The 72,089-nt window shown below is 46.8% G+C and overlaps 1 protein-coding gene across 2 annotated transcripts; it reads left to right on the top strand.

Annotated features, from left to right (window-relative positions):
* Positions 1 to 17,634: 17,634 nt before the first annotated feature.
* On the top strand, positions 17,635 to 37,978 carry ZC4H2 (zinc finger C4H2-type containing). Of its 2 annotated transcripts, XM_075259022.1 has the most exons (5): positions 17,635 to 17,800; positions 23,583 to 23,754; positions 29,007 to 29,179; positions 36,298 to 36,460; positions 37,066 to 37,978. In XM_075259022.1, exons 1-5 carry the CDS (start codon positions 17,748 to 17,750, stop codon positions 37,177 to 37,179), a joined length of 675 nt encoding a protein of 224 aa, XP_075115123.1. In that variant the 5' UTR covers positions 17,635 to 17,747; the 3' UTR covers positions 37,180 to 37,978. The 2 variants fall into 2 exon arrangements, with proteins under 2 accessions (XP_075115123.1, XP_075115124.1); XM_075259023.1 differs by lacking the exon at positions 36,298 to 36,460.
* Positions 37,979 to 72,089: the final 34,111 nt, after the last annotated feature.

The following is a 72,089-nucleotide window of genomic DNA, read 5'->3' as shown; positions in this document are numbered from 1 at the left end:
GACCAGATCAAAACAACCTTTGCAAAAAATTGTGAGAAACGCAAAAAATCCTGCTTAATCACCGCGATCAAATCCCCCAACTTGACCTTTCCTAAGTCATTACCCCCAGCGTGTACGAGCAAAATGGCCTCACCTGTAATAGCCCCACTAATCGAAGACACCTTGGGAAGCACGTCCAACCACCTCAAACCCCTCGTACCTGACCACAAAACATCAACACCGGACAACCCCAAAGAAAGACCACCAGGGCGCACAGCCGCACGACGCCGCGCCCAATAAATGTAAGAATGCCCGACCAAAACGACTGGAACCACGCGGTCACCTAAAATACAAAAGAAAGAAAAATCAAACAATTTAATCAGTCAACAAATCAGGACGAATATAAGAACGATAACACTCAGAACGCCACCTCCCCAAACGCTTCACACCATCACCATCCAAACCACACGCATCAGCGACAGTCGCCGCCCCAATCCTGAAGGAATGGGTACCAAACTCAGAAGGATTCAAACCCAAGTTCACCAAACAAGATTTAAAAACCGAAGAAAACTGAAATCTAGTCAAAGACAAGCCAGACCTATGGAGAAGAAAACAGTCACCAGCCACTCGCACATGCAAAAACTCTTGCACACACTTAAAGGGACAAGACACCGAACCCACCACCTTCAAAGTCAACCACGTCCCTCTCCCAAACTGATCTGTCTTGGACCTACGCACACAAACGCGAACAGCATCAACAGTAAGCAACACATCAGCAGCAGCCAAACCCCCAACCGTCCTCCCATTCGCTGGCACGAGCTCACCAATCCGCAAAGCCCCGTAAAAAGCAAGAGAAAAAGCGGCCCTAAACAACAACAATTCATAATGATCACGACAAACCACTTCCAAAACCCCCATCAAACGCTCCAACAAATGCAAAGACACAGGACGTCTAGAGTCCCGACTCACCACCTCCTTAGACCAACCCTTTAAAATCTGCTTCACAACGAAATATTTAGTAACATCCGACCGACCATGCAGCTTCAACATAAAGGCGATGCCAGCCAAACCCCGTTTCGCCATCACAGCCGAAACACCACTCTGGCGCAGCCGGCTCAGATAATCCAAGGTGACCGAGAGAAGAGGACCATCCTCTGCGGGTAACAAACCGCCAGAGAAGGAAAGCCACTCCTCCCACGCCTTTCGGTGGCTGCTCCAAGTCGAAGAAGAAACTGAACCCTGTAACAAACCAATCAAGCAAGCTCTATCAGCCTCCATAAGTAATCCGGGCACTCCACCCCGACCTCCTCCGCCGACGGATGAAGCAAGCGAAATTCCTGAAAATTGGAACGGGACAACGCGTCAGCAATCAAGTTATTAGAACCAGGAACATGACGAGCCCTAAACCAAATGTTAGCCTGGAGGCAACGCAACACTAAATGACGAATTAACGCCAACACCTGCAAAGAAGAAGAGGACTGACCATTAACACATTGCACGACGGACATATTGTCCGTCCAAAAACAAACCTTACAATTGCTGAAGCGTTTCCCCCAAATCTCAACCGCTACCACCACCGGAAACAATTCAAGCAAGGTCAGATTCCTGACAAGGCCGGAATCAATCCAGGACGAAGGCCAAGAGCCCCTACACCAACTGTTGCCGAAGACGGCTGCAAAACCATCTCCACCAGCAGCATCTGTGAACAAACAGAGTTCATCACTAGATACCTCTGAAGACAGACAAATAGCCGAACCATTAAAGGAACAAAGAAAAAGCTGCCACACAGATAAATCCTCCCGAAGGGGCTTAGTGATGCGTATAAAATGATGGGGCATCTGCACACCCCGAGTAGCCAGAGACAAACGGCGGCAAAAGGACCTGCCCATGGGAATTACCCTACAAGCAAAATTCAGCAGACCCAGCAGGACCTGCAACTGATGCAGAGTAACTTTCGTAGCCCTGGCAGCATCCCGAACCGCCGTCTGCAAACGTGACAATTTGTCCGCGGGCAGACGGAAGACCATTTCCACCGAATCTATCTCAATCCCCAGGAACGACAACGAGGTGAGAGGGCCGACCGTTTTTCCAACTGACAACGGAACACCAAAACGCCTCATCAATTCCTTAAAGGAATGGAGGAGATAGCTACAAACAGGCGAATCCGGTGGACCAACAAACAAAAAATCGTCTAAGTAGTGAATTATAGACGAATAACCCGTCTCATAACGCACTACCCACTCGAGAAAGGAACTAAAAACCTCGAACAAATAACAAGATATCGAACATCCCATAGGTAAACACGTGTCAACAAAGAACTTACCACCCAAACTGCATCCGAGGAGGTGGAAGCAATCAGGGTGGATTGGGAGCAAACGAAAAGCGGACTCAATGTCCGATTTGGCCAAGAGGGCGCCCGGCCCAGCCCTCCGGACCAAATCCACTGCCCTATCAAAAGACGTATACGAAACAGTCACATCACCTTTAGGTATACCGTCATTCACCGATTCACCACGAGGAAAAGACAAATGATGAATAAGGCGGAATTTGCCAGGCTCCTTCTTGGGAACCAAACCCAAGGGAGAAACACGAAAATTAGCATAAGGAAGGGCATCAAATGGCCCAACCATCCTGCCACATTCCACCTCCTTCATCACCTTTTCCAACGCCACAGACGGGAGTTCCTGAACAGACTTCAAGTTAGAACATAGGAAAGAAGAAGTAACCTCTTGGAACGGTATAAAAAAACCTTCCCCAAAACCATCAATTAACAGACCTGCCTCCCGCTTCCTGGGGTAGAGATTTAACCAAGGCAGCATGACTCCCTTTTTCACCGGCGTTCTCGCCGCCGCCGGCAGTACCCACTTTGGATACCTGCTTGCCACGACGGGAACACTTAAGCGCTGGATGGGACCCACCACAAATGGAGCAGTCATGTCGAAACTTGCAAGCTGAGAAGAATCGACAGTGACCCTCGTTATAGAGCCAGCAAGAACCTGTGGCTCTATGTGCAACCGACCCTTGGGACGAACCCCCACCCGCGGGTCCCGAAGGAAATGGACGTTGCGGACGCTGCGCGAGAATTAATTGAATCCACACGTCGGTAGCCTTTGTGGCCCAACCGACGGCTGGAGTAAGAGCTAGGCTACGCCTAAACTCTTCGTCATAGCGCCACCAAGCTGCACCTCCGTGCAGCTTATGCGCGCTATAGATTGTATCCATATACGTAAACAAATCCGGACCCGATGCCGGATTATGCTGACACAAAATATGAGAGAGGACCGCGAACGCCTGCAACCAGTTGCCAAAAGTCTTGGCAACCTTCGGCTTACGATCGGAGCCCCTCTCAAATGTCCGCTCCTTATCCACCGTAACACTGTCCGGTGAGAGGAGGGACCAAATGTCTATGTATTCATTTTTTACGATCTTTTCCCGTGTGTCCGCCAGGACATGAGTCCCCAAGGGGGCCACACCGCAAAAGATCGAATCCCTAAACGTAAGACCCTGAGGCAAACACGCAGACGAAGGGACAGGATTCACAGCGCTAGTCGGCAAACCCTGGGGTCCCCCAGCAGTCTCCGTGTTAGCCAACAACTTCCGCAACACATCAGCAAAATCACCAGAAGAAGACATAGATTGCAAGGCAGACCAAGATTGCAACTCACCAGCAGTCTTAGCCCCTGTTTCCAATGGGGCCGGAACCGAAACAGATGACGCCGGAGCGGGCTGTTCCGTAGGAACATGCGACGTCCCCGGAGAAGGATGACGAGAAGATGATGGGACGGATCCGCGAGAAGCAGCTGGAGACCGAGACTTGACCCGCCGACAGGACGAACCTCTGGAACATCTAGAGGGGCGACGGGATGAGGCCCTGGACGACTCCCTTCCGGATCCACGACGACGCCTTGGTGAAGAAGAACGAGAAGGACTCCTCCTGGAATGGGAACCCCGCTGGCGCCGGCTGTACGAAGAACGATGCCTGGATACAGAGCGCCTCCGAGACTCCACTGCCCCTTTGCCGCGACGTGAACCTCTCGAAGGAGAACGGTCCCCACGACCCCGGTCGTCACTCCTTCCTCGCCGAGAACCTGCCAAAACAGAAGGGCCAGAGGCAGGAACGTGGCCGGACAAAGCATTCAAAGCCGCCGCAGACGGCACAACTGTTGTACATTGAGACGACACATGAAAAGACGGGGGGTCACGGACAACAGCACTAACAGGGGCCCCCCCACCCAGAGCAGAAACCGCCGAAAAAGGAGGCAGCAAAACATCACTAACAGACAATGAACGTGACACAGTGTTAGGACTGACATGTACAGAATCCTGGTACATGACGATAGGCAACATCTCCCCCCCACCCCCACCCACAACATACCCAACAGCCCTGAAGGAACCTTCATCCCTAAGGGCGCCTGCAGCGGTACCCGCGATGGTCCTACTGTCGCCTACAGGCCCCTTGGGGGGGACAGACGGGGACCGAGGTCTCACCTCTTCAAACAGGAGAGGGCTGACCGGCATAGCCAGCCCACTCCCAACTTCCGTGCCGGCTCGCCCAGGCAAGCCTAGCGTGTCACCGGCTCGCTTAGGAACACTAGACCCGGGCACGACCTCCGCACTCTGCGCAGACAAACTTCCGTCCATCAGCATCTCTGGACCTCCGGCCCTTTCGCGCGCCACAACCCCCTCCGCCACAGCCTCCTGTGCCACAGAGGGAGCCCGGGTCGACAAGGAGCCATCCACCGCAACCACCGGAACCCCAGGACTCTGCGCAGGCAGCACAGCCGAACGGCGCTTACCTACACGCAGTGGACTCGGGCTCAGCCTCCTCGGCGGACGAGCCTCCCGGCGCGGCCTCCTCTGCTCCTCCGCTCCCGACGTCTCTTGCCGACCGCTGCGCTCCCCCGATGTCTGGACCCGAGCCTTCCGCAGGAGGTCTTCCAGCCAACCGTCGCCCTCGTCACGTAGCTTCTCCAGGAGTAGACGCTCCAAGTTGACCGCCATGCCGCAGGTAACGAAGTTTCTCTCGCCGATGCACGGGCTGAAGGTACAGGCCACGCCCACGTACCCATTATTTAAACTCAAGGCACCGCCCCCAGTAACGCCCTAACTCCGCCTACTCTCCCCCTCCGTCCAAGGCGCGAAAAAGGCCGGAAGGCATCGGGGTGAAGGAAAGGTGAGGTGATAAACCATAACAAATGGCGGTGTCTGATTTAACCCTTTCTAGGGCAGAACCAAAAACCCCATAGTCTCTGCCCTTTTCGCTAGGCCCTTCAAGGGCTGCCAGACAAATTAAATGAAGAAAATACCAAAGAATTTGTGATTGCAATCATTTTCTGGAAGAACACGAGTATTATCTGACAGAATTGCAGGGGGGCCAATACTTTTGGCCAACACTGTAATGGGAAAGCCGACGTTGAATAAAGCGTGCTTTCTAGCGGTATATAAAACCGCACGTGCAGGAGGACATGATGAAATATCCTCTTTAAAATGACTGGCCAACCACACGGACAGGACATGTCCACTAGTCAGGCCTGAGTGGAACCCGATGAACTGAAACCCCTCAGTAATATCTGTTATGCAATGCAATGAAGCCACAGCACACGTGTGAACAGAGCCTTAGTCCTCGGCTTCATATGTCTCTTATTTAGAACTCAAACTCCTGAAGCTTCGACATCACAAAGACGGGCTGGTCTGTGCAATGTAGTTCAGGCTCTGCACAACGGAAAAGTAGTATGGCGAATAAATCTTCCATCTCCATGCAGGATAACTGGGCTCTACCATGTATATATCTTTGTATAATGACAGACACAGACAAATCTATATCGCTGCCGTTTCATGGGCGACAGTCAGCGTTCTCTCTACCTTACGATGTTTGTGCCCGTGTCTCAGTAGAGTCTGTTGCATGGCAACCACCCTGCCTCTCGGAGCAGATACCTTACACCCACCCACTGAATCAACTGGTCTATTAAATTTAAGCTGTTCCTTCACCCCCTCCTTTGTATTTCATTAGACACCCTGGAATTTACTAATTATTTTGCACAAACGTTTGACTAAATAGGTTTAAGGTTACGAGCAGTGGCGTAACTACCACCATAGCAGCAGAGGCAGCTGCCGCAGGGCCCGGGACATTAGGAGCCCAGTAACAGCCGCTATCGCTGCTATCATTATACTCTGGGGTCTTTTCGGACCCCCAAGTATAATGATCGGTGGCCCGGGAGAGGTAAGAAACATAAAAAACACTGTTACTTACCTCTCCACGATCCTTGCAGACTTCGGCCTAGTCGTCTGACGTCTCATAATCCCAGCCTGCGACCCGGGTCATGTGACGTCTGACATCATTGAAGATGGACTACTTCGGAGGCCGACAGCTTGGGAGCCGGGAGATAGGTGAGTAACGGAGTTTTTTTTATGTTTTTCTCCCCTAGGTCTCCGATTATTATACTCTGGGGTCTGAAAAGATATATAGAGTATAATAATTGTTTATGGGTGTCCACTATGGGATATAATACTGTGTGCAGGGGCCACTATGGGACATAATACTGTGTGCAGGGGCCACTATGGGACATAATACTGTGTGCAGGGGCCACTATGGGACATAATACTGTGTGCAGGGGCCACTATGGGGCATAATACTGTGTGCAGGGGCCACTATGGGAGATAATACTGTGTGCAGGGGTCACTATGGGACATAATACTGTGTGCAGGGGCCACTATGGGGGATAATACTGTGTGCAGGGGCCACTATGGGACATAATACTGTGTGCAGGGGCCACTATGGGGGATAATACTGTGTGCAGGGGCCACTATGGGGGATAATACTGTGTGCAGGGGCCACTATGGGGCATTATACTGTGTGCAAGGGCCACTATGGGATATAATACTGTGTGCAGGGGCCACTATGGGGGATAATACTGTGTGCAGGGGCCACTATGGGGGATAATACTGTGTGCAGGGGCCACTATGGGGGATAATACTGTGTGCAGGGCCACTATGGGGCATAATACTGTATGCATGGGACACTATGGGACATAATACTGTGTGTAGGGGCCACTATGGGGGATAATACTGTGTGCAGGGGCCACTATGGGGGATAATACTGTATGCAGGGGCCACTATGGGACATAATAATGTGTGCAGGGGCACTACTGGGGATAATACTTTCTGTCGCCCGCATCGGGCGGCGAATAGAGTAGGTTCACCCCTGACTATGGGGGATAATACTGTGTGCAGGGGCCACTATGGGACATAATGCTGTGTGCAGGGGCCACTATGGGATATAATACTGTGTGCAGGGGCCACTATGGGGGATAATACTGTGTGCAGGGGCCACTATGGGGGATAATACTGTGTGCAGGGGCCACTATTGGGGATAATACTGTGTGCAGGACCGCTATGGGATATAATACTGTGTGCAGGGGCCACTATGGGGGATAATACTGTGTGCAGGGGCCACTATTGGGGATAATACTGTGTGCAGGACCGCTATGGGGGATAATACTGTGTGCAGGGGCCACTATTGGGGATAATACTGTGTGCAGTACCGCTATGGGGGATAATACTGTATGCAGGGGCTACTATTGGGGATAATACTGTGTGCAGGGGCAACTATGGGGTATAATACTGTGTGCAGGGGCAACTATGGGGTATAATACTGTGTGCAGGGGCACTACTGGGGATAATACTGTGTGCAGGGGCCACTATGGGGCATAATACTGTGTGCAGGGGCCACTATTGGGGATAATACTGTGTGCAGGACCGCTATGGGGGATAATACTGTGTGCAGGGGCTACTATTGGGGATAATACTGTGTGCAGGACCACTATGGGGGATAATACTGTGTGCAGGGGCTACTATTGGGGATAATACTGTGTGCAGGGGTCACTATGGGGGATAATACTGTGTGCAGGGGCCACTAAGGGACATAATACTGTGTGGAGGGGCCACTAAGGGACATAATACTGTCTGCAGGGGCCACTATGGGACATAATACTGTGTGCAGGGGCCACTATGGGACAGTATACTGTGTACAGGGGCCACTATGGGGGATAATACTGTGTGCAGGGGCCACTATGGGGGATAATACTGTGTGCAGGGGCCACTATGGGACATAATACTGTGTGCAGGGGCCACTATGGGGGATAATACTGTATGCAGGGGCCACTATGGGACATAATAATGTGTGCAGGGGCACTACTGGGGATAATACTTTCTGTCGCCCGCATCGGGCGGCGAATAGAGTAGGTTCACCCCTGACTATGGGGGATAATACTGTGTGCAGGGGCCACTATGGGACATAATGCTGTGTGCAGGGGCCACTATGGGATATAATACTGTGTGCAGGGGCCACTATGGGGGATAATACTGTGTGCAGGGGCCACTATGGGGGATAATACTGTGTGCAGGGGCCACTATTGGGGATAATACTGTGTGCAGGACCGCTATGGGATATAATACTGTGTGCAGGGGCCACTATGGGGGATAATACTGTGTGCAGGGGCCACTATTGGGGATAATACTGTGTGCAGGACCGCTATGGGGGATAATACTGTGTGCAGGGGCCACTATTGGGGATAATACTGTGTGCAGTACCGCTATGGGGGATAATACTGTATGCAGGGGCTACTATTGGGGATAATACTGTGTGCAGGGGCAACTATGGGGTATAATACTGTGTGCAGGGGCAACTATGGGGTATAATACTGTGTGCAGGGGCACTACTGGGGATAATACTGTGTGCAGGGGCCACTATGGGGCATAATACTGTGTGCAGGGGCCACTATTGGGGATAATACTGTGTGCAGGACCGCTATGGGGGATAATACTGTGTGCAGGGGCTACTATTGGGGATAATACTGTGTGCAGGACCACTATGGGGGATAATACTGTGTGCAGGGGCTACTATTGGGGATAATACTGTGTGCAGGGGTCACTATGGGGGATAATACTGTGTGCAGGGGCCACTAAGGGACATAATACTGTGTGGAGGGGCCACTAAGGGACATAATACTGTCTGCAGGGGCCACTATGGGACATAATACTGTGTGCAGGGACCACTATGGGACAGTATACTGTGTACAGGGGCCACTATGGGGGATAATACTGTGTGCAGGGGCCACTATGGGGCATAATACTGTGTGCAGGGGCCACTATGGGACATAATACTGTGTGCAGAGGCCACTATGGGGGATAATACTGTGTGCAGGGGCCACTATGGGGCATAATAGAGCACACAGGAATGTGTAGGAGGGGGTCGGTCGAGGTCTTCGGTGGGGGGGCCCATGTCAAAAGTTCGCCACGGGGCGCCGCCATTCCTAGTTATGCCACTGGTTACGGGTACTTTGTATACCGCAGATTATTCACTTTACCTCACTTAGGTTGTACTAAGGTGAAACGCGTGGTGAAAAGATGTCGTAGCTTGTGAGTAATTCTAGCAGGACCCATCAATGTTATACAAAAAAATGAATGGTTATTTGTAAAGGTGAATATGGTGGAGGTCATCGCAGTAGCCAATGGCGAATGATCCTATTTTTCCATTTTCATTGATGCATAAACAGCAGCAGTAAAATATGGAAATGGCGGAGCAAATTTATTAGTTCCCAGATTTGTACACAGTCTAAAACTGCGCCAAATTTATTATTGTGGGTGATAAATATAACACATCTTTATACCATACATGCATATCCCATCAGAGCAGGGCTCCTATGATCAGAACGGGATGGAACGGGATTTTGGTGCAATTCCGTTGCACCTTGTTGCATCTTCAGCGACATCCCTGTCCTATACACCTTTTTTGATAAGGTAAAAATAAGCGCTTATGTACATGAGAAATGTCAGTTACAGCAGGTAGGCCAATTTTTTGGTGCAAATGAAACCAGAATTCTGATGCATTTAGTTTCATAAGTCTGTTGGATTTATTAAACATACAGTTACGGACTTATGCACCTATCTGTATATTCACTGGTGAAGAAGACTGAGGCTTATTGAACATATTAGAGAGGGATGCCCAATATGTAAATTTATTGAATCGGGTAATGGCCCTTTAAGTGGTATAATTAGATACTCTGCTCTTTTGCAATGTTAAGTAATATAAATGACAAAAACTGAAACACTGGGTCCTTTGGGACTCAATGGCAGACGATCTTCTTTGCTTCTTGTAATATAGTAATTTAACAGTATTTTTACAATTATTTTATGATTTGTGTCCATAATGGGCCAGATTTACTAATAGATGATGTAAACTTAGGTAGCCTGAAAATGGACCAGTTTTATCACAGTGCCTGATGCTGGATTATAAACCGGGCATAACTTTAGATTGGTGTATACCACCGTTCAGTTGGATTACCCAGAGCCAGAATTTTGGAGGTTTATAGCACAATGGCAGTACCTGCGACTTCGTCCACGGAGCCATCACTCATTGCGCGATCCATTTGCATGGCGGGCCCGCCCCCATGCAACCTGCCCCCCCCGCTTGCCGTGTGGCCGCTGCGGGCCCTTCCTACAGCAGTGCGCCCATGCACCCTCGGGTCCCACAGCCTGTGGCCCCCTACCTATACCTCCTAACTTTTGAATAGTAGAAAGAGGGACAAAATGTGCCGCACTCCCGCCCCTTCATCTGCTCCAGTGTCATGCCATTCTCCCTTCTTTTCATCTGTTCGAGTGTCATGCCGTTCTCCCCCCTCCCCCCCTCCCTTCATCTGCCCCAGTGTCATGCCGTTCTCCCTCCCTTCATCTGCCCCAGTGTCATTCCGTTCTCCCCCCTCTTCATCTGCTGCAGTGGCATGCCGTTGTACTCCCCTCTTCATCTGCTCCAGTGTCAAGCCATTCTCCCTCCCCTTCATCTGCCCCAGTGTCATGCCGTTCTCCCCCCCCTTCATCCCCTTCCCACCCCCATGGTTTCGCCGGACTGACCGCTGCAGGACGTGCGCTGGGCTATGGCGTGTTCGGCTGCTGGCATGCTGGACACCATTTTCTTCATGTTGAGCCGCAGCCAGCCTGTGCCTCTGTAGCTCTGCCCCCTGCAGTCGCCTGGGCCAATGGCAGCACACCATATGACGTTGTGACGTCATCGCGGGTCCTGCTACCTACACCGCTCCTGAATTCGGTCCTCGTGGCTGGCAAACGCAACTATATATGTTGCTTGTGAGGGGTCCTCTATCCCTTCCCACCTCCGTGGTTCTGCCTGACTCACGGCTCCAGGGCGCACAGGCCGGCTCCAGCGTGGGCGGCGTATGCGGCATGCAGGATGCCATTTTCTTCAAGTCAATCCGCGGCCAGCTTGTGCCTCTGTAGCTCCACCCCCTGCATTCGCCTGGGCCAATGGCAGCACACCGTATGACGTCGTGACGTCATTTCAGGTGCTGCTGCCTACACCAACTGTGCATTTGGTGCTCGCGGTAGGCCAACCGGGCAATAAACGTGAATGGTGATAACGCGGCCGCAAACATGCACCGTCAAAATAGCGGCGCAAACGTCCCTTAAACGCGTCGCATTGCGCGCCGCGTTTACTCCATGTGAATGGGCCCTTAGGAATAAAATGCACACATGTGAAGAACCTCGCCTGGTTTTGACAAAAGGACCTGAATGGATGGAAATGGTTGTAGGCCAACTGGGTGTGTTTTTACCCCTGTAGTCTTCATGTGCACCTTGGAAATAAAAGAGAATTTTTTTCTACGGAAGCTGAGTGCCGCAATTACTTTGCACTAGAAATAATTGGTTGCAATGAAACATTCCACTCTATTTGACATGTATTTATTGTGTTATAGGCCCTATTTACTTACTGATCCTCACTCCTGCTCGTGGCTGTTGGCGCCTCCCCTTCTGTGGAGGCGGCTGTGAGCAGGAGCCGAGATCGGTGAGGCCGCAGGCCCCACAAACACCGCTATCATGTCAAAAGTTCGCCATGTCAAAAGTTTGCCACTGAGCCCCACTATTCCTAGTTACGCCACTGCCTGCCTACCTTGTGGTATATTTTATGTAGCAGAGAGACCTTTGCTAACTCTGCACCCCCTATAGCAACCTCTGCTCAGTATAAGAGACCCCACTGGTTATCATGAGTTCCTGTGACCCGGCCAGACAATAACTATGTAGTTTTTTACAGCCTAGCACAACATTTTTGCGGACATGATTCTTGCATGCAGTGTGAGGTAAGCACACAGAGCCCATTATAGTCTATGGGGTCCGTGCACTTTTTCAGCACAGCGCTTCCAATTGTGTTTGTATTCCGTTCGGGGGGTTTCCATGTGGACTCTCCCCGGACGGAATACAAAAGCAGATGTGAACAGGGCATGACACATATAGAGGTCAGGTGAGCAAAGCATCAATGAGTTTTCAGTACTATTGCAACTAATGCGCTAGTGAAGTTTACTCCTCTGGATGTCGAGCTCGGGATCTTCTCCGATAAAGCATTTCTGAGCTTCATTGAATAAGAAAACCATGGCACATGGTCCTGATCAGCGCGTCAGACAAGAAAAAACCACACCTGCTTCATCAAATTTTCCATATTCCAAAACAAATTCATTGCACGAGGATTTTGGCATTGGTTAGAAATCTTATGTAGGCAAATATAAATGGAATGGAATTTTTTTTTTAATCTGGTAGAGGGCGCCCTTATCAAGGAGCTCACAACAGGTTTTGTAGCTATTTCCAGTATATAAATGTGTTTGTCATTCTCGTGACTCATTCCTTCTCGCATATTAGAATTGTAACATTATATTGCATCCCATTTCTGCCACATTGTACTGCACTGCAGAAGCTGATGTTATTGTATAAAGACATTAGGATGTTGGACTATCAAGGGTTTCTCCAGGACTCAATATTGATGACCTATCCTTAGTATAGTATAGATGGGGGTCTAATATCAAGCAGGTGTCGTGGTGCTGGCAAACAATTCCCAAGATGCAAATTCCAAGAAATAAAAGATCAAAACAACAGAATTCTCCAGCAATCTGGGTTTATAGTGTCCAGCAAAGCTTACAGCATCAATGCTGACCCTTACAATAGATGGTTTTTTTCAAGCTATGAACTTTGGTGTCCATTCATTCTCAGGATCAATGGAAGTCTCAGAGGTCGAATGTGGTGATGGTATATCCTTATGATATGCCATTATTTTAAGGAGGACCTTTCACTACCTCCAACAAGTCCAGCTCTTTACCTCATGTAATAGCTGCTGCTCCACTGATTCGGGCACAGTTGGAATATTTTCTCTGGCCCCAAAAGGTTCCTGAGCAATCAATGCTGTTAGTTTTGGTGCCTGATATACTATTTAGGCTCTGTACTGTCACGAGGGCGGTGTCAGGCAGGAGTGTGTGACTCTGGACAAGGGGTGTGACTCTGAACTCTGACACTGGCTGCCTGTGATTGGAGCTCTGAATCACACCCCCTGCCTGACACCGCCCACCTGACATTACAGAGGTTAAACAGCATATTAGGCACCAAAACGAACTGCACTTGTTATTCCGGACAAAAAATTCCAACTGTGCTGGAATCAGTGGATCAGCTCCTATTAACAAATGCTAAGAACTAGAACTGGTGGAGGTAGTGAAAGGTCCTCTGTAAGAGGTGTAGAGTAGAAGTCAAGACAAGTACCCTCTAGAAGCAGGAAGTTGATCCTGAGTCAAGTAGACTGAACGATGCCCCAACATAGAAACTGCCAAAGAAGTTGTCAGCTATAAACATATAATACAGTTATAGAGCAGGCAGCCATTACATATATTTCCCCATATTCAGTAGATAGAGTGTTGGAGGGATACGTCTTCGACTATGAGGTAGAATCATATTTGTCAAATTTGTCAAAAAGCTTTATAATTTATTAGACATAAGCTGTGGTCTTTTCTACAGGACACCCCTCTTTTAAAGGACCCTTGACCCTACTGTTCTTGAATGACTAGTAGCATCCATGAACAATATAGACCCCAGACCTCCCTACAAACAGGGGTTCAGAATTCAGACTCTCCCTCACCAACCCTGTTCAGTCGCTAGCCCCTCAAATTGAAGTTTTTAGTTATTTTGGTTTTCACAAACTTTCTTCAAAGTGGTCTGGAGTGGGCCTCAGCCCAGGTGTGGGTCATAGGCTCATTACGGTCCCATAAAAAACTGAAGGGCCTGCACTTCAGGGCAGATCGTGGGAGTGAGAGGAGGCGTCTGGGACTGTCCTGTTACTCTGAGTCTGGTGAGACTGTGTCATGTTTGTTGGTTTGTTTGTGTGGCTGTTAGTAAGCCACACGTTTAGTTACGGTAGTTGCTCAGCCGAGCAGGATTTTGTTTCTTATTGTTTTGCCTGAAGTTAAGGCTGTATTTTGTTTTGCTCATTTTGTGCCTGAAGTCAAAGTTTATTTATTTTCCTGTTTTGTTTTTTTCTAAATAAACCAGTTTCCTGCATAGTTTGCGTCCCTGTCTTTGACTGGTTGGGTCCGCACCACTGCTGCTCCCGAGCGACCTGCTCCACATTATGCAAAAGAAATATAGGCCTACTTTCATGTTCTAAGTGTAAATTTACAATCTATCCTTATAGATGTTATATATATATATATATATATATATATAACAAATTTTTGTTACAAGCTTAAAAGCGTCAAGATTAAAATGGGAAAATGAATGTTTATGCTCCAAAAGCCAGTTATACATATAGTATGTGCTAGAGGGACTGCAAACGTATGTGTTGTTAGCTATTACAGGGCAGCAACTCCCACGACCAACTGTTTTACTGAACGCTTCTGTCTCTGCTAGTCATTTTCATGTTTCCTTATCAACAAGAGTTTTTTTTTTGTCTTTAGACTCCATAATATCTTTTTTTTTTTTTTTTTTTATCCCAATGAATATAATATGTCTGCTGGGTTTGGTGTCGTTTTTGTCTTGTATGTCTATGTTCTCATCTTCCCTGTTGGAATCAGGGCCATTGTTGGTTTGGGAATATTTTAACTGCTCCTTATACTGCAGTCGGTTGCTGTTTTTAAAAATGGTGTGGTAAAAAAAGCTTTGCATTATTGCAGAATTTTTTCCACAGCATTTTTTAGTTGCCTAAGGCCCCACATAGGGTGGACTGGAGAGGGGTGAGAGAATTCGCTGGGAGGCCATGAAGAAGGGAGTTACAGTAATCTAAGCGGGAGATTTGAGGTATAATTGACAAGCTGCGATTTGCAAAAAAGCTTGCATTTGTTAAATTTCAGCATTTCCACTGCTGATATTTTTCTGCAATGGGTGGATGGGATTAGCGAAAATTCCATCCACTTTGCAGGTATTGTAAAATGCCGTGGCTTTTGCTGGGGGCATTTTCACTGCGGTTTTTACGCTATGTGTGGCCATGGCCTTAATAAACTTTGTACTATTTTGTACCACCCAAACTGTGTGCTGTCCTGTGATCAAATACGCTATAATGGATTTGCTGGTGACAATGGGCACCTAGGCATGTTCACCCCCATACACCCAACATGCCAATAGTAGTTCGCAACATATTAGAGAAAACTATCTTGTCCTTTTCCTAATATAACCCCTAACTTTCTACTTGCAGGTTAAGTCTTCTCATGCCTTACACCTGCAAGGGCTGCATTTTGACTAAGTAAAGCCCCGGCCCTTTCACATTTCAGCAGCTTCCTGTGCTTGCCATTGTTTTTCTAATTGTAGGGGAAGCTGAGGATGACTATGAAATGCTTCCCGCTGTGTACACCAGACTCCCATTGGCCTACTATTCACAAGCTTTTGTATGGCAGAAAGAAAGTCACTGGAAGAAGCCGTTCTACATAAGTCATTAAAGCAGGGTGGTCCAAGTTCACTAATCAATGGCAGCAAAAAGCTCAGGCTTTCTAAGCAGAGTATCGGAAGGTGCTGGTAACAGATCAGAGAGCTCCTCTATATCAATACTGGATTTCTTAGCCTTGAAACTTACCCTTAGTTCACATCTGAGTTTGGTAATCTGTTCGGGGAGTTCGCATGGGGACCCCCTCGAACGGACTACCGAAAGCATTTGCAAGCAGTGTGCAGTGAAAACACACGGACCCCATAGACTATAATGGGGTCCGTGTGCTTTCCACGAGATCTCCGCACGGAACATGCGGACATGAAAGCAGATTGTGATGAAGTACTTTCCTGTCCGCTGTTTTTTCTTCTAAATATGCAAGTGCTCAGCGTACTGTCCCTTACAATGTGCTGTGGCTAATTGGATACTGAGTTTCTTCGTAACAGATTCCTTTTAACGAGATATTCCCATTTTAACAAGTTCTTCCCTATCCGTAGAATAAGGGATAACTTTTAGATGCCATTGGAATACTGCGGGTTAGTACTGTTGCTTGCAGCGCTGGGGTGCTCAGTTCACCTTGTGTTTGCATGGGTTTCCTCCCACATGGTAAAGATCTACTTCTAGGTAAATTGGCTTCTGGTAGAACAACTGACCCTTGTTGGTGCTGGAGATGAGCGCCTGTATGGCGGCCATTGACTCCCCTAGGCTACAACACTCCTGCGCTTTGAGTCCCTCTCGAGTGTGAGAAAAGCACAAATATTTGATTGGCATTGAAGGCTTAGACCCCCAACAATTAGGAAAAGTGTGGGGAGATTCTCCATTGTGAATGGAGCAGGACAAGCACATGCAACGCTCCATTGAATTCAAGGGGAATACTCGAGATAGCTGAAGTACACAGCTCCCATTGACAGCCTCCATTCTGAACTTCCCAATTCTCTGGATTGGTGTGAGTCCGAGCAGTCAGATGATAACTGGTTAAGACCTGGTTCACATCTGCGTTCGATACTCCCCGAAAGGAAACCTATACACATAAAAAAGTGGTTAACTAAGGAACCACACGGACCCCATAGACTTTAATGGAGTCCGTGTGGTTTCCACACGAAACATGCGGAGAGAAGAGTCCTGCAAGCATGTTTCATGCGGAAACCACATGGACCCCATTATAGTCTATGGGGTTCGTGTGGTTTCTTAGCGGACTGTTTTCTAATGTGTATAGGTTTCCGTTCAGGGGATCCCCAAGTGGACTTTCTGAACAGAATACCAAATGCAAATATGAACCAGGCCTAAGATGGAAATACCCCTTCAAGGCAGTATATATTATATATATATATATCCCTCCGTCCCTACGCCTAGGAAGTTCTGCTGCCACTCCATCACTGCTTTTGTGCCATTGGAGGGTAGACCGCCACTACAGCCAATCACAGGCTTCAGCGGTGACCTCTACTGACCGACCTGCCTTTGGTGTAGCCGCGACCTATAAATGGCGGTGTGACGACGACATCATGACAGGAACAGAGGGATTATAGATGTGTTTTTTATTCCGTCCAGCACATAGCCGCATTAAAGCTGCCTTTCAGTTAGACATCCCCTTTAAATGCTATCAATAAATCCCTCACACTAATAAGCCAGTGATGAATGGAGGGCGCAGTGAGGCATGGACGAGGACATTAGCACTTCTCCCCCAGCAGCAGGGCCACACACTCTCATTAGGAAGACTAATATGTGCTGCTGATCCTCCGCCTAGCCCTCCTGTCAGCCCCTTCACATCATTAGCTTCAGCAAATTGATTAACACGGGGACATTCAGCTCCAGGCAGGAAGTGAAGGCAGCGGGGCCGCGCGGTGTCTTCTGGGAGATGGAGTCCCCGCAGCCTCGCACAGCCTAGGAGAGCAGCGCGGGACGGACTACATTTCCCGGCAGCACCTGCGAGCCTCACTTTGCTGGATCGCAGCCTGTGCTTACAGTTCTGTCCATTGTATTGTGTGGCTTGGATTTTATTCTACATTTCTGTGAGCGCTTGTGTTGTAGGGCGCTGAGTATGGGCGATGAGCAGGAGATCATGTGTAAGCTGGAGAGCATCAAGGAGATCAGGTGAGGACACTATAGAACATTGTTCAGACTCAGGACTGTGTGCATGTCAGCGGCAGGTAATGATGACTAGTGTGCACAGTGCACCTACACAAGCAGGAGGATGGCAACCATCACACACTACAGGCATCTGTATGGATGCCCCCAGCATGCTGATGTGGAGCCGCTGCACATAGACATAGCACTATGCCATCCTGTAAGGTCACCCATATCCTCTGCTTCTGTAGCTTTTTATTATTTTATTAGGTAACAAGGCGCACACCATCCTGCAATATTGTAGAAAAATGTATTGAAAAATAATATAACATGATCTTATGATTTAGCAGGCCTTAGGGAGTGTGCACACCAGCAAGATTTACATGCAGAAAAATCTGCATCTATATGCATGGAAATTGCACCAAGTGGCACGGATTTATCATACACCTACATGCAGATTTTTAAGCAAAAAATATCAGAAAATAGAAATAAATCACAAAATCTGCTCCACTGTTTTGCTCCGGGGCTTGTTGGGATCTGCCCCATAGACAGGTTTTATAGAATTTTTCATTGACCTTAATGCTACTGGATTCCATTACGGATTTTTCTGCATGGAAAAACCCACACGTAATCCTGACGGTGTGCACGTACCCTGACATGACAACAATTTAGCCTGGTCCAAATGGGATTTTATATAGGTGGCCGAGATATATGGCCATAAATCTCGAATAGTACCAATAACTATGGACATGAATCAATGGACCAGAGGTTATTCTGAGCTGGATAATAATCAGATTATCAGATGACCATTTGTTTTCTGATCATGGATTATAAATATTTATTGGATTGTAAAATCCTTTTATGATTATTAGGATTTAATAGAATTTTTCTCATTCTGGTCAAATATCTTAGGTTACATATTCTCAGATTTATTGGGGTCAGAAATGGAGCAGCTTTTTGTATTGTGGGAACACAGGTAAAAATTGTCCTTGATGTCTACTATACAATAGGGAAGGAGCCTTATATTATCCCCCATAGGGTGACAATCACTTTAGTACTTGATAGTCCATTGGCAGCAGGTGATATCCGTAGCGCAGTTGTGTATCTATATAGTAAAAATTCATTGGCATGTATGAGAATTCAATTGCAGGGTTAAATCACTCCAAGTCAAGGGGTTAATTCTTGCTCCGAGCAGTGGGGGAGAATATTCAGTGGTGTCACAAAGCGGCCAGTCAAGGGATTCTCACCCCTTTCATTGGCTTTCAATTGTCTCTTGTACATACACAATGGCTTGAAGCCTTTCCTAGGAGAGTCACTGCATCCGTGGACAATAGGAGAAGGCACTAAATGCATCTGCTTTCACCCATTAGTATTCACTTTCCCATTACCATGGCCATACTGGAGTCAACAGGAATTGCCCTACTTCACATTTTCCTTATTAGATGTGTGTTTTACTACATTGTCTACTCAGCAATTCCCTTATATACTAATCTACACTATAACCTAGCAGGGGCACAAGCTTTCTAGGACTGTACACCCTATAGATATTATTTGCATTACTTAATTTTAGAATAAAATGATTGCAGTTAAAAACTGCAGCGTGTAAATTCCCCCTTACCGGAATTAATTCCTTTCAGCAAGAGTAGGATAGATAGGGTAAAAAAAAATTTCCGCAAATTATTACAATAGTCTTCTGCTTGCCAAAAAATGGATCCATCATATTGCACAGTATGGCATCAAAGTAGGGAACGTATGTGACATCAATTGGTCCCATACCAATTCTAGTACAGGACGGTCTGGGGCTGGGGCTGTTCAGGCCAATCTGGACAAGGAAAAGATTGAGTGGTGTGAATGGGGGGGTAGGGGAGCAGACTGGAAAGGGAGTCTGGTCGATATGGGACACTTAGGGTGCATTCAGACTACGTAACGCCGGGCGTGTATGAGAGCCGTACACGCCGGCATTACGGCAGACTGCCGAACACTTCCCATTCACTTCAATGGGAGCGCTCGTAAACGCCGCTGTTACGAGCGCTCCCATTGAAGTGAATGGGAAGTGTTCGGCAGTCTGCCGTAATGCCGGCGTGTACGGCTCTCATACACGCCCGGCGTTACGTAGTCTGAATGCACCCTTAGGCTGTATTCACACTGAGTAACGCTGGCGTTTTTTGTGCTTATTTTTGCACATAGCGCCGCGTAGACGCCGCGCTATTTTGCAGTGGCGTTGCCCGGCGTTAACGCGGCACTGTGCAAAAATAAGCACAAAAAAACGCCAGCGTTACTCAGTGTGAATACAGCCTTAGGCTGGGTATTTTGGGCCGGATTTTGAAGCGGAATCTGCGTCAGAATCCGGCTCAAAACATTGACTTCAAGGGAACCATTCACTTCTTTTTTTTCCACTAGTGGTTTTGTGCCGCTTACAGAAAAAAGAACCAAGCTGCCCTTTCTTGCCGCAGATTCCACAGCGGAATCCGCGGTGCGACACTCCCTCCCGAATAGACCAATTCGTTTTGGCCTAAACCAGAGCGGAATGCCGCGACTGGATGCCGGAACAGTGCACCGGCATCCAGTCGCGGCTAGCCGTTTTTTGGACCGGATTCTGAGGTGGCCTCCACCTAAAAATCCGCTTCAGAAATCCCCATCTGAACCCAGCCTGAACGCCACAGGCCCTTATGGACCGGAAGGTTAAGGGTATGCTCATACAGAGTTTTTTGCAAGCTGAAAAAATCTGCTTTAGGAATTCGGAAACTTTTTTATACAAAATGTGTGTGGGGGGGTTTTGAGTGTTTTATGAGGCGTTTTAAGTTTTTGGTTTTTTTTGTTTGTTTTTTTTGCTCCAGCCTACTGTATGGACCTGGAAAATTCTCTTTAAACAAACGTTAGCGATTTTTGCAAAAAACGCGTCGAGTTTTTTCCACCTCCCTTTGACTTCAATGGTTTTTTCCAGGTGGAATCCGCCTAAAGATAGGTCATGGTACTTTTTTTTTTTTTCTACTAGCTGAAAAAAACCGAACCTGAAATGAATGGGAGGCGGATTTTAAGGCAGATTACGCATCAAAATCCGCCTGCAAAAACTCCGTCACGGCATCCCAATCCTAATTAGGCCCGAATGAATGGGCCTAAACGGGAACGTGTCCCGAGCCGTGGATGCTGCAGCTGAATCGGCTGCAGAATCCGCAGAAAGATAGGTCATGTTGCTTCTTTTTTTTCCACTACTAGCTAGCAGGAAAAAAAAGCTCCTGGCTCCCATTGAAGTCAATGGGAGCCATTTTTGCAGGCGGATTTTGAGGTGTCAAGTTCCGCTTGCAAAAAGTTCAATGTGAACAAACCCTTATACACTCCTTCCCCTCTGGTTATAAAGTTATGCAATACTTCATAATACATTGTGGTTTTAGTAACACTGAGATTCCCTAGGGGCAATGGATAACTATACAAGTCAGGGGCTGGTGTAGATCTCCTATAACTCACGCCAGTTTCATTTTCTTCGCAGAAAATGGCAAGCAAACCACAGAACTGGGGAAGAAATGCATCTTTGTCCCTAGAAGGAGCTGTGCACCATATTATTTCCCATCAACATCACAAAATTGGCATACATGGGTTGCTAAATTGCCCCCAGTATTTTATCTTTTCTTGCAGAAAATGTAAGACTGAGGCCAAATATTACAAAAATAAAAGCTGTGTTTTCTTGTGGAAAAGCTGCATTTTTTTTTTTTAACCCAAGCCAAAAGTGGTTTCAAAAAGAATAGGATATATAAAGGAAGCTTTCTCTTCTCCCTAAATCCACTACTGGCTTTGGCTCAAAAAAATGCTGCAAAATCTGCAACAAAAATACTAAACCATAATGTTAGAGCGACCATAACGGACTGGATGTAAAGTAGGTCATTGTATCTCCTGGAAATGTTCTTTGTAGCTGTCGAAAGATCTTATAATAACATGCAGGGCTGTAGGCAACTTCAAACACGGCCTTCCTGCTAATACGTCAACACGCTACAGGCTGCGGTCTATGTCAGATCATAGTCTATAAATGAGATCCAAGCTAGACTGCTTAAAACGGGCAGCGCTGCCGCCATATCTGCAGGCGAAGAATTGGAACAAAACCGACATTAGAAATTACAGAAAGACTTTGCAATGTCTTCTGCTCAGGCCTGAGCTGCAATACCAAGCACAGCCACTATGCAATGTGTGGCGCTTTGCTTGGCAAGTAGTAAAGAGGATGCTGCACTCTTTGCAAAGAGAATCCCCTGAAAACATTAGACAACCATTCCTCAGATATATTGAGTGAATTGTTATATTCTTATAGACTTAATCCTGAATGAGATCCCTGCAGAACCAGGTATTGTCTCTTCCCATACAAGATAGCCTTGTCAGGAGTCCCAACTAATTTGTTGACTTTTTGGAAGTATTAATGCAAGGTGTTATCTTTCTGTTCAATGTACGATTTAGCTTCTAGTCTATGCATACCATGACAAGCCTGCATGTACAGTATGTACTCTGTGTGTGGCCTATACTTAGGCCTTGCTTGTTTGGACAGCTGCACATATGTTTAGGTTCTTGATGTGCAGAACATGTTCCCTGCTCAGGCTCGCTCTGTCCTCATAAGTAACAGTGGGTGGTGGAGTTACTACAACATTATGTAATAATACAAGTATTAGGTTTGTTAGACCCGTTTCACATCTGCGTTTGGTATTCCATCTGAGGAGTCCGCTTGGGGACCCTCTGAATGGAATACCGAATGCATTAAAAAGTGATTAGCTAAGAAACCACACGGACCCTATAGAATATAATGGGTCTATGTGGTTTCTGCACGGTGTCTAAGAACCACTTTTCTCCCCACATGATTCATGCAGAAACCACAAAGACCCCATTATAGTCTATGGAGTCCGTGTGTTATCATTGCACACTGCTTTTTAATGCGTTCGGTATTCCATTCATGGCGTCCCCAAAGGGACTCCCTGAATGCAGATGCGAACCGGGCCTTAGGACTATTTCACAGAATAACGTTCATGCTCCAGTCCATTGTTTGTCAGACTAGTTCTGATGAAGGCCACGGTTCACTAAGGGGTTTCATGGGTTCCAAAAGTGAAAATGTAAAATTGTAGGTGAAGTAAAGCCTGGAAATTGTGCAATACCACTTTTGCATATTTGATGTCATCAATATCTGATCAGTAGGGGGGCTGACTCCAACAAACGGATCAGCTGCTCCCGCCAGTGACCTCACATTTATTCGTTGTATGGACTGTGTGTAGCTCAGTCCCATTTAAGTGGATAGGGCTGAACTATAGCACCAAGAATAGCGCCTACACAAAGTACAGTATGAACTGTGGTCTCTTCAGATAGCTGATCTGTGGAGGTCCAGCATGCTCAACCTGATGGCTTATCCTTAGGATAGGTATTCAATATGAAAGTACTGGAAAACCCCTTTAAGGGTGAGTCAATACATTATGGAAAGCTGTGGTTTTTGGTGCACATTTTGCTTTGCTTTTGTTCTAGTACTATGTTTATAGCTGAACTTCATCTTGACAGATTCCCTTTAATACAGCAAAATTTTGGGACAATATGCCACCGGGCCAGAACTGCTGTTTTATGGGTTGATGTTCCAAATGTATTTGACAGGTTCTCTTTAAAACGGTAATGGGGTAAAAAAATAAATCCAGGATATTGCTCCAAAATAGGGGCACAAATGACCGCAGGAGGGTGGCGTTATGGCCTATGTAGTTTGTCCTGACGTTGGCACGGTATGGGGGGAGGGTCATCGCTATATTTTAAGACGTGGCGGATAACTGGATAATTGCAACATTACTGTTTTCTCTAGGAACAAGACCCTTCAGATGGAGAAGATAAAGGCTCGCCTAAAAGCAGAGTTTGAGTCCTTGGAGTCGGAGGAGAGGCATCTGAAAGAATATAAGCAAGAAATGGATCTTCTACTTCAGGAAAAAATGGCCCATGTAGAAGAGCTGAGGCTTATACATGCGGATATTAATGTGGTATGTACGGTACTTGGTGCAGACATTAGCTGTATACATACAGCGAGGGGATAGAAGTATCCAGCTCCGAGTGATATTAAAGGGGTCTTCTGGGACTTTTTAATCTATGACCTATCTTTAGGATTGAAGATCTGAAGGGTCCAACATCTGGGACCCCCACAGATCAGTTGTTTGAAGTGGCAGTGGTGCTCGCCGAGGGCCGCTTTTCTTCACAGGCCTGGTGATGTAACTTTCTTTGGTCACATGGCCTGATCGCAGCTCAGTCCCCTTCAAGCCAATAACGGGGCCTGCTGGGTGCAGGACTTCTAACTCTATAGGACATTGCATACCTTATAGTCAGGTCGAATTATGTAAAATGCTGTTTTATGTTAAAAAAAAAAACCAAACCAACCCTTTTTGTACTATTTGTAGTTTTCACTAAAGATGGATGTAGATCTCATTTTCTTTGCTGTAGATCTCCTTCATTGGTGCTGTAAGCGGAATCAGAGATGTCAGAGTCTCGGCCGCACATGTGTATGGCATTCTCCGGGCTGGTTTATACGCAATAATGGAAACATTGAGTGACCCATAAACGCCTAACAATGGAAAATCCTTTTAATGCAACTGTATTAATATGGATCCCAGGTGCAGTGTTAACCTCTTTTCTGGGCAATTATGCTTTTATTTCCGAGCCTAGTTTTGGATGCCTTGTACCAAATGTTTATGGCTCTGGACTGGATTTCTATTTTTACATTTTATTGAGAGAAAAAATCTATTTGCTAGATTGCAGAGTCCCTGAGGCCTGGTACGCCCCTGTTTCGGAGATGCATCCACTCATTATATAGTACAGGCTTTGTCACTTCCTATCCATAAGATAGGGGATCAGTGTTAGATCGGCAGGGTTCTGACTCTTCGTGATCCTATTCATGTCCTTGATCATTTCAGCCACCTGACTAGTTGGGGTGTTTGGAGTCAGACTGCTACATTTTTTAATCAGATAATTTTTCTTAACAAATTTTTCTTAACAAAAAATCAAACAATCGACAAAACAACAGCAACACAATAACAATTCAAAGTAAATATGGAGACACAATCCGACACATAAAGAGGGAGGGGGGGAAGTCCATTAGGACCCCCTGCTAAATCTCCCGAACCTCCTTTGATTTCCATGTAAAGAATAGCATTCAGGGGATCAAGGAAACAGAGAAAGTTGAAGTGAGAGATCTGTCCCTAATCAGAGACGGGGAGGGAAGGCCAGGTGTGTCTAACCATGCTCCCCAAATTTTTTCAAATTTAGTTTGGGTCTTTCTCTGTATATATACGCCCCTCTCCAGCCTAATAGTATTATTAACTCTAGATATCAATTCCACTAGAGAAGGAGGACTCGGGTCCAACCAATGATAAGCAATCCATTTTCTTTCCTGGTATAAAACCCTGGACAACCCTATAAGACTGCTACATATTATTAGGATAATATAATTATAGGATAATCCTAATATACATTAGGATATAAGGGAATGTCAACATTCTTCTAATGGACCCGCACGATATTTGATCATTGTAAGAATCAGAATTGCTACATACTATAAACTTTATATAGTTGTATTGGAAAGTTTACTATAGCAACTAGAAATGTACATGTGCCCCAGGAGCCATGTCAATCCTAAAATCTCAGTAACCCGTATAGGACTCCTTGTTTTATTTGTAGTAACATGTTTATAACAAAGGGATGGCAAAAAAATAAGAATGTTAACATGATGGAAAGGTCAAAAAGCGCTGGGTTCCTTTACCTAGCGCTGAGAACGCTCCCTGGATCAATAGTCAGCGGGTAATATAATATGTTTACACTGGTCTGTTCGTTCCAAGATTTGTTAGATTACAGTGATCGATATGTAGGATTCTTGTAACCATTATTCAGGTCATTACATTGTAATTTCTTCATGATTTATTTTTCTGGTCTGGAAGGACTTAGTGCTATTTACCTATCTGCGATTCTTGGTTCTTAGAATGTGCTTGGTGCATTTCCGAGCCCTTGAAAGTCAAGTCAACTATAGGATAGGATAGTAAAATATATTGCAATATAACAATGACTCCATGTTCACCTCTGCGTTTGGTGTTCCATTTGGGGAGTCCGCATGGGGACCCTTCCAGACGGAATACTGAATGTATTGACAAGCATTGAGCTTAGGAAAGCACTCGGACCATATAGATTATAATGGAGTTTGTGTGTTTTCCACGCGGTGACTGCATGGAATATGCGGAGAGAAAAGTAGTTCATGAACTACTTTCCTCTCTGCATGACTCATTATAGTCTATGGGGTCCGTGTGCTTTCAGTGCTCACTGCTTTTCAATGTGTTCAGTATTCCCTTGCGGACTCCCCAAACGGAACACCGAATGCAGATGTGAACCAGGCCTCATATCCATACTTCTAAAATCACCTATGAGTTATAAACCAATATCACATTTATGCCGTCTATGTGCCGTGACGTAACCTTTAATCTCACCAGCCTAGCTGGGGCTGGTAGGAATCCTGTAAAATCGGATCTCCATATTTCTTGATGCTTGAGCTCACTCTCCAGTCATCCGTACCGGAATACAAATTGCTGGGTAAATGTCATAGGAACGTAATTGTATGTGACATTATCCCCACGGTGAAGATTTGCTGTAATTGTTACAGTGAGCTTTGCTTCATTTACCTCAATGATCTGACAATATTTATTCCAAAGGGAGAACGACCCATTAATAAACATATAATTACAAGGACGCTAGTTTGTGCTTCTCTGAACTTCAAATTTCCGGGAAGATTTTGGCATTTTAACAATGGCAGGGATTACCAGGATGCCAATAGACAATGCCATATATTTATTCTTTCATTGTCATTCTGTAACATTTCATTTTACGTCTGTAACATCAGTACATATACATTAATCCAATATCCTGCAACATACTGGACGCTTGTTTGGCTACATTGTATTGATGATATGAAGACGGTATTGAGTAAGGGTACAATTTCTTTTTGTCCTAATCTCTGTTATGCAAAGAAATCCTTTTACTTCTTCCAAGTCTTGTCACACCCCCGAGTATAATGATCGGAGTGCCAGGAGAGGTGAGGGAACATTAAAAAAAACACAGTTACTTACCTCTTCTGGGCTCCAGAAGTCTTCAGGCCTACTTGGTGACATCACAGAAGTCACGTGGGTCAGGACTGGTGTCCTTATGCGTCGCATTGCAAGCCCTGGTTCAAGTGACGTCTCTTGCGTTATTGAAGATGGCTGACATCAGCCGGGAGTGCACCGGAGCCTAGGAGAGGTAAGTAACGTTGTTTTTTTTATTTTTGTATCCTCCCCTGGGTCTCCGATTATTATACTCTTGGGTCTGAAAAGAACTGAGAATATAATAATTGTACATGGGTGGTCCACACTAGGGCATAACCCTGTGTGTAAGGGCCACTATGGGGCATAATACTGTGTGCAGGGGCCACTATGGGGCATAATACTGTGTGCAGGGGCCACTATGGGGCATAATCCTGTGTGTAGGGGCCACTATGGGGCATAATACTGTGTGTAGGGGCCACTATGGGGCATAATACTGTGTGAAGGGGCCACTATGGGACATAATACTGTGTGCAGGGTCCACTATGGGACATAATACTGTGTGCAGGGGCCACTATGGGACATAATACTGTGTGCAGGGGCCACTATGGGGCATAATACTGTGTGCAGGGGCCACTATGGGACATAATACTGTGTGCAGGGGCCACTATGGGGGATAATACTGTGTGCAGGGGCCACTATGGGGCATAATAGCATGTGCAGGGGCCACCATGGGGCATAATAACATGTGCAGGGGCCACCATGGGGCATAATAACATGTGCAGGGGCCACCATGGGGCATAATACTGTGTGCAGGGGCCACTATGGGGGATAATACTGTGTGCAGGGGCCACTATGGGGCATAATAGCATGTGGAGGGGCCACCATGGGGCATAATAACATGTGGAGGGGCCACCATGGGGCATAATACTGTGTGCAGGGGCCACTATGGGGGATAATACTGTGTGCAGGGGCCACTATGGGGCATAATAGCATGTGCAGGGGCCACCATGGGGCATAATAACATGTGCAGGGGCCACCATGGGGCATAATACTGTGTGCAGGGGCCACTATGGGGCATAATAGCATGTGCAGGGGCCACCATGGGGCATAATACAGTGTGCAGGGGCCACCATGGGGCATAATACAGTGTGCAGGGGCCACCATGGGGCATAATACTGTGTGCAGGGACCACTATGGGACATAATACTGTGTGGAGGGGCCACTATGGGACATAATACTGTGTGCAGGAGCCACTATGGGACATAATACTGTGTGCAGGGGCCACTATGGGTCATAATACTGTGTGCAGGGGCCACTATGGGGCATAATCCTGTGTGTAGGGGCCACTATGGAACATAATAGCGTGTGCACGAGCCACTATGGGGCATAATACTGTGTTCAGGGGCCACCATGGGGCATAATACTGTGTGCAGGGGCCACTATGGGGGATAATACTGTGTGTAGGGGCCACTATGGGACATAATACTGTGTGCAGGGGCCACTATGGGGCATAATACTGTGTGCAGGGGCCACTATGGGACATAATACTGTGTGCAGGGGCCACTATGGGACATAATAGTGTGTGCAGGGGCCACTATGGGGCATAATACAGTGTGCAGGGGTCACTATGGGACATAATACTGTGTGCAGGGGTCACTATGGGACATAATACTGTGTGCAGGGGCCACTATGGGGCATAATACAGTGTGCAGGGGTCACTATGGGACATAATACTGTGTGCAGGGGTCACTATGGGACATAATACTGTGTGCAGGGGCCACTATGGAGCATAATAGTGTGTGCAGGGGCCACTATGGAGCATAATAGTGCGTGCAGGAATTGGGGGCCCCGCCATTCCTAGTTACGCTTCTAACTAAGACATAGCATAAAGTGAACTGTAATATGACATATTTCATACTACGTATATCCTAGACATTGAATATGACAGTGATAAACTCCTATAACTACTACTGGGACCTGCTCAGGTTAATGATCAACCTAATGGGTTTCTGTTAATCTTTCTTTCAGTCAATAAGTTGTACTAATGGTCGTCTTATCAGCATTTAGTAGTATCGACATGTAACAATATTCTTTCTTTACACTTGAACTTTTATGTAACCCAATTCACAAACTCCAAAAACCAACCAACATGGTGATGCTGTTAATCTCTACTGCAGATGGAAAACACTATCAAGCAGTCAGAGAACGACTTGAACAAATTGCTGGAGTCCACTCGACGCTTACATGAAGAATACAAACCCCTGAAAGAACATGTCGATGCCCTCAGAATGACTCTTGGTCTACAGAGGCTGCCGGACCTGTGTGAAGAGGAGGAAAAACTCTCTCTGGAGTAAGTAACATACTTACTCGGTTCTAAACTTTCCAAAGATGGCTTTCTTATTCTGCATTGCAGCTCCATTTTCATGAAAATCAGCATTTTATTTTTCTACAAGTTGGCTAAAAGGGCCCCATTGTATTGGGGCTTCATTCTCTGCTCTAAATAAGCCCTGGTAGGAGAAGACACGACCCTTTACAGCTAATTTGCATAAAAGTAAAATGGTGAGTTTCATGAAAATGAATCTGCATAGCAGAATAAGAAAGGCATTTTTGGTAAGTGTAGAAGCAGCTCTACAATGTACAGTATGGTCGTTAATTTGATACTAATTTTCCCGCTGACAGACTTCCTTTAAGGATTTAAAGGGACTTGATTTTCTTTGTAACACAGAGGCGAGTTTATTCATAGTCTTAAAGGGGCTGATTTCTTCTTTACAAACCTCTAAGTATATGGATGAGAGAGGTTTTCGCTTTCTCATCCATCACTTAGTATCAATGGCTTCTTTGTAGGGCACTGTATAACTGCTAAAAGGGGTAGTGTGGTGGGGAAAATCAGCTCAAAAAGTTTACAAAATTGAGTTAAAGAAGCAAAATACCCATTACTAGCCCCTCCCACCCTCCCCTGTCTCTCTAGCCTAGTTATCCCACTCATTAATAGCCCCTCCCCCTACCTCCCAAAGCCTAGCGATCATGCCCATTACTAGCCCCACCCACCCTCTCCCTGTTTTCCTAGCCTAGTGATCCCGCTCATTACTAGCACCTCCCATCCTTCCCCTGTCTTCCTAGCTAACCTATTCCGCCCACTACTAGCAGAGAGGAAGAGGTAAGGAGCTGGAAGGCTTGGTAAGTATTGATGGGGATACAGATTGGGGGGGAAGAGTAATGATGACATTCCATTTTGGAAACAGTGAAATGGAACGTCATCAGATTATCAGAAAGTGTCCCTGGGGTGGTCACATGACTGCTCATGGGATATGGGTAATGTCAGGGTCTGGGGTTGCTAGGTGGGGTGGCATAGACACACAAGTCCAGCTTCTTTAGTCCAAAACAAAGGTAGAGTTTATTTTCACTGAAAAAGGTAGTGCAGCAACAAAATGAAACAATACAAAAATAAATCCCTGCCCGGCTAGGCTGTAACTAAACACAGAATAGGTGACCTCACCTAGAATAACAGTAATCAAACAGGCAGTAGAATCATTCAGGACACAGCTCCAAAAATATGACCTCTCTGTCAGCTCTCCAGCCAAACTCTGCCAAAGTGTTGCTGCTGGAGCAACTTCTTAAGCCTCCTTGACAAGGAGACTCTGCAGCTGAGTCGCTGCCAGAACATCCCCAAAGTGTGGACTGGAGGGGGGTGGAATGACAGGTCCCACTACCAACCTACCTGCCATTCCTAAAAAATCCAGCCCAATACTGAGCATTTACCAAAATTCCACAAGCGTCTACAGGATTCTCCCCTTTTGAATTAGTCTATGGTAGACACCCCAGGTGCTTACTTGATATTGCCAAAGAAACCTGGGAAACGGAGAATTCCCCTACCGTAGTGTCATAGAGCATGTAGCTCAAATGCAGGATCACATTTCAACAGTCATGCCAATTGTAAAAAAACATCTGCAAAGTGCACAAGAGGCCCGAAGCAGAATTTGCAATCATTCTGCCAGAGTCCGAGAGTTTAACCCAGGGGACAGAGTCCTTATTTTGGTGCCTACTGTGGAGAGCAAGTTCTTAGCGAAATGGCAAGGCCCTTATGAAATTGTGGAAAAAGTAGGGCCAGTCAACTATAAGGTTCACCAACCAGGGAGAAGGAAGCCTTGTCAAATCTACCATGTGAACTTGATTAAGCCCTGGAACTAGAGGGAATCCTTGGTGGCCTCAAATACAGAGGTGGGTGATTCGTTGCCACCAATCCCTCCAGTCCGTGTGAATGAGACCCTCTCAGTGCCCCAACAACAAGAGGCAAAAAAGTTCCTGCAGAAGAATAGACGCAAGTACTCTGATCTACCAGGGCGTACCCACCTGATAGAGCACCATGGAGAGACAGAACCTGGGAGGAAAGTAAACCTCAAACCCTAAAGAATACCAGAGGCACGTAGGGAGGTGGGGTCAGCTGAGGTCAAACACATGCTGGAGTTAGGAGTGATTGAGGAGTCCAAAAGTGAGTGGTCTAACCCAATTGTATTGATACCAAAGCCCAATGGTACTTGGCAATGGTTCTGCAATGACTTTAGAAAATTGAATGAGATTTCCAAGTCTGACGCTTATCCTATGCCCAGGGTTGATGAGCTGATTGAGAAGTTGGGTAATGCCAGGTACATAACCACACTGGACCTGACAAAAGGTTACTGGCAAATACCTCTGTTTAACCACTTCCGGACCGCCCATAGACTATATACGTCCGGGAAGTGGTTGCCTAGTTCTGACAGGACGTACCTGTACGTCCAGTCAGAACACAGCAGCTGCACGGAGATCGTGCAGCTGCTTTCAATAGGAGTCGGCTGTAACTTCAGCCGGAGCTCCCAGAGAGAAGACAGGGCAGATTTATTACCTCCCCTGCATTCTCGATCAATGAGCGCTGTATACACGGCTATGGTCGCAGCCATAATTCAGCTGCCCTCTGACCCGGCGGACACGTGATCCGCTGGGAGCAGTCTTACAAGAGCTGCTGGGTCCTACAGGACCCCAGATCAGCTCAGTAAGCTGTATATACAGTGTGCAGGAGGCTGGATTCCTCCTGTATCTGAGGTTAAATGTAGCAGCCCCAGTTATAGGAGAAATCAGCCTCCAGTACAAAAAAATAAGTGATCAGATGTCCCCAAAGGTCTCTTATCACCTTATGGGGACACAATGTGGAAAAAAAAATAAAATAAAAAAATAAAGTTTTAAAAAAATGTAAATAAAATAATAAAAATAAATAATATGCTAATAAAACGCTGTTATTAAAGGTTATAGCCCCACCCCCGACGACACCATACAAAATAAAAATTACCGTAACGGAGAGGAGAAACTATATTATAAAGTTTTTCAGTGACACTTTGTGTTATTAAATAAAAAAAAATAATAATAAAGTGAAAACCAGACACAATTTCCCTCCTATTTTGTTTATATTTTCCTGGATATAAAAAAAAATTAAAACACATTTGAAAATAAAAATAACATAAAAATAAAGCCCTATGTGTCCCCGAAAAAAGACGCAAAAATTAGTTGACTGAGACGTACGAGAAAAATGTTACAGACCTCAAAACCGCACATACAAAATAAACCTAAAATGTGTCTGGTCCTGGACCACAAATTGGCCCGGTACTGAAGTGGTTAAAGAAGCCAAGAAGAAAACTGCCTTTGTTGTTCCGGAAGGGCTGTTCCAGTACAGGGTTAGGCCATTTGGTTTGCATGGAGCTCCTGCTACCTTTCAGAGGTTGACAGACCAGATCTTGCGGCCACATTGTGACTATGCAGCGGCTTACCTGGACGATGTGGTCATTCATAGCCCAGACTGGGGAAGTCACCTCTGTAAGGTGCAGGCAGTACTGGACTCCATAAGTGAGGCCGGCCTTACTATCAACCCTGAGAAATGGGCTTTAGGGCTGGAGGAAGCCGAGTACCTGGGCTATGTCATCGGAAAAGGGATAATAAAGCCCTAAATCAATAAGGTGGAGGCAATACAGAACTGGCCAAGACTGCTAACCAAGAAGCAAGTCCGGGCATTTCTTGGCATTGCGGGCTACTACCGAAGGTTTGTGCCAAACTTTGCCTCCATTGCAGCTCCTCTCACTGACCTGATGAAAGGAAAATTTCCTTAAACATTGTGATGGCCACAAATGCCCAGCACTCCGGTCTGGAGAAGAGGGGGGGGGGAGGTATGTAAGCGGATGGCCGGTCAGGTAATGAAGGGGGTGTAAGCGGATGGCCGGTCAGGTAATGGAGGGTGTAAGCGGATGGCCGGTCAGGTAATGGAGGGGGTGTAAGCAGATGGCCGGTCAGGTAATGGAGGGGGTGTAAGCGGATGGCCGGTCTGGTAATGGAGGGGGTGTAAGCGGATGGCCGGTCAGGTAATGGAGGGGGTGTAAGCCGATGGCCGGTCAGGTAATGGAGGGGGTTTAAGCGGATGGCCGGTCAGGTAATGGAGGGGGTTTAAGCGGATGGCCGGTCAGGTAATGGAGGGGGTGTAAGCTGATGGCCGGTCAGGTAATGGAGGGGGTGTAAGCCGATGGCCGGTCAGGTAATGGAGGGGGTGTAAGCGGATGGCCGGTCAGGTAATGGAGGGGGTGTAAGCAGATGGCCGGTCAGGTAATGGAGGGGGTTTAAGCGGATGGCCGGTCAGGTAATGGAGGGGGTGTAAGCCGATGGCTGGTCAGGTAATGGAGGGGGTGTAAGCCGATGGCCGGTCAGTTAATGGAGGGGGTGTAAGCGGATGGCCGGTCAGGTAATGAAGGGGGTGTAAGCGGATGGCCGGTCAGGTAATGGAGGGTGTAAGCGGATGGCCGGTCAGGTAATGGAGGGGGTGTAAGCCGATGGCCGGTCAGGTAATGGAGGGGGTGTAAGCAGATGGCCGGTCAGGTAATGGAGGGGGTGTAAGCCGATGGCCGGTGTGGTAATGGAGGGGGTGTAAGCGGATGGCCGGTCAGGTAATGGAGGGGGTGTAAGCCGATGGCCGGTCAGGTAATGGAGGGGGTTTAAGCGGATGGCCGGTCAGGTAATGGAGGGGGTTTAAGCGGATGGCCGGTCAGGTAATGGAGGGGGTTTAAGCCGATGGCCGGTCAGGTAATGGAGGGGGTGTAAGCGGATGGCCGGTCAGGTAATGGAGGGGGTGTAAGCGGATGGCCGGTCAGGTAATGGAGGGAGTGTAAGCCGATGGCCGGTCAGGTAATGGAGGGGGTGTAAGCCGATGGCCGGTCAGGTAATGGAGGGGGTGTAAGCCGATGGCCGGTCAGTTAATGGAGGGGGTGTAAGCGGATGGCCAGTCAGGTAATGGAGGGGGTGTGAGCGGATGGCCGGTCAGGTAATGGAGGGGGTGTAAGCCGATGGCCGGTCAGGTAATGGAGGGGGTGTAAGCGGATGGCCGGTCAGGTAATGGAGGGGGTGTAAGCGGATGGCCGGTCAGGTAATGGAGGGGGTGTAAGCCGATGGCCGGTCAGTTAATGGAGGGGGTGTAAGCGGATGGCCGGTCAGTTAATGGAGGGGGTGTAAGCCGATGGCCGGTCAGTTAATGGAGGGGGTGTAAGCGGATGGCCGGTCAGGTAATGGAGGGGGTGTAAGCGGATGGCCGGTCAGGTAATGGAGGGGGTGTAAGCGGATGGCCGGTCAGGTAATGGAGGGGGTGTAAGCCGATGGCCGGTCAGGTAATGGAGGGGGTGTAAGCGGATGGCCGGTCAGGTAATGGAGGGGGTGTAAGCGGATGGCCGGTCAGGTGATGGAGGGGGTGTAAGCCGATGGCCGGTCAGGTGATGGAGGGGGTGTAAGCGGATAGCCGGTCAGGTAATGGAGGGGGTGTAAGCGGATGGCCGGTCAGGTAATGGAGGGGGTGTAAGCGGATGGCCGGTCAGGTAATGGAGGGGGTGTAAGCGGATGGCCGGTCAGGTAATGGAGGGGGTGTAAGCCGATGGCCGGTCAGGTAATGGAGGGGGTGTAAGCCGATGGCCGGTCAGGTAATGGAGGGGGTGTAAGCCGATGGCTGGTCAGGTAATGGAGGGGGTGTAAGCGGATGGCCGGTCAGGTAGTGGAGGGGGTGTAAGCCGATGGCCGGTCAGGTAATGGAGGGTGTGTAAGCGGATGGCCGGTCAGGTAATGGAGGGGGTGTAAGCCGATGGCCGGTCAGGTAATGGAGGGGGTGTAAGCGGATGGCCGGTCAGGTAATGGAGGGGGTGTAAGCCGATGGCCGGTCAGGTAATGGAGGGGGTGTAAGCGGATGGCCGGTCAGGTAATGGAGGGGGTGTAAGCGGATGGCCGGTCAGGTAATGGAGGGGGTGTAAGCCGATGGCTGGTCAGATAATGGAGGGGGTGTAAGCGGATGGCTGGTCAGGTAGTGGAGGGGGTGTAAGCCGATGGCCGGTCAGGTAATGGAGGGTGTGTAAGCGGATGGCCGGTCAGGTAATGGAGGGGGTGTAAGCCGATGGCCGGTCAGGTAATGGAGGGGGTGTAAGCCGATGGCCGGTCAGGTAATGGAGGGGGTGTAAGCGGATGGCCGGTCAGGTAATGGAGGGGGTGTAAGCCGATGGCCGGTCAGGTAATGGAGGGGGTGTAAGCGGATGGCCGGTCAGGTAATGGAGGGGGTGTAAGCGGATGGCCGGTCAGGTAATGGAGGGGGTGTAAGCGGATGGCCGGTCAGGTAATGGAGGGGGTGTAAGCCGATGGCCGGTCAGGTAATGGAGGGGGTGTAAGCCGATGGCTGGTCAGGTAATGGAGGGGGTGTAAGCGGATGGCCGGTCAGGTAGTGGAGGGGGTGTAAGCCGATGGCCGGTCAGGTAATGGAGGGTGTGTAAGCGGATGGCCGGTCAGGTAATGGAGGGGGTGTAAGCCGATGGCCGGTCAGGTAATGGAGGGGGTGTAAGCGGATGGCCGGTCAGGTAATGGAGGGGGTGTAAGCCGATGGCCGGTCAGGTAATGGAGGGGGTGTAAGCGGATGGCCGGTCAGGTAATGGAGGGGGTGTAAGCGGATGGCCGGTCAGGTAATGGAGGGGGTGTAAGCCGATGGCTGGTCAGATAATGGAGGGGGTGTAAGCGGATGGCTGGTCAGGTAGTGGAGGGGGTGTAAGCCGATGGCCGGTCAGGTAATGGAGGGTGTGTAAGCGGATGGCCGGTCAGGTAATGGAGGGGGTGTAAGCCGATGGCCGGTCAGGTAATGGAGGGGGTGTAAGCGTGTAAAAGTGTAAACTACCTGAGTAGTCTGGGTGAGATGTACACCCCCTTCATTACCTGACCGGCTTGCAGTAATTATAGATTATTTTTTTAAAAAATTGAAGTAAATTTAAGATAGGCGGGGGAGGAGGTTCAGTTTAGTGGTTAATTCTTAGTCTATCCTGGACAACCCCTTTCACTATACGCCATTGTTAGTAATCAATACATAACTACCATGGCTACAGCAAATGTAACGCCAATTCTGAAGGAACATGAATGTAAGATACGTCTTCTCTGTTGTAGCTATTTTGAAAAACAGAAAGCCGAGTGGCAGACAGAGCCTCAGGAGCCGCCGATACCAGAATCCCTGGCGGCAGCAGCAGCAGCCGCCCAACAACTACAAGTGGCCAGAAAGCAGGATACCAGACAGACAGCCACATTCCGCCAGCAGCCGCCTCCCATGAAGGTAATTGGGCAAGCTCTTCCATTACAAGGAGCACATTTACATCTTTAAGTGTTTTTTTAGGAAGATATTAAAGTGCAATCCAGGTTAATGTTTAAGGAAATTTTCCCACAAAACAAAGAATCCCCTGTCCAATGGATTTGCAGTCTGATCACTCTGACCCCCATTGATCAGATGAATTGGAATGGAGCAGTGACCAGACTGCACACACATTGCCAGAGACAGCGGTCGTACAGTGCTTGCCTATTTATTGCACTCCCATTGAAATGAAAAGTCCTCCGTTCTCCTGATCAGAGGGGGTCTCAGCAGTTGGACCCCCACTTATCTGCAAGGGGATCATTTGCTTTGTGGGAAAACTCTATTATTCATCCTTCTGCTATTGAAGGTGCATGGTCAACTTTACTATGTATTAAGAGACGACATCACCGTTGCCTCCACTCATATTATCTTTGCTAGTAGTTCATAGTTGACAGATGTGGAGACTCAAAGCTTTTTAGGTATCATCCTCAAAGAAAAAACTTCCACATGATAGACTGTACTGTATAAACTCTACAAATTTTCTGCAACTGTGGTCCTGCACAATCTAAAGGTGTATTTTATTCCCCCAGGCCTGCTTGTCTTGTCACCAGCAGATTCATCGCAACGCACCCATTTGCCCACTTTGCAAAGCAAAGAGTCGGTCTCGAAATCCAAAGAAGCCCAAACGGAAGCAAGACGAATAGAAGATTGTAGCCTCTTCCTAAACCTGCAAAATCCCTTTTCCCCCCGAATACTTTCTAGTAACACATGTAACCATGCTCGCCCTGAAGCCTGTGAAACCTTGAACTGAACGTGTGGTGTTTTTTCTATTTAACGTGTTGTAAGCACAATGGGCCTGTTTTGTTACGGTGGCGCAGTTTTAGCAGAAAACAGAGCTGCAAAACAAAGCCGAATCTTGTACCTGTTTTTGCTGTAACTCTGCTACGACCATACATTCCCAGTGTTTGTTGTAATTTTTTTTAGTTAAAAAAAAAAAAGGGGAAAAAATTTTTTTGACGTTTTTGGTGCTATTTTCACATCCTGCCCTTTGAACAAAAATTTCCATTGCTATCAGAATAAGAACAATGTCAATTACGTAAGACAAAGAACACTCTAAATGATTACTTTAAAAGACCTGAATTACATGATTTTCGCAAGCAAATGGATCCTTAAAATAAAAGGGGAGAAAAGTGAGAGCAAAGAGGTACTGCATGTGCTTGTGCATAAATGATAAGGCTAAAGTTTATACTGTATGGTGGCGAATGAACCAGATAATCGAGAGCTTCTAGACTAGAGAACAATAGCCTTGTAAATGGTGCCATATGGAGCACCATACAGTGGCATACTATGTGCTGCCATAGTAAGGACCCACAGGTACCAAGTGTGCTGTGCTACAGCTTCTTAGTTTAATTAATTTGGCCATACACATTAAAATTAATTTGAGCCCCATCATATAATTTGTATGGAGATGTCCTGACTTTCTTCCAGTTGCAGTTGTCATAGAGGTGGTGAATGTAATAGCCCTATTATGACTGCAGCAGCAATAGGGAAGTAGTGGAAGTGGCGCTCACAGGTCAGAAAGCACTTGTTGGTTCATTAAAGTTCATTGCATTTAGAAGTGCTTACTTCTCAATAAACTTCAATGAACCAACATGTGCCTTTCTGACCTGCGAGCGCCACTTCCACTACTTGCCTATTGCTGCAGTCTACTCCCGGTTCCCTTGGAATTCGGTGCCTGTGAGGTGTGCTGCCCCTGCACCTGGTCATTCAACCCTAATATGTAGTTGTGAATGTTCACGACTGGTACAGGTGAGAGGCTATTTGGTCTTGTGTATCACGGTAATACTACACTATAAGGTTGCTCAGTGTCAGTGTTTTTCTACTTTTGAGTATTATGACTGCAGCACATTTTACTTTTTTTTTTTTTCCCTGAGACTGTATAGTAAGGAGCAGTCTTCTTCTCCTCTATCCATTACTAGTACTACTACGATGACTGTTTTCTTTACATGTAATGCTGCCAGGAGTAACTGTAAAATGGCAAACAAATAGCTGAGAGAAGAGAAAATAGTATAGAGATCCAGGGACAATGGACTTCATATCCAGGTTGTGATGCAGCTAAACAAATCCCTGACGACAAAAAAGAGAAATCTTAGCAAAATTAGGAAAGCTGCTTTCAAAGCTGCATCAGCATTAACACAAGTGGCTAGTCACAAGTATATAGAAGTACATAGTAGACTCCTTACATTGTAGAGGCTGAAGAATCCTCCCAGTGTAGTGGACAGAGGAAGCCGTGTTCAGATATAGAGGCTGTAAAGAAAGTCAACTCCTCCCCTCTCCAATGAGTGTGAAAAGAGAACGGGCCCTCACCACTCACTGTGTTTGTCTTAAACTTGAAGGTGTCTATGGACGGAACTTCCCTAGTAACAGGGAGTGAACAGCAAACTAGCTAGAAGGAAGAAACTTAATGGTAGTAACTTTAGAGAAGTTTTTCCGGCAATAAATGGCAACATTTTTAAATAAAGTTCATTACATTTTCACGCAGAATACTGCTCTACTAAATGAGACTAAGCTGTCTGAAAAGTTAGTGACCCTTTAGGCCAGGGCTACACTGTGAGTTTTTGTAGAACTAATGATTGATTTTAACTATTGAGTGACAGCTGAGGCTACAAGATTGCATGCAACTCATTATATTCATTTGGAGTTCAAGTGAAGCAAAATAGTTCAAATCAGTTTGTAGTGATACAAAATGTTGCAGCATAGCCCTGGCCTGAAACGTTTTCAAAAAGTTCCATGGGGAACCATAGCTATTGACTGTGTACCTAGCTTTAGTCATCATACCTGGAGTGGATGGAAGTGTACACCCCATTTACTGATGTAAATTAAAATGTATTAGTAAAAATATGTGCATGGAAACTTTTTTTTTTTTTAAATAAAATATTGCTACTTTATAAACACAAATAGTGACCCAAACGTCTGCACAACTTGCTGTGAACTGGACGCCATGATTTTGCACAATACACATTTGCTCAGTATTTTTTGTTAATTTTTGTAGTTGAAAACCAGGAGAAAAAAAATTATAGGATAAGTTTTTTGCATCATATTTCATCCCATGCAGTGGGGGAAAATGTACAATATATTGCGGTATTGAAGGTTAATAGCCTTCTCTGAGTTCCATGCTGTTTTTTTTTTTTCGTTATATGTGAATGAGCTTTTAGAATCCACAATATAGTATAAAATTGTAGTATCAAATCCACAATGTGTAAATTCACTCTTATCTAAAGATGTGATGGTACTCAGAATTGTAAGCCTCAAAAAGACGCAGGATAGGTCATCAGTATGTGATCTGTCAGGGCCTGCACAGATCAGCAGTTGTAGCAATCTCTGGGAGCTGCTAGTAAACGGGGAGGGTGTGCACGTTTTCAAGGTAATAGGAGTGGTGTTACAGTTCCCCTGAACCTCCGCTATGCAGTGGACAGGGCTGCTGCGCTGCTCCTATTATATGAATATGAGTTGCATTTCACACAGTCCTCATCCATTGGCATCTGCAACAGCTGATCTGTGTAGGGCCTGAGTGTCTCACTTCAACAGGTCACATATTGGTGACCTATCATAGAGCCGGAAAACCCATTTAGAGTCTAGATTAAAATCCTGATTTTGCCGAGACAATTCTGGGAATCAGGCCACAAAAAGAGCAAGGTTTATATAATCCCCACCACAAAATGGGCACACTTAAATGTCTCGATTTTGACCAATAATATATTGATGAGTTTGGTCAGGTTAGCTTTGAAGAGGGCAATGGAGAGAGAAGCCATGTAGAAGAATCCCCAGGTGAACAATAAAGGAGATCACTGGCGCTGGTCCGTGGAAGGCAACGCGTTTCGGGGAAGGGATGCCCTATTTGAAGTGCAAAATATGACTGGTATTTTCTTTCAGAGCTCACATCGCCTCATTCCCTCCCCCTCCCTTTCTCACCCACTCCCCCTCCCTGTTTTCCTAAACTGTTTACCCACTACTATCCCTTCCTTACTAACTCATCCCCTCTAGCCCATCATACTTACCTGTCTTTCAGTCCAGATCTACAGGGCACTGGAGGTCACTTCTTCTAGATGGTCAACACCTCGTCTTCTTGACGTCTGCTGGCCTGTGCAATGGAGCTGGAATGTCAACAAGAACAAGGGCCGGCCTTCCGGTTCTGTCACACAGGTCCGGGTGGCCGGCAGACGTTGAAAAGAGGTGACAACCAGAAGAAGTGATATCCTGTGTTCAGAAGAAAGTTAAGTATGATGGGGTGGTATTGAGTTAATTAGTTGTCTTTAAAATTGGAAAACGAACCTGGAGCCCCAGTAATCTAGGCAAATATAGATTTTTGGAACCATGAGTAATTTAGAAGGGGAGGCGGAGTATAAAAGTCTAATAGTTATATTTCTAAGAAGTTCCTGGGGCCCAATGCAAAATATGTAATAGGGCCCCTGACTACCTTGTATCATTTAAAATAGTATATTTTATGTGTCACCTTTGAAGCCCCTTCAGGATCCAGGGCCCAATAGAAACTGTTATGGCTGCACCCTTTATAGCTACACCCCTGTATACATGTAGTAATGCAAATTATAATCATTTAGGTAGATCGGCAACTTCTCATAGGCTTTGTGTTTCCAGTAACATTTACCATTCCCCATACGTCCAACACAGCAGCACAACAGATGGGGGTATTCCTGCCCCTGCACGCAATTAGGACAGGTGGAACTTTTGCTCAATCAATAACCTCCCCTATAAGAGGTCACCAGACCTCCCCCTCCTCGTGTTTTTTTCTGTCCTGCGGATAGGGACAGGTGGTGGGGGGGGAGGCCGGTGTCCTCTCCCCCTGTGATAGTAAGACGATTACTTAGCTCTGTAAGCCTCTCTGCCTGTGGATGTCGCTCCGTGCGCTCGCTGGTTCTCTGTGGACGTCCGGCCGGGGGATTTCCTAGGCGCGCACTCCGGTCAGCTGGTTATCGGCAGTGGGGAGGCGCATGCGCAGTGCACTCTCTCCTTGCTCCGGCCGTGTGTCCGCTCCGTCCCTGATATTCAGGGTCGGGGGGGGAAAGAGCGTGAGTATGTGTTGGATGGGAGGCTTCCCCCTCATACAAAGCAGCAGGTAAGAGGCATACTACTACGTATCATTATTATTATGCACAGAATCCTTCCCCACCTGGTGGTGGGGCGGGGCTTGATCTCCCTCCCCTCTGGGAGGTATTTAAGACTCAGTTGCACTGGGACCTGATGCAGTGCAGACGTGGTTTGTGATTGCTGACACATTCTGAGGGAAATTGGAAGGACCTTGCAATAAGTTTGAAGGTAGTGGTCGTCCTGTGGTTTCCAGCAAGGGGGTATGGTAAGGCATATTGAAACAAATGTTATTTTCCCTTATAGATGTCTTCTTCATCCTCGGTGTCTGAAGGACGTGGGGGAAGGTCGGCGCCTAGGCTCCGGCATTTACCATGCAGGGATTGCAAGACCCCCTTGCCGGATGACTATGATTTTTCCCGCTGTCGCCAATGCCGGGCTTCACAGCCAGTGGAGTCGCAAATTGGGGAGGCAATGTCATGGGTGAAGGAGTTTGTGAAAGACTCAATGAGGGAGATGAAGGAGTCTATCTCCCACTTAGCTAAACGACCACGCTTGGATCTCCCCTCTGTCCCCTCCCCTAGGGGGGAGGAGTTCCAGGTGTTGGATGAGATCTCTTCGGATGAGGAGTCGGATGTTGCAGGTCCATCTTTCTCATTAGAAAAAATGCCGAAATTATTGAAGTTGGTACGCCCAGATAGGGGCGAGGAAGGGGACCCAAGGGCCCCAAGGGCATTTAAGGTAGAACCTTCAGTCTCAAGATGTATGGAGACGGAATGGAAGAGACCGGAGAAATCGTTTCAGATTTCTAAGAAATTTCGTACACTCTTTCCGGTGGAAGACGCGGAATTTAATCGTTGGGGGCCAACCCCGAGGGTTGACATGGCCGTGTCTAAATTGTCAAGACGTACAGTCTTACCTTCGGATGACGGATCCAATCTCCAGGACGCAATGGATAGGCGGGCAGAGGGCTCTCTGCGCCGTATATACAGTCCTATGAAAAAGTTTGGGCACCCCTATTAATCTTAATCATTTTTAGTTCTAAATATTTTGGTGTTTGCAGCAGCCATTTCAGTTTGATATATCTAATAACTGATGGACACAGTAATATTTCAGGATTGGAATGAGGTTTATTGTACTAACAGAAAATGTGCAATATGCATTACACCAAAATTTGACCGGTGCAAAAGTATGGGCACCTCAACAGAAAAGTGACATTAATATTTAGTAGATCCTCCTTTTGCAAAGATAACAGCCTCTAGTCGCTTCCTGTAGCTTTTAATCAGTTCCTGGATCCTGGATAAAGGGATTTTGGACAAACAATTCAAGTTCAGTTAAGTTAGATGGTCGCCGAGCATGGACAGCCCGCTTCAAATCATCCCACAGATATTCAATGATATTCAGGTCTGGGGACTGGGATGGCCATTCCAGAACATTGTAATTGTTCCTCTGCATGAATGCCTGAGGATTTGGAGCAGTGTTTTGGATCATTGTCTTGCTGAAATATCCATCCCCGGCGTAACTTCAACTTCGTCACTGATTCTTGAACATTATTCTCAAGAATCTGCTGATACTGAGTGGAATCCATGCAACCCTCAACTTTAACAAGATTCCTGGTGCCGGCATTGGCCACACAGCCCCAAAGCATAATGGAACCTCCACCAAATTTTACAGTGGGTAGCAAGTGTTTTTCTTGGAATGCTGTTTCTTTTTGGACGCCATGCATAACGCCTTTTTTTTTATAACCAAACAACTCAATCTTTGTTTCCAAAATGAAGTTGGCTTCTCCAAATGTGCTTTTTCATACCTCAGGCAACTCTATTTGTGGCGTACGTGCAGAAACGGCTTCTTTCTCATCACTCTCCCATACAGCTTCTCCTTGTGCAAAGTGCGCTGTATTGCTGACTGATGCACAGTGACACCATCTGCAGCAAGATGATGCTGCAGCTCTTTGGAGGTGGTCTGTGGATTGTCCTTGACTCTTCTCACCATTCTTCTTCTCTGCCTTTCTGATATTTTTCTTGGCCTGCCACTTCTGGGCTTAACAAGAACTGTCCCTGTGCTCTTCCATTTCCTTACTATGTTCCTCACAGTGGAAACTGACAGGTTAAATCTCTGAGACAACGTTTTGTATCCTTCCCCTGAACAACTATGTTGAACAATCTTTGTTTTCAGATCATTTGAGAGCGGGCTGTCCATGTTCGGCGACCATCAAACTTAACTGAACTTGAATTGTTTTGTAGAAAGAAATGGTCCAAAATCCCTTCATCCAGGATCCAGGAACTGATTAAAAGCTACAGGAAGCGACTAGAGGCTGTTATCTTTGCAAAAGGAGGATGTACTAAATATTAATGTCACTTTTCTGTTGAGGTGCCCATATTTTTGCACCGGTCAAATTTTGGTTTAATGCATATTGCGCATTTTCTGTTAGTACAATAAACCTCATTTCAATCCTGAAATATTACTGTGTCCATCAGTTATTAGATATATCAAACTGAAATGGCTGTTGCAAACACCAAAATATTTAGAACTAAAAATGATTAAGATTAATAGGGGTGCCCAAACTTTTTCATAGGACTGTATACAACTGCAGCAGCGCAGGCCTCAGTAGGAATCTCAACAGGGGAGGTTGTCCAGTTTCTTCGGGGAAACATAACGTCTCTTCGCAGAGATATTGATGCAGGCGTTCCGCGTGACGACCTCCTGACGTTTCTGACCTCCACATCCATGGCTGTCGATTATCTAGCAGAGGCGGCGCTCTATAATGTAAAAATTGCAGCAAAGTCCATGGCGTTGGCGACGGCCGCAAGACGACCATTGTGGCTTAAACCCTGGAGAGCGGACAATACGTCCAAGTACAATTTATGTGCACTTCCGTACGAACCAGGTAGGCTCTTTGGGAAGGAGCTGGACGTTATTATGGAGGGGATGGCTGACAGCAAGGGGAAGAGTCTCCCACAAGGTGCCAGAGGTAGACCCGGTCCATCATATAGAGGGAGAGGATTCTCCAGAGGATATGGAGCCAGGGGCTCCTTTCAAAGACGCCCGGGGACCCAGGGCAGAGGAGCAGGTAAACGCACCTTTCGCGGGGAAAAGAAAAAGAAGCCCTCCTTCTGACGCCAACCCCTTCGGGCTCCCCTCCCGCGGAGACACAGCACCCTTACCGGTGGGAGGTTGGCTGGCCCATTTCGCAGCAGCATGGGGTCATCTCATCCAGAACCCATGGGTCCTCCAGCTCGTGCAGACGGGCTACAAAATAAAGTTTGTGTCTCTTCCACCCGACAAATTTGTGAGTACCCGTGTTTTATTTGGTCAGAAGCAGATCCTTCTAGAGAACGCCGTCCAGGAATACCTGGACAAAGGCGCTCTAGAGCTGGTTCCTTTGGCAGAGTGGTCGACCGGAGTATATTCTCCGGTGTTTCTGGTCCCCAAGACATCAGGGGGATGGAGGATGGTGGTCGACCTAAGATCTCTCAACCAGCATGTCCTCAAGTCCCGTTTCCGGATGGAAACTATCAGGTCTGTGATACCATTTCTGCAGCAGGGAGACAGCTTTGTCACCCTGGATCTAAGGGACGCCTATTTGCACGTCCCGATTTTTCCACCACACAGGAGGTTCTTGAGGATCACGGTTGTGCTGAACGGTACGCTGTGTCACCTACAGTTCACAGCTCTCCCGTTCGGGATTTCCTCGGCCCCCCACACCTTTACAAAGGTGGTGGCTCCGGTCGTTGCAGCACTTCGGCTCCAGGGGGTATTTATTATACCTTACCTAGACGATTGGCCGTTAAAGGCCCACTCAGCAGAGGTTCTCGCTGCCCACCTAAGGACCACAGTTACCTTCCTAGAGGAATTAGGCTGGATGATCAATTGGAGCAAATCAAGAATTGTCCCCACCACCAGAATCCAGTTTCTGGGATTCATTGTGGATTCTCAGAGGATGGAGATATCTCTTCCTTAACCTCGGAAGGAGAAGATTTGTCGGGCGGTGCAGCATCTGGCGGTCACACGGAAGGTTCGAATAAGAACCGCAATGAAGGTCCTAGGTCTAATGTCAGCAACTGCAGATGCAGTGCCATGGGCGCTATGGCATATGAGGCCACTACAAAGCAAGATCCTCAAGGTCTGGAACCGCAGCCCCGCAGGGCTGAAGAAGCCGATCCAGTTGACCATCAGTACCCGTCGATCACTACGATGGTGGTCCCAGCTGAAAGACGGGATGTCCACGGTCCAGCCCGACTGGACCCTGTTGACAACAGATGCCTCCCTGGTCGGATGGGGAGCGCATCTGGGGGAGACCCTAGCACAAGGAACATGGGGCCAATCAGAGAGGATCCAGTCATCAAATTGGCGCGAGTTGCGAGCAGTGTATCAAACCCTGCTTCACTTTGCCCAGGAGCTCCGCGGCAAGGCGGTAAAGATCAGGTCAGACAACATTACAGTCGTCCTGTATTTGAACAAACAGGGTGGGACAGGGTCCACCTCTCTTCTCAGACTGACGGATCAGATCTTTGCTTGGGCAGAGAGAAACCTAAGCCACCTCAATGCGGTGCATATAAGGGGACACCTGAACGTGCTGGCAGACCAGCTCAGCAGGGGAGAAGCGGTGTCAGGCGAGTGGTCCCTCAACCAAGAAGTGTTTGCGCAACTAACTCAGATGTGGGGTCTCCCCGAGGTGGATCTGATGGCCACCCAATACAATGCCAAGGTGGAGAGGTTCTGTTCCCTCTACCAGGAGGACAACCCCTTGGCAGTAGATGCCCTATCAATACCTTGGAGGTTCAGGCTGGCGTACATCTTCCCTCCACTTCCCATGATTGCGAGGGTATTGGCCAAGATCAGGCAAGACCAGGTATCGGTGATTGCCATCATCCCGTTCTGGCCGAAGAGGGCATGGTTTACCCACCTCATACAGATGAGTCGAGGGAATTACTGGAGGCTTCCACTTCTTCACAACCTGGTAACCCAAAACAAGCGGCTATGCCAGAACCTGAAGAGGTTCAACCTGACAGCCTGGAGGTTGACCGCACCCTATACGGACATGACGGATTGTCACAGGCCGTGAGAACAACTTTGGCCTGTGCGAGGGCAGAATCCACAAATCGGAGTTATTTGAGAATTGGAAGAATTTACCAGCAATGATGCGCGGAGAATCAGCGCCCATTAACACCAATAGAGTCAATATTGGAGTTCATGCAGAGTGGGCTGGAGAAGGGTCTCACCCCAGCAACACTAAAGGTACACATAGCTGCCCTCTCAGCCGTACTAGGGGTCAGATTGTCTCAGAATCCGTTGATAAATCAATTCCTGAAAGGGGCCACTAGGCTCCGACCTTCGGTGCAGTTCCCAGTACCGCAATGGGACTTAGCCACGGTACTACAGGGGCTTTGTGGGCCCCCCTTTGAACCCCTACAAGAGGTGGGGTTAAAGTTTCTTACATACAAAGTGGCGATTCTGCTAGCCGTTACTTCGGCTAAACGCACAGGGGAATTGCAGGCGCTGGCAGCCTCGGAACCCTATCTGTTGTTCTTTCCAGACAGGGTACAGTTAAGATACCTTCCGGGGTTTATACCAAAAGTCCCTTCAGGTCAAAATATTAACCATACAATTACTTTACCTACATTCTTTGCGTCCCCCTCCTCCCCAGAGGAGGAGAGGTGGCATACCTTAGATCTGAAGAGGGCTTTGCAGATCTACCTGGAACGTTCCAGGTCCTTCAGGAAGGCGGAGAACCTGCTAATAAATTTTGCAGGTAGATATAAGGGATGTAGAGCATCCAAAACAACTTTGGCACGATGGATCAAAGGAGCCATCTCTCTGGCGTTCTGTACCCAGGGACTATCGCCGCCTGGGTTTGTGAGGGCTCATTCGACCCGTGTGGTTGCCGCTTCTTGTGCAGAGAGACATGCTGTCTCTCTGGACCAGATCTGTGCGGCGGCAACCTGGAGCTCTCACCTAACCTTTGTTAGGCATTATAGACTAGATAGGTTTAGCGAGGAGGCAACTGCCTTTGGTCGCTCAGTTTTGACGTCAGTATGTCAGGAAGTCCCACCCTAGGGGGATTTTTCTTGCTACCTCCCCATCTGTTGTGCTGCTGTGTTGGACGTATGGGGAATGGAGGATTATGTAGATAATCTGTTTTCCCATAGTCCAAACAGCAGCACAAAGCTCCCTCCCTATGTATTTGTTGGTTTGACATTCTGAAGGATTTTTTGAAATTTATACTTTATAATTAACACGTGGAGGGGGAGGTCTGGTGACCTCTTATAGGGGAGGTTATTGATTGAGCAAAAGTTCCACCTGTCCTAATTGCGTGCAGGGGCAGGAATACCCCCATCTGTTGTGCTGCTGTTTGGACTATGGGAAAACAGATTATCTACATAATCCTCCATTATATCATTTTAGTGAAGGGAACTTTATGTAGAGGCTAAAAATCTGCACCCACCCAAAGGGTTTCACTTGCAAAGACAATTCCACCAATTGTATCCAGCCTAAGCAATTCTCTGCAGGCTAAATACATCAGCAACACATATTTAAAGATTTGCTATAATGTTTCATTGTATGCAAAATTTATCAGCCTGGTTATTTAAGGCCCTGAGCATTCTGGAGAATCTGGGCCAGGACATTCACTCGGTACATAGGCGGGGTTTCCCCTCCCAAACCCAGTTAGGAGTGACCTATGATGCTGGGAGTTCTTGTCTCCCTGCAATCGGTGCTTACATACGGACACCTTCCCCCACCCCACCCCGAAGAACCTGACCGACCATCCGACACTCCCCCCTGCATTCCTACACTCACTATTATTCCCCATAGTGGCCCCTGCACACAGTATTATGTCCCATAGTGGCCCCTGCACACAGTATTATGTCCCATAGTGGCCCCTGCACACAGTATTATGTCCCATAGTGGCCCCTGCACACAGTATTATGTCCCATAGTGACCCCTGCACACAGTATTATGCCCCATAGTGGTCCCTGCACACAGTATTATGTCCCATAGTGGTCCCTGCACACAGTATTATGTCCCATAGTGGCCCCTGCACACAGTATTATGTCCCATAGTGGCCCCTGCACACAGTATTATGTCCCATAGTGACCCCTGCACACAGTATTATGCCCCATAGTGGTCCCTGCACACAGTATTATGTCCCATAGTGACCCCTGCACACAGTATTATGCCCCATAGTGGTCCCTGCACACAGTATTATGTCCCATAGTGGCCCCTGCACACAGTATTATGTCCCATAGTGGCCCCTGCACACAGTATTATGCCCCATAGTGGTCCCTGCACACAGTATTATGTCCCATAGTGACCCCTGCACACAGTATTATCCCCCATAGTGGCCCCTGCACACAGTATTATCCCCCATAGTGGTCTCTGCACACAGTATTATGTCCCATAGTGACCCCTGCACACAGTATTATGCCCCATAGTGGTCCCTGCACACAGTATTATGTCCCATAGTGACCCCTGCACACAGTATTATCCCCCATAGTGGCCCCTGCACACAATATAATGTCCCATAGTGGCCCCTGCACACAGTATTATGTCCCATAGTGGCCCCTGCACACAGTATTATGTCCCATAGTGGTCCCTGCACACAGTATTATGCCCCATAGTGACCCCTGCACACAGTATTATGCCCCATAGTGGTCCCTGCACACAGTATTATGTCCCATAGTGACCCCTGCACACAGTATTATCCCCCATAGTGGCCCCTGCACACAATATAATGTCCCATAGTGGCCCCTGAACACAGTATTATGTCCCATAGTGACCCCTGCACACAGTATTATGTCCCATAGTGACCCCTGCACACAGTATTATGTCCCATAGTGGCCCCTGCACACAGTATTATGTCCCATAGTGGCCCCTGCACACAGTATTATGTCCCATAGTGGCCCCTGCACACAATATAATGTCCCATAGTGGCCCCTCCACACAGTATTATGTCCCATCGTGACCCCTGCACACAGTATTATGTCCCATAGTGGCCCCTGCACACAGTATTATGTCCCATAGTGACCCCTGCACACAGTATTATGCCCCATAGTGGTCCCTGCACACAGTATTATGTCCCATAGTGACCCCTGCACACAGTATTATGCCCCATAGTGGTCCCTGCACACAGTATTATGTCCCATAGTGGCCCCTGCACACAGTATTATGTCCCATAGTGGCCCCTGCACACAGTATTATGTCCCATAGTGACCCCTGCACACAGTATTATGTCCCATAGTGGTCCCTACACACAGTATTATCCCCCATAGTTGCCCCTGCACACAGTATTATGCCCCATAGTGGCCCCTGCACACAGTAGTATCCCCCATAGTGGCCCCAAACACAGTATTATGTCCCATAGTGGCCCCTGCACACAGTATTATGTCCCATAGTGGCCCCTGCACACAGTATTATGTCCCATAGTGGCCCCTGCACACAGTATTATGCCCCATAGTGACCCCTGCACACAGTATTATGTCCCATAGTGACCCCTACACACAGTATTATCCCCCATAGTGGCCCCTGCACACAGTATTATGTCCCATAGTGACCCCTGCACACAGTATTATCCCCCATAGTGGACCCTGCACACAGTATTATGTCCCATAGTGACCCCTGCACACAGTATTATGTCCCATAGTGGCACCTGCACACAGTATTATGTCCCATAGTGGCCCCTGCACACAATATAATGTCCCATAGTGGCCCCTCCACACAGTATTATGTCCCATAGTGACCCCTGCACACAGTATTATGTCCCATAGTGGCCCCTGCACACAGTATTATGTCCCATAGTGGCCCCTGCACACAGTATTATGTCCCATAGTGGCCCCTGCACACAATATAATGTCCCATAGTGGCCCCTCCACACAGTATTATGTCCCATCGTGACCCCTGCACACAGTATTATGTCCCATAGTGGCCCCTGCACACAGTATTATGTCCCATAGTGGCCCCTGCACACAGTATTATGTCCCATAGTGACCCCTGCACACAGTATTATGCCCCATAGTGACCCCTGCACACAGTATTATTCCCCATAGTGGTCCCTGCACACAGCATTATGTCCCATAGTGACCCCTGCACACAGTATTATCCCCCATAGTGGCCCCTGCACACAATATAATGTCCCATAGTGGCCCCTGAACACAGTATTATGTCCCCTAGTGACCCCTGCACACAGTATTATGCCCCATAGTGACCCCTGCACACAGTATTATGCCCCATAGTGGTCCCTGCACACAGTATTATGTCCCATAGTGGCCCCTGCACACAGTATTATGTCCCATAGTGGCCCCTGCACACAGTATTATCCCCCATAGTGGCCCGTGCACACAGTATTATGCCCCATAGTGGCCCGTGCACACAGTATTATGTCCCATAGTGGCCCCTGCACACAGTATTATGTCCCATAGTGGCCCCTGCACACAGTATTATGTCCCATAGTGGCCCCTGCACACAGTATTATGTCCCATAGTGGCCCCTGCACACAGTATTATGTCCCATAGTGGCCCCTGCACACAGTATTATGTCCCATAGTGGCCCCTGCACACAGTATTATGTCCCATAGTGGCCCCTGCACACAGTATTATGTCCCATAGTGGCCCCTGCACACAGTATTATGTCCCATAGTGGCCCCTGCACACAGTATTATGCCCCATAGTGGCCCCTGCGCACAATATAATGTCCCATAGTGGCCCCTGAACACAGTATTATGTCCCATAGTGACCCCTGCACACAGTATTATGCCCCATAGTGACCCCTGCACACAGTATTATGCCCCATAGTGGTCCCTGCACACAGTATTATGTCCCATAGTGGCCCCTGCACACAGTATTATGTCCCATAGTGGCCCCTGCACACAGTATTATGCCCCATAGTGGCCCCTGCACACAGTATTATGCCCCATAGTGACCCCTGCACACAGTATTATCCCCCATAGTGGCCCCTGCACACAGTATTATGTCCCATAGTGGCCCCTGCACACAGTATTATGTCCCATAGTGGCCCCTGCACACAGTATTATGCCCCATAGTGACCCCTGCACACAGTATTATGTCCCATAGTGACCCCTGCACACAGTATTATCCCCCATAGTGGCCCCTGCACACAGTATTATGTCCCATAGTGACCCCTGCACACAGTATTATCCCCCATAGTGGACCCTGCACACAGTATTATGTCCCATAGTGGCCCCTGCACACAGTATTATGTCCCATAGTGGCACCTGCACACAGTATTATGTCCCATAGTGGCCCCTGCACACAGTATTATGTCCCATAGTGGCCCCTGCACACAATATAATGTCCCATAGTGGCCCCTCCACACAGTATTATGTCCCATAGTGACCCCTGCACACAGTATTATGTCCCATAGTGGCCCCTGCACACAGTATTATGTCCCATAGTGGCCCCTGCACACAGTATAATGTCCCATAGTGGCCCCTGCACACAATATAATGTCCCATAGTGGCCCCTCCACACAGTATTATGTCCCATAGTGACCCCTGCACACAGTATTATGTCCCATAGTGGCCCCTGCACACAGTATTATGTCCCATAGTGGCCCCTGCACACAATATAATGTCCCATAGTGGCCCCTCCACACAGTAATATGTCCCATAGTGACCCCTCCACACAGTAATATGTCCCATAGTGACCCCTGCACACAGTATTATGTCCCATATTGGCCCCTGCACACAGTATTATGTCCCATAGTGGCCCCTGCACACAGTATTATGTCCCATAGTGGCCCCTGCACACAGTATTATGCCCCATAGTGGTCCCTGCACACAGTATTGTGTCCCATAGTGACCCCTGCACACAGTATTATCCCCCATAGTGGCCCCTGCACACAATATAATGTCCCATAGTGGCCCCTGCACACAGTATTATGTCCCATAGTGACCCCTGCACACAGTATTATGCCCCATAGTGACCCCTGCACACAGTATTATGCCCCATAGTGGTCCCTGCACACAGTATTATGTCCCATAGTGGCCCCTGCACACAGTATTATGTCCCATAGTGGCCCCTGCACACAGTATTATGTCCCATAGTGGCCCCTGCACACAATATAATGTCCCATAGTGGACCCTGCACACAGTATTATGTCCCATAGTGGCCCCTGCACACAGTATTATGTCCCATAGTGGACCCTGCACACAGTATTATGTCCCATAGTGGCCCCTGCACACAGTATTATGTCCCATAGTGGCCCCTGCACACAGTATTATGTCCCATAGTGGCCCCTGCACACAGTATTATGCCCCATAGTGACCCCTGCACTCAGTATTATGTCCCATAGTGACCCCTGCACACAGTATTATCCTCCATAGTGGCACCTGCTCATAGTATTATGTTCCATTTTGGACATCCATGAACAATTATTATAGTCTGAGAGACCCAGGGGAGGATACAAACATAAAAAACACTGTTACTTACTTACTTGGCTCCAGCTTACTCCCTGCAGATGTCGGCCATCTTCAATGATGTACGGGACGTCACGTGAGCAGGGGCTTGCATTGCGATACGTAAGGACGCAAGCCCTGGCCCTGTGAGACCTGAAGCCTTCTGGAGCCCGGAGGGGTAATATTGTTTTTTATGGTCCGCATCAGTCTAAATTTATACCAGAATGTTGACAGTCATTTTTTAATTATGCCAGAACTGGGTTCTGGCGTGCATGATCCAATATAAGCACTGCCTTCAGTCCTATACTATGCACAGTATGGGAGGTAGAACAGATATTAATATAAAGCTCATTGAGTTCACTTTTTGGACACTTTTTTCCCACATTTTTATGATCCCTTGACAGATCAGAATAACAGAAAATTGTAGCACTGCTGTGAATGCAACATTGTATCACCAAACTAGACAACCTCTATAAGAGTCTGTATTAAGGGGGTCTTATATGGTCTCTATATTTATATAGGGAGTCTGTAAAAAGATCTGTAGTATTAATAGTAAAGGATAGGGGAAGGGGGCAGACTGCTCCATATTGTACATGACCCAGGCCTCATGGAGAAAAGTAAAGTGTGCTGCAGCCATAATGGCATAACTGGCAGAAGAAAAGTTAATAGTACGCCACAAATGAAGGCTTATATAGGTTATATAGCCTGAGAACAGACTGCCCAGCAAGACCCTGGAGATTTTTTTTAGCTTTTGGTAAAAATTCAAAGGGCCAGCATTATGTTTTTCAGCAATTTTTGCTACAGTATCTGGTCTATGGAATCAGACCAATAGGCTAGACTTCTATCCCCACATATATCAATGTCACCATGAAACTCCTCGGATGAACGCTAGGTGGAGATCATACATTATTTATCAGCACAGACACATCTTCCAGCTATTAAACCTTTCCATTCCCAACACTAAAAGTGTTAGAAAAATTTGCAATGCCTGTAACACAACATTAACAAATCAGCCGATAAAAGGAGGAAATAAAAGCTCTAGAACAGAGGATCTCAAACTTATTTTGTCTACCGCCCACTTCGAGAATTAATTATTTTCTAGCGCCCCCCCCCCCCCCCAATTTTTTTACTTTACTACATCTTAAGAATCACAATCGCAGTCATTATGTTAATAATTAAATTATGTGTGTCATGTGAAAATAAGACTTTCTGATGAGGGTAATGTAAAACACCATTTTGTAATATTAGGAAAACTTTTATTCATGTTATTAAAACAAACATTTCAATTTTAATTTTAAAACTAATCTAATGTGAAGGATGAATTTGATGATTTTTAACAAGTTTGTTAATATCAGGCTCGAATTTACTCAAAAACAGCCGTAAATCACCGCGTTCAGTAATCTGCAACCGATTTCTCTTTTTAGTTAGCAACGTTGCCACAGCACTAAATCCACGTTCACACAAATACGATGGAGCTTACCGCCATCTATGGTACAGTTTGACAACTTTTGGACAGGAAATAGTTACTGTCTAGTCCCCTAGATGGCGTTACACGAGGAAACGCGCGTTAAGTGTAAAGGAGCGGTAAAGTTTGTGTTAAAAGCAAAAAAAAAAAAAAATTTTAAAGGGGTAGCCTCATGAAGCTTGATCTGCCTTCTAAGCTGCCTAAAAATCTTCTTTCTTCCTGTTTGCTCGCGTCAATTAGCCCCACCCCCAAATTAGCGTGTAGCTCTGCCCACCACATAGCGTGATCCTATGGGATGACTGAAGGGCCTGTGATGTCATCAAAAGGTCCTGTAGACTTGGATTTACCTTGTACAGAGTTTCCTAAAGGACCTGGCTCCTCTGCCCACTAGCAGGCTGCTCTATATAATAAAGCTTTATCCTAGTGAACAGAGAGAGCAGGTCCTTTACCCAGTAGGATTTAGACTGCTTTATATAAGAAAGCAGCACTTATTCCACACCCCCCTCTATCTCATAGCAGGGAGCTAGGTGATGTGTATGTGATGTGTATGTGTGGTGCAGACACAGGCTGGCTCCGTACACTCAGCCCCCCCACACACACACAGCAGGGAGCTACGTCATGTGTCCCCCTCAGCAATGAGCAGGGGGCCAGGATCTAGTGTCCATAATGAAGTGAATAAAGTAAGATAGTGGACAAACAAAGCAGTTTTGCTGAAGCAGTGTATTTAGGAAAAGTCTTACATCCACATTAACAAGCAGTACAGCTAGAATCATTGTTATGATACCACCCCTTTAAATTAGCCATCGCCCCCCTAAACCGCTTCAACGCCCCCCAATCTTCTCTGTGCCCTTTACTGCCCCCCTATAGGCCTCCAGCGCCCACCAGGGGGTGTTATTGCCCACTTTGAGAAAGACTGCTCTAGAAAAACAAGGTGCTTAAATAGAAAATTGACTTCACTTATGGATATGTGTGTTTATATTGTGTAGCCACATTTTATAACTATATGTTACCTGCCTAAAATAGTAATGGATATATTTACATGTACAGACATAATACTGAGAAATGGATTCTGCTTATAAAGTGCATCAGACGCCAAACTGTCAGTCACTTCCCCAGTCATTCACAAAGGCGTAAAGATGGCAATTAGAATGACTGCTCACAATGAAATAAAAATGTCACTTCAGGGAAGAGGAAATCTCAGCTGTCCTTAGGGATATATTGAAAGGAATTGTCAGATATTGATGGCCTATACTTAAGATAGCGCCAAATAAAAAAGACCAATCCAGCCAACCTGTACAGGAGTAAAAAGTGGTCAAATAGATCCGCGCTTACCAACCGTGGTCTTGTCACGTTCTTTTATTAAAGCCTCACACACAACGTGTTCCGAAAGCCGGTTTCTTCATCAGGTGTACAAAAGGACAGAACCTCATGAGGAAACCCGCTTTCGGTTTCTAAACGCGTTGTGTGTGAGGCTTTAATAAAAGAATGTGACAAGACCACGGTTGGTAAGCACGGATCTATTTGTCCACTTTTTACTCCTGTACAAGTTGGCTGGATTGGTCCTTTTTTATTTGGCAATATTTGCACATGTATACACGGTTAAGATCTGCTGGCTACTAGTTATTTTGGTCTATCAAGTGACACTTAATTGCTGTGACTAATTCACAGCACGAAAAGGTGATTATAATTAGAGTACTACTTGTGAAATTGCTGTAAAGGGTAATGCACAAGGTGCCCCGCGGTGCTCTCTTTTGTGTTTTCTTGTATACTTAGGATAGGTTATCAATATCAGATCATTGGGTGTCTGCCAACACCACCACCCATCAGTTGTCCCTGGCACAGGGTATTTAGCTGGAAACAGACAGCCAGATTGGACCCGGAAGGAAATGGGGCAATGGGCGTGAGCCTCATGGGGTTTTTGCCTTCCTCTGGATCAACACTGTAGGGGATTGTAGGGTTATAGATTGGACTTGATGGACTGATGTCTTCATCCAACCTCATCTACTACGTAACGATGGTGAATCAAATACTATATTGTGCCAAAAGTCCAACCACAGATGTGAACAGAGCCTTGCAGCTATTGAGTGTTCTATGGAAGCCTGTGTGCATGACATGCAGCAAATTTATAAAAATCATACAAAGAGTTGAAAACAAATATAGAGATCAACCTCTAAGCCTAGTATACAGCGCCTACATGAAATAATTTTTTTGCCTCTTATCTCCACTTAAACTGTCCGGTCTTCCATGAAAACATCTGACCCTAGGTAGGGAGAGTCCGGCTGGGCAATCTGATCTCTGGCTGTATAACCCTTCCTACTTGGTGCCCTATCATGACGCTCTGAGGAAGGAACAGACGTTCCGAAACGCGTCTGCGGTTTTTAGGGGGATTTTTCTTTTTTCTGATTTATGATTTACATCAAAGTTTTTGTCATTTTATGATGTATTCCAAATAAAAGTTATATTTTATTTTCGGAGAGCTGCCGGCAAATTCTTCTTCTTCCATTGGATTCAGTTACGCTCTAGGAATAAAGTGTGCCGTGCACCCCGACTTCATTTCTACAAGTTGACATCTCCATATTTAAGGGTGAGCTGAAAACTTTTCTCTACTTCTAGGTAGGGAGAGTCCGGCTGGGCAATCTGATCTCTGGCTGTATAACCCTTCCTACTTGGTGCCCTATCATGGCTGCTTCACATTTTACATGGATAATACCTAATATAGAGCAGTCTGCCTTTTCCCCACCCATTATTACTATGAATGGTTTCTTTATTTGATAATAACCCTCCTCACACTCATGTAGGCTCCTCTCTGGGCCATATACAGGCAGATAGAACAGAGCAGAGGCTACGAAGAGAGACCTCCCCCTCCACTTCCCATGTTTTGTCTTGAGATGTTCCCTAGTAACCGGTAGTGAACTGCAACTTAGCAAGGAATGAGATACCTACCGGCAGGAACCTTGGAGTGGGTTTTCAGTTAGAAAATAGAAACATTTTTACATAAAGTATGTCAGTTTCAACATTGTGTTTATTATTTTCAGAAGAATAAATAGCACTGCATGTAGCACAGGTCTCCCTGTCAAAGGTCACAGAATACGCAAAAAAGGCCCCAAGGCAAATGTGAACACTGACTTAGGAGCAGAAAGCAACACATTTCTGTGCCTATATTATGATCAATTGTCCTGGATTTAAAGGGATCCTATCATCACGCAAGCCATCTATCAATGTCAACGGAACCACACTTACCCCTGTCCCACAGGCCCGATGCCTTGGAGTAACACTGGACCCCGACCTATCCTTCAAGTCACACGTTCAAACCCTCAACACTTCCTGCCGCCTCCAACTCAAGAACATCCACCGAATCCGCTCCTTCCTCACCCAGAAACTACTAAGACGCTCGTCCAGGCCCTAATAATCTCCCGCTTAGACTACTGCAACACCCTTCTCCATGGACTCCCAGTTAACACCCTCGCCCCCCTCCAGTCCACCTTAAACTGCTCGCTTAATCCACCTCACCCCCCGATCTTCATCGGCTGCTCCCCTCTGCCAGTCCCTCCACTGGCTACCTATAGCCCAGCGAATCGAGTTCAAGCTACTAACGCTAACATACAAAGCCATCCACACCTGTCCCCTCCATATATCTCTGACCTCATCCACACCTGTCCCCTCCATATATCTCTGACCTAATCCACACCTGTCCTCTCCATATATCTCTGACCTCATCCTCACCTGTCTCCTCCATATATCTCTGACCTCATCCTCACCTGTCCCCTCCATATATCTCTGACCTCATCCTCACCTGTCCCCTCCATATATCTCTAACCTCATCCTCACCTGTCCTCTCCATATATCTCTGACCTCATCTACACCTGTCCCCTCCATATATCTCTGACCTCACCTGTCCCCTCCATATATCTCTGACCTCACCTGTCCCCTCCATATATCTCTGACCTCATCCTCACCTGTCCCCTCCATATATCTCTGACCTCATCCTCACCTGTCCCCTCCATATATCTCTGACCTCATCCTTACCTGTCCCCTCCATATATCTCTGACCTCATCCTCACCTGTCCCCTCCATATATCTCTGACCTCATCCTCACCTGTCCCCTCCATATATCTCTAACCTCATCCTCACCTGTCCCCTCCATATATCTCTGACCTCATCCTCACCTGTCCCCTCCATATATCTCTGACCTCACCTGTCCCCTCCATATATATCTGACCTCATCCACACCTGTCCCCTCCATATATATCTGACCTAATCCACACCTGTCCCCTCCATATATATCTGACCTAATCCACACCTGTCCCCTCCATATATCTCTGACCTCATCCACACCTGTCCCCTCCATATATCTCTGAACTAATCTCCCGCTACCTGCCCACACGTAACCTCAGCTCCTCCAATGACCTCCTACTCCGCTCTGCTCTCATCCGCTCCTCACACAACCGTCTCCAAGATTTCTCCCGTGCATCTCCCACACTCTGGAACTCCTTGCCACGACACATAAGACTGATCCCCACAATCACAGGATTCAAGAAGGCCCTGAAGACTCCCCTATTCAGGAAGGCCTACACCCCCCAATAACACTATCACCGCACCCCCATCTGTACAGTCTCCCCCTCTCCTTCTGTCTCCCCCCCCCTTTCCCTCATAGTTCGTAAGCCCTCGCGGGCAGGGCCCTCTACCCCACTGTGCCTGTCGGTCATTGTTAGTATTATACAGTCCTATGAAAAAGTTTGGGCACCTCTATTAATCTTAATCATTTTTTGTTCTAAATATTTTGGTGTTTGCAACAGCCATTTCAGTTTGATATATCTAATAACTGATGGACACAGTAAAATTTCACTGTTGAAATGAGGTTTATTGTACTAACAGAAAATGTGCAATATGCATTAAACCAAAATTTGACCGGTGCAAAAGTATGGGCACCCTTATCATTTTATTGATTTGAATTCCCCTAACTACTTTTTACTGACTTACTGAAGCACAAAATTGGTTTTGTAACCTCAGTGAGCTTTGAACTTCATAGCCAGATGTATCCAATCATAAGAAAAGGTATTTAAGGTGGCCAATTGCAAGTTGATCTCCTATTTGAATCTCCTCTGAAGAGTGGCATCATGGGCTGCTCAAAACAACTCTCAAATGATCTGAAAACAAAGATTGTTCAACATAGTTGTTCAGGGGAAGGATACAAAAAGTTGTCTCAGAGATTTAACCTGTCAGTTTCCACTGTGAGGAACATAGTAAGGAAATGGAAGACCACAGGGACAGTTCTTGTTAAGCCCAGAAGTGGCAGGCCAAGAAAAATATCAGAAAGGCAGAGAAGAAGAATGGTGAGAAGAGTCAAGGACAATCCACAGACCACCTCCAAAGAGCTGCAGCATCATCTTGCTGCAGATGGTGTCACTGTGCATCGGTCAACTATACAGCGCACTTTGCACAAGGAGAAGCTGTATGGGAGAGTGATGAGAAAGAAGCCGTTTCTGCACGTACGCCACAAATAGAGTTGCCTGAGGTATGAAAAAGCACATTTGGACAAGGCAGCTTCATTTTGGATGAAGGTCCTGTGGACTGATGAAACAAAGATTGAGTTGTTTGGTCATACAAAAAGGCGTTATGCATGGCGTCCCAAAAAAACAGCATTCCAAGAAAAACACTTGCTACCCACTGTAAAATTTGGTGGAGGTTCCATCATGCTTTGGGGCTGTGTGGCCAATGCCGGCATCGGGAATCTTGGTAAAGTTGAGGGTCGCATGGATTCCACTCAGCATCCGCAGATTCTTGAGAATAATGTTCAAGAATCAGTGACGAAGTTGAAGTTACGCCGGGGATCGATATTTCAGCAAGACAATGATCCAAAACACCGCTCCAAATCGACTCAGGCATTCATGCAGAGGAACAAGTACAATGTTCTGGAATGGCCATCCCAGTCCCCAGACCTGAATATCATTGAACATCTGTGGGATGATTGGAAGCGGGCTGTCCATGCTCGGCCACCATCACACTGAACTGAACTTGAATTGTTTTGTAAAGAGGAATGGTCCAAAATACCTTCATCCAGGATCCAGGAACTGATTAAAAGCTACATGAAGCGACTAGAGGCTGTTATCTTTGTAAAAGGAGGATCTACTAAATATTAATGTCACTTTTCTGTTGAGGTGCCCATACTTTTGCACCGGTCAAATTTTGGTTTAATGCATATTGCACATTTTCTGTTAGTACAATAAACCTCATTTCAATCCTGAAATATTACTGTGTCCATCAGTTATTAGATATATCAAACTGAAATGGCTGCTGCAAATACCAAAATATTTAGAACTAAAAATGATTAAGATTAATAGGGGTGCCCAAACTTTTTCATAGGACTGTATCTACCTGTATATTCTGTGTATTGTATGTAACCCCCAAATGTAAAGCACCATGGGATTAATATAATAATGTACAGCACTATGGGATTAATATAATAATGTACAGAACACCATGGGATTAATATAATAATGTACAGAGCGCCATGGGATTAATATAATAATGTACAGCACCATGGGATTAATATAATAATGTACAGAGCGCCATGGGATTAATATAATAATGTACAGCACCATGGGATTAATATAATAATGTACAGAGCACCATGGGATTAATATAATAATGTACAGAGCACCATGGAATTAATATAATAATGTACACACCATGGGATTAATATAATAATGTACACACCATGGGATTAATATAATAATGTACAGAGCACCCTGGGATTAATATAATAATGTACAACACCATGGGCTTAATATAATAATGTACAGAGCACCCTGGGATTAATATAATAATGTACAGCACCATGGGATTAATATAATAATGTACACACCATGGGATTAATATAATAATGTACACACCATGGGATTAATATAATAATGTACAGAGCACCATGGGATTAATATAATAATGTACAACACCATGGGCTTAATATAATAATGTACAGAGCACCCTGGGATTAATATAATAATGTACAGCACCATGGGATTAATATAATAATGTACAGCACCATGGGATTAATATAATAATGTACAGAGCACCATGGGATTAATATAATAATGTACAGAGCACCATGGAATTAATATAATAATGTACAGAGCACCATGGGATTAATATAATAATGTACAGAGCACCATGGGATTAATATAATAATGTACAGAGCACCATGGGATTAATATAATAATGTACAGAGCACCATGGGATTAATATAATAATGTACAGCACCATGGGATTAATATAATAATGTACAGAGCACCATGGGAGTAATATAATAATGTACAGAGCACCATGGGATTAATATAATAATGTACAGAGCACCATGGAATTAATATAATAATGTACAGAGCACCATGGGATTAATATAATAATGTACAGAGCACCATGGGATTAATATAATAATGTACAGAGCACCATGGGATTAATATAATAATGTACAGAGCACCATGGGATTAATATAATAATGTAAAGCACCATGGGATTAATATAATAATGTACAGAGCACCCTGGGATTAATATAATAATGTACAGCACCATGGGATTAATATAATAATGCACAGAGCACCATGGGATTAATATAATAATGTACAGAGCACCATGGGATTAATATAATAATGTACAGAGCACCATGGAATTAATATAATAATGTACAGAGCACCATGGGATTAATATAATAATGTAAAGCACCATGGGATTAATATAATAATGTACAGAGCACCATGGGATTAATATAATAATGTAAAGCACCATGGGATTAATATAATAATGTACAGAGCACCATGGGATTAATAGTGCTATATAAATAAACAACAATAATAATAATAATAATATTTTTTCTGACTAACACGTAGGAATAACCTTAAGAAAAGCCTCTTCTTCTCTACCTTTAGATGTCTTCTCTGCGCTGCCGTTCGGTAGAAATCCCGGTTTTCTTTGATATGCAAATGAGTTCTCTCGCAGCACTGGGGGCATGTGAAATGCTGCGAGAGAAATCTCCAGTGCTGCCTCCATCTTCATCTGGAACAGCCTCTCCCTTCGTCTTCTTCTGGCGCTGGGGTCAAACTTCTACGCCTGCGCAGTCGGTTCTGCTATCGGGCCTTGGGCAGAGTTGACTGCAGATGCCCATGGCCATTTTTTTGTGGTGCTTGCGCTCTGTATTCTGTTGAACTACAGGAGTGTACTGTCAGCCCTGCCCCCAGCACCAGAAGAAGATGCGAGGAGAGGTGAATCCAGACGAAGATAGAGGCTGCACTGGAGATTTTCCTCACAGAATTGGGGACGTCCCTAGTTTTGTTTGAGCGCTAGGGACCGCCCCCAGTGCTAACTTATTTGCATACCGGAGAAAACCGGGATTTCTACCAAACGGCAGCGCGGAGAAGACATCTAAAGGTAGGAGAAGAAGAGATTTTCTTAAAGGGATTCTACCATTAAACTACCTTTTTTTCTAAAGAACACGTCGGAATAGCCTTAAGAAAGGCTATTCGTCTCCTACCTTTAGACGTGGTTTCCGCCGCGCCGTTCCGTAGATATACCGGTTTTAACCGGTATGCAAAAGAGCTCTCCGCAGCAATGAGGGCGGGCCCCAGCGCTGAAAGGCCCATGAGCGCATCCCCATTGCTGCCCAGAGCTCTTTCCTGCGCCGCCTCCTTGTTCTGCAGCAACTCCGCCTCTTCTGGCTTGCTCTAGTAGTTCCATACAGGAGCATAGAGAGGCCACCCCAAAATGGCCGCCGGCTCCTGTATTGAACTGCAAGAGCGGCTACCCAAACATGGCCGCCGGCTGGCTCAATACAGGAGCCGGCCGGCGGCCATTTTGGGGTGGCCTCTCTATGCTCCTGTATGGAACTACAAGAGCAAGAGAAGCCAGAAGAGGCGGAGTTGCTGCAGAACAAGGAGGCGGCGCAGGAAAGAGCTCTGGGCAGCAATGGGGATGCGCTCATCGGCCTTTCAGCGCTGGGGCCCGCCCTCATTGCTGCGGAGAGCTCTTTTGCATACCGGTTAAAACCGGTATATCTACGGAACGGCGCAGCGGAGACCACGTCTAAAGGTAGGAGACGAATAGCCTTTCTTAAGGCTATTCCGACGTGTTCATTAGAAAAAAAAGGTAGTTTAATGGTAGAATCCCTTTAAGGCTATTCCTACGTATTAGTCAGAAAAAATAGCATTTTAATGATAGAATCCCTTTAAGAACCGAACTAACAGCGTCATAAGGATCTATTATGCTACCAGTTTGGGTTATTAGACAACTGTGCTGGTAACAAGGGGCACCTGACCTATGTCTTGGTGAAACTGACCTTACTTATGCTGGTGCTTGTAGTTCTCCAGGTTACGGGTTAGATTCATTAGCAGTCAGAGATGTCTTCCGGATCCTTATTACCTGTCAGTAAGAACATTGAGCTAATGAGATAATATATGCATTCATTACTTCTCTCTCCTAAATTTAATACCTTCATATCTTCTTATTTCAGGTTCTTTGGGGCCCAATTAATACAAAACATGCAAAGTAACAAAACATCAGTGAGCATTGCCATGGAAACTGTAACCAAATGAGTATCCTCATCCTATTCCGCCACCTTCTCCCAAAGATCTTCTTTCAATCTCTTGGAAAGATTTAAGTTCTCGCTGATGTTTGATGTTTCGAGGTGAAGAGAAAAAAATGTGTAATGAACAAGAGATCTGAAGCCGTTTTCTTTGACTTATACATAAGCTTTAAAAAAAAGACCCTTCGACTTGTAGCTAAAAACAGCAATTTGCAAACCCAGTTCAGCGAGTCGTCGCTTATTTGTGGTACATTAACCGATATGTTTCTAGATGCCAAGCGGCATGTATTTACTGGAAAAGTAAAAAAACACCCCACAAATTGACTTTTTTTTTACAAGGCTTAAAAGTTGCTATTTGTCGGTGTAATGTAGGATCTTGCATTTTCGTAGCCGTCTTTTATGCAAATAAATGGAAAGTAGGAAACAGCCTCCGAAATCGGATTCGTCCACAAGCAAAACTCTACAATCTTAAGCCTTATATTACCAGCAGTCCTCTAATAGAAAAGTTACATGGATTGCTTCCTTTATAGGGCCATACACTTTGTGTCCACAGAATAATTATTTAGCCAGGTTATTCCCCCTGACCCTCCTCATATTCAAGCATGCTTGGTTTGGCCGAGTTTGCATGTGTGCTCAATGGGAAGAGCTACCAAAGGTGGAGATTTGTCTACCCTGAGAAAAAAAGCTCCCTTACACACAGTATTATGTCCCATAGTGGTCCCTGCACACAGTATTATGTCCCATAGTGGCCCCTGCACACAGTATTATGTCCCATAGTGACCCCTGCACACAGTATTATGTCCCATAGTGGTCCCTGCACACAGTATTATGTCCCATAGTGGTCCCTGCACACAGTATTATGTCCCATAGTGGCCCCTGCACACAGTATTATGTCCCATAGTGACCCCTGCACACAGTATTATGTCCCATAGTGGCCCCTGCACACAGTATTATGTCCCATAGTGACCCCTGCACACAGTATTATGTCCCATAGTGGTCCCTGCACACAGTATTATGTCCCATAGTGGCCCCTGCACACAGTATTATGTCCCATAGTGACCCCTGCACACAGTATTATGTCCCATAGTGGCCCCTGCACACAGTATTATGTCCCATAGTGACCCCTGCACACAGTATTATGTCCCATAGTGGTCCCTGCACACAGTATTATGCCCCATAGTGGCCCCTGCACACAGTATTATGTCCCATAGTGGTCCCTGCACACAGTATTATGCCCCATAGTGGCCCCTGCACACAGTATTATGCCCCATAGTGACCCCTGCACACAGTATTATGTCCCATAGTGGCCCCTGCACACTGTATTATGCCCCATAGTGGCCCCTGCACACAGTATTATGTCCCATAGTGGCCCCTGCACACAGTATTATGTCCCATAGTGGCCCCTGCACACAGTATTATGCCCCATAGTGGCCCCTGCACACAGTATTATGTCCCATAGTGGCCCCTGCACACAGTATTATGTCCCATAGTGGCCTCTGCACACAGTATTATGTCCCATAGTGGCCCCTGCACACAGTATTATGCCCCATAGTGGCCCCTGCACACAGTATTATGTCCCATAGTGGCCCCTGCACACAGTATTATGTCCCATAGTGGCCCCTGCACACAGTATTATGTCCCATAGTGGCCTCTGCACACAGTATTATGCCCCATAGTGGCCCCTGCACACAGTATTATGTCCCATAGTGGTCCCTGCACACAGTATTATGCCCCATAGTGGCCCCTGCACACAGTATTATGCCCCATAGTGGCCCCTGCACACAGTATTATGCCCCATAGTGACCCCTGCACACAGTATTATGCCCCATAGTGGCCCCTGCACACAGTATTATGTCCCATAGTGGTCCCTGCACACAGTATTATGTCCCATAGTGGCCCCTGCACACAGTATTATGTCCCATAGTGGCCCCTGCACACAGTATTATCCCCCATAGTGACCCCTGCACACAGTATTATGTCCCATAGTGGCCTCTGCACACAGTATTATCCCCCATAGTGTCCCCTGCACACAGTATTATGTCCCATAGTGGCCCCTGCACACAGTATTATGTCCCATAGTGGCCCCTGCACACAGTATTATCTCCCATAGTGGCCCCTGCACACAGTATTATGTCCCATAGTGGTCCCTGCACACAGTATTATGTCCCATAGTGGCCCCTGCACACAGTATTATGTCCCATAGTGGCCCCTGCACACAGTATTATCCCCCATAGTGGCCCCTGCACACAGTATTATGTCCCATAGTGGTCTCTGCACACAGTATTATGCCCCATAGTGGCCCCTGCACACAGTATTATGTCCCATAGTGGTCCCTGCACACAGTATTATGTCCCATAGTGGCCCCTGCACACAGTATTATGTCCCATAGTGGCCCCTGCACACAGTATTATGTCCCATAGTGACCCCTGCACACAGTATTATACCCCATAGTGGCTCCTGCACACAGTATTATGTCCCATAGTGGTCCCTGCACACAGTATTATGCCCCATAGTGGCCCCTGCACACAGTATTATGTCCCATAGTGGCCCCTGCACACAGTATTATGTCCCATAGTGGCCCCTGCACACAGTATTATGTCCCATAGTGGCCCCTGCACACAGTATTATGTCCCATAGTGGCCCCTGCACACAGTATTATGTCCCATAGTGGCCCCTGCACACAGTATTATGTCCCATAGTGGCCCCTGCACACAGTATTATGTCCCATAGTGGCCCCTGCACACAGTATTATGTCCCATAGTGGCCCCTGCACACAGTATTATGTCCCATAGTGGCCCCTGCACACAGTATTATCCCCCATAGTGGCCCCTGCACACAGTATTATGTCCCATAGTGGCCCCTGCACACAGTATTATGTCCCATAGTGGCCCCTGCACACAGTATTATGTCCCATAGTGGCCCCTGCACACAGTATTATGCCCCATAGTGACCCCTGCACACAGTATTATCCCCCATAGTGACCCCTGCACACAGTATTATCCCCCATAGTGGCCCCTGCACACAGTATTATGTCCCATAGTGGCCCCTGCACACAGTATTATGTCCCATAGTGGCCCCTGCACACAGTATTATGTCCCATAGTGGCCCCTGCACACAGTATTATACCCCATAGTGGCCCCTGCACACAGTATTATGTCCCATAGTGGCCCCTGCACACAGTATTATGTCCCATAGTGGCCCCTGCACACAGTATTATGTCCCATAGTGGCCCCTGCACACAGTATTATACCCCATAGTGGCCCCTGCACACAGTATTATCCCCCATAGTGGCCCCTGCACACAGTATTATGTCCCATAGTGGCCCCTGCACACAGTATTATACCCCATAGTGGCCCCTGCATACAGTATTATGTCCCATAGTGGCCCCTGCACACAGTATTATGTCCCATAGTGGCCCCTGCACACAGTATTATACCCCATAGTGGCCCCTGCACACAGTATTATGTCCCATAGTGGCCCCTGCACACAGTATTATGTCCCATAGTGGCCCCTGCACACAGTATTATACCCCATAGTGGCCCCTGCACACAGTATTATGTCCCATAGTGGCCCCTGCACACAGTATTATGTCCCATAGTGGCCCCTGCACACAGTATTATGCCCCATAGTGGCCCCTGCACACAGTATTATCCCCCATAGTAGCCCCTGCACACTCCAAAGACATACTGATAAGGAAAGGAAGGTTATTGCATATATCCTATATTTTTATTGTATATCTTGTACAGTTGGCCTGATGAAGACACCAGTGAGGGTGTTGAAACTAGTTGCCATTTAACCTAATAAAATGGTTTTAAGCAGAACAGTATTCATGCCGGATTTTTTTTGCATTATTGCATTGTTCTGCCTACATTGTACATGAGATGACACAAGGCCTCACATAACAGGTATTACACAAATGTCACATTCTCCAGGTTATAGAAAAAGGGCCTGATGTTTAATCACCAGTAATTGTTTCCAGTAATGGCCTCTGTGACATATATTGATCTTTTTATAGATTTTACACTTGTTTCCAGACAAGTGTCTTCAATAGAACAACATTCCATTTGTATATATGGTTTGGTTATATTGTAACAAATTCTATATAAGTAAAGTGGCGGTCTAGATTCCACCATTAGACTTTCTTTGTTGTGGGGAATACAGATATTAAAGTGGTATTCTAGTTTCATATTGGAATACAATACAAATTTCTAATAGGTTTTCTGTAACAATTTATTACAATCTTTAAGATCATTGCTTGCTATCATTTAATAGGAAAGCTCAATATTTATTGCCAGTGGATAAAAATCTGGTGGTGTGAAGAACTACATGGACTCCAATATAGTCTATAGGGTCCACGGGTTTCCCAGGTAACCACTTTTTAATGCGTATAGGTTTCCCCAAGTGGGTTCCCAGACGCTGATGTGAACCTGACTTAAGTCTGACACATTTGCAATGAAAAATTGGGTCCGGCCTGATACAATGCTCAGCCTGAAGAACAGTGCTCACCCAGAAGATGACAGAAATTTCTTTAATATCAAATGGAACAGCACAACACGTTTCGGACATATGGTAGTCCTTCCTCAAGTGCACAGTCACTGGCCTGGATGGCTCCAAACAACATGTTCTGGGTGAGCGCTGTTCTTCAGGCTGAGCATTGTATCAGGCCGGCCTCAATTTTTCGTTGTACGTTCCCGTTCGTGTAACGGTCCTGCAGCTGCTTCCCTCCACCTTATTCTACATACCCTGGACTTGCTTGCTCTCAAGGTTATTTGGGTTGTTGTGACTTCCTCACAACCCACCCAGGTGAGCAAGCACTTGTCTCTACATTTAAACCACATTTTCTTCCAGTGGTAATACACGAGGATCGGCTCGGTGTTGTTTGTTTTTTGCCTTCCACATTTGCAATGAAACATACTATGTAAGTTCCTACAAGGCGTTACCACTCATCCACAATCTCTCGACTTGACAGCACTGACATAGGATAAGGTTATAGTTCAGTTTCATTATTCGTTGTATTGAGTCAACCTGAGTGACTAGAAAATAAAAAATATATCTAAGAATCATACAGCATTTTCCTTCTGGAAAGGGGGACAAGTGGACAAGATCCCCTGCAATCTGGTACATCACAAATGTTGCTGGAAAAGAATGGCATATAGCCCAAAACTAACTTACTTAGAAATATTAAGTCTAGTATAAAAATATCTGCATTGTTCCAACTGTGCAGTCATTTTTTGCCAACATTAATGAGGAAGGGCCCTGTGCAGACTTGAAACTCGTAGGGGAAATGCGCCTTGAAGACAAATGAAAAGCAACAGAGAGAGACCTTTTGCTCCCCAGCCAGCTAGTTCCTGCTGATTCTAATTTTAGACTTGTAATAATGCAAAAGTAAAGGGAAAAACTGCTGGCGGTTCAGTCAAGTTTGCCGGGAGCCTCATTAACAGCTTCTAAAAGTTCATTACAAACAGCCACATCCCATTAATGCTGCTCGGTGCAAAAAGACTGCTGAATAAATAGACCAAGGCAGATTACTGAGAGTCACAGCTCTCCAGAGATGACATCCCATTTGTCCACAGCAGCCTTATAAAGGACAGTAGCATTCTTTCCTAAGAATCCTTGTTATGGCATTTATCACGGTATTACTAGAGGATTACAGGCAGCACATTTTTTTTTTTATTGCATTTTTACCATTTTAATTGAAAATTTACTGCACATTCAGACTAATGGTTTTAACGTGACCAGCCATATAAAATAAGGTGAGGGGGACAGGTTTATGATACTGTATAAAATGGACATTCTAGGGTTATGTACCAAGGTCTTAAAGAGAACCTTGTACCACGTCCACCAACTCCAACTTTTTGCATCCTTCAGTACACTGCTTCGCTGCATTTGGAGTTTTTTCTTTAGCCCCCACTGTTCCAGAGTGATTGCTGTTAGTTTCAGCACAATTAGACTAGGCGGAATGTGGTGTAAGTACCCATGACAACCTCCTCCCACGGCTGTTAGCACCCCGACATAGAAGAAACACTGACACACTCTTGGATGGTAAATTGTGGGGGTCGGCCACAGCTTTATTAAACTATACACACATCGGCAGAACCCTGCTATCCCCCTCCCCTTTCTAGACCAAGCGCGTCACCGGAATGCCCCGCCACCGCCTGCGGTGTGCATGTGTGTGATTTCAACGGGTGACGCACTCCATCTTCTACAACCGATGACCAGAAGGGGGATGGGAAGGGGAAGGCGCAAGGTCCCGCCAACATGCAAGCTGTGACACCTGAAAAAATAAAACAAGAATAAATAACATTGCAAGGAAACACAGAAACCAATAAATAACAAAAACAACAGCAATAAAGTCAAGCAAAACCAAATGGGGAGGGCGGGAGGGTGCTTCTTCTTACTCTGACGCTGGTGGGGATCCAAGAGGAAGTCCCCGCCCAGCGCCGGAGATTAAATAGGGCGGGTAAGCCCCGCCTGCTCCAAACCCCGCCCAGGCCAGCGACAGCCGCCGGGAGGGGGGAGAGGAGGAAGGGAGAGGCACACACGCCAAGTCAAGACCCGGACGACTTATGCAGCCGTCCGGGTCGCATACTACCTGTTGTCAGGTGTCAAGTTATTATGCTCCATAGTGGCCCCTGCACACAGTATTATGCCCCATAGTGGCCCCTGCACACAGTATTATGCCCCATAGTGGCCCCTGCACACAGTATTATCCCCCATAGTAGCCCCTGCACACAGTATTATCTCCCATAGTGGCCCCAGTACACAGTATTATGTCCCATAGTGGCCCCTGCACACAGTATTATGTCCCATAGTGGCCCCTGCACACAGTATTATACCCCATAGTGACCCCTGCACACAGTATTATGTCCGATAGTGGCCCCTGCACACAGTATTATGTCCCATAGTGGCCCCTGCACACAGTATTATACCCCATAGTGACCCCTGCACACAGTATTATGTCCGATAGTGGCCCCTGCACACAGTATTATGTCCCATAGTGGCCCCTGCACACAGTATTATGTCCCATAGTGGCCCCTGCACACAGTATTATGTCCCATAGTGGCCCCTGCACACAGTATTATGTCCCATAGTGGCTCCTGCACACAGTATAATGCCCCATAGTGGTCCCTGCACACAGTATTATGTCCCATAGTGGCCCCTGCACACAGTATTATGTCCGATAGTGGCCCCTGCAGGCAGTATTATGTCCCATAGTGGCCCCTGCACACAGTATTATGTCCCATAGTGCATACCTCCCAACTTTTGAAGAACCGAAAGAGGGACAAAATGTGCAAATTTAGCCCGCCCACTTTTGTGTTGACTCCGCCCACTCGTTAATTTTTCATGTGCCCGCACACAGTATAATCCTCCTACAGTCACCCGTAAATTATATGTCCCCCCTCTATCTCTCCCCCAGTTTCATATACACCCTTCATCTGCCCCCAGTTTCATGTCCCCCTTCCATCTCTGCCCCCAGATTCATGTCCCCACATTTCTGCCCCCAGTTTCATGTCCCCTCCATCTCTGCCCCCAGTTTCATGTCCCCACCATCTCTGCCCCCAGTTTCATGTCCCCTCCATCTCTGCCCCCAGATTCATGTCCCTCCATCTCTGCCCCCAGATTCATGTCCCCACTCCATCTCTGCCCCCAGATTCATGTCCCCCATCTCTGCCCCCAGATTCATGTCCCCCCCATCTCTGTCCCCAGATTCATGTCCCCCCTCCATCTCTGCCCCCAGATTCATGTCCCCCATCTCTGCCCCCAGATTCATGTCCCCCATCTCTGCCCCCAGTTTCATGTCCCCTCCATCTCTGCCCCCAGTTTCATGTCCCCACCATCTCTGCCCCCAGTTTCATGTCCCCTCCATCTCTGCCCCCAGATTCATGTCCCTCCATCTCTGCCCCCAGATTCATGTCCCCACTCCATCTCTGCCCCCAGATTCATGTCCCCCATCTCTGCCCCCAGATTCATGTCCCCTCCATCTCTGCCCCCAGTTTCATGTCCCCTCCATCTCTGCCCCCAGATTCATGTCCCTCCATCTCTGCCCCCAGATTCATGTCCCCACTCC

This window comes from Leptodactylus fuscus, chromosome 11 (assembly GCF_031893055.1).
Source record: "Leptodactylus fuscus isolate aLepFus1 chromosome 11, aLepFus1.hap2, whole genome shotgun sequence".
Taxonomy (NCBI): Eukaryota; Metazoa; Chordata; class Amphibia; order Anura; family Leptodactylidae; genus Leptodactylus; species Leptodactylus fuscus.
This window is presented reverse-complemented; position numbering and strand designations above follow the sequence as displayed.

What these genes read in the sequence shown, in the direction of transcription:
- ZC4H2 (XM_075259022.1), top strand. Translation starts at nt 17,748, where the DNA reads ATGGGCGATGAGCAGGAGATCATGTGTAAGCTGGAGAGCATCAAGGAG. An exon ending in TACATGCGGATATTAATGTG is followed by an intron (nt 23,755 to 29,006) that starts GTATGTACGGTA and finishes TCTCTACTGCAG; the next exon opens with ATGGAAAACACTATCAAGCA. An exon ending in GAGGAAAAACTCTCTCTGGA is followed by an intron (nt 29,180 to 36,297) that starts GTAAGTAACATA and finishes TCTCTGTTGTAG; the next exon opens with CTATTTTGAAAAACAGAAAG.